Raw genomic sequence first — 68,170 nt, 5'->3', positions numbered from 1 at the left:
GAACTCTTTGTAAAGTGGCAACAAATATACGACAACATGGATTTTTCACAATAATGGCAGACGAAACTACTGATCAATCAAATCGTGAACAACTGGTGATTGTGATAAGACATGAAGACAGTGAGTTAATAGCGCATGAAGAATTTATTGGACTCTACGTTGTTCCTGGAATCGATTCTGCCACATTGACGGAAGTGATCTCGGACACATTTATTAGAATGAACATTTCCCTAAGCAACTGCAGAGGTCAATGTTATGACGGCGCTAGCAACATGTCCGGTGCCACGACTGGCGTGGCTGCCAACATAACTAGACAGGAGGAACGTGCTGTATATACGCATTGCTACTGACACGCATTGAATCTTGCCATTTGGGACACAATGAAAAGTTCGAAGGTCATGAGAGATGAATTGGCCACTATTTACGAGATATCAAAACTCAGCAAGTACTCTCCCAGAAGGGACGCTGAATTCGATAAACTGAAAAGTGAAATGAGTCCCAACACACCTGGCCTCCGAACGCTGTGTCCTACCCGGTGGAAAGTTATGGCAGCTAGTCTATGTAATGTACTGGACAATTACAATGTGCTTCAGTGTTTATGGGATAGGTGCTATGAAATCGTCAATGATTCAGAAACTCGCGCTCGAATAATTGGTGTCCAAACTTTGATGACAATCTTTGACTTTCTGTTTGGAGTCTGTCTTGGGTATGAAATTCTTCGCCATACAGACAATCTTAGCAAAGCACTTCAACACGAAGAGATGTCTGCGTCTGAGGGACAGAAACTAGCTCAGCTCACAGTAGACACACTAAGCAAAAAGCGAGATGAAGCATCGTGCGATACATTCTATGATGAAACTACAAGCAAACTCGATAATCTTGATGTAAATGAACCTAGCCTGCCCAGACGTCAAAAACAGCCGAGTATCATACGTCTGAGAAAGACATGTATCGCGAAAAGTACTATGAGGCACTTGCTCTTACATTTAATTGTATAAAAGACAGATTTGATCAGAAAGGCTACAAATCCTACCAACATCTTGAAGATCTTCTTTTGAAAAGTGTTAGTGGTGGCTCTTCCATGAAGGATGATCTGTACTTTGTTGTCGAGCTCTACAAAGACGACGTTGAGAAGACAGCGTTAAGTGCACAATTAGAATCTCTCAGATTTGTCACGGCAAAAAATATGACCTCAAACAATGTAACTATAAATGAAATTGTGCAAATAGTCAGAGACATGAAACCCGCTTCTCGTACTATGTTCTCCGAGGGGGATATAAACCCTGCGGGTTTATCTAACATCTATGTCCTTTTCATTCACTATGGTGTAAGTTGCCGTTTTTTTCATTTGGAACACTCGGTTTTTGTCAAAGATCTAATTGTTACGTCATACGTTTTCCGTCGGTCCGCACGTCCGTAAAAATTGCCCCGCCACTGGCGGCCATGTTTTTCAACGGATCGGAATCATTTTCGAATTCAGCCCAGATATCATTACAACACATGTTTTGACCAGATGTTATGAAGATTTGACTACAAATGACTTCTTGAGAGTTAAACAGGTTTTACTTAGCCATATAATAATAATAATAATAATAATGATAATAATAATAATAACTTTATTTCATGAAGAATTCACATTAAGAAATAATTTCTTTTTTACAATGTGGTCTTCAGTAACAAAACACAAGTATACATATTGAAACATGCATACGAACATACATGGGAAAAAAGAAAATGAACTATACAGTTAAATGTTATAATAACTTCCTTATCAATTCCTACTACGTCGACGACGACGAAGACGACGATGATAATGATGACGATGATGATTATGATAATACAAAATATGCAAAATATGATACAAAAATCAATCTTTCAAAAATCAATCTTTCAAAATAAATCACATCAGACACATCACAACAAAGTATTTACATAAAAAAAATAAAAAATGAGCATACATATATATCAGTGATTTGTTTGTAGGTATTTTTTAAATTTTATTTTGAATGTTGTATTCGAAGACACTTGTCGGATGCTTATTGGAGTTGAATTCCATTTGGTTCGTGACCGAAACGAAAACGCTCGTTCTCCATAATTTTGTTTTAAACCGAATAGATGATATATCAGTGTGTTTGATGGATCTAAGCGTACACATTGTTATTTGAGATATGAATAACATTATTGAAATAAGAGGGAATTGCGCCTATAACAAACTTATGAACAATAGATATAATTAGGAAAGTACATCTGTTATTGAATGTCAACCAACCAAGTTCTTTGAATAAGGGAGATGAAGGAGTTGAATATGGTTTATTCAGTATTATTTTAGCAGCTCGTTTTTGTATCGAATGTATTTTACGTAAGTGTGACTGTGTTGCTGAACACCATAATGCAAACAATAATCCATAGTCGTTAATATATATGAGTTGTAAAATAGTTTTTTGTTTCATAGTTAATAAAATAGTTGATTTGTTTTAATAAGGCCAGTTTAAAGTTAAGTTTACGACATACACTGTTTATTTGAGATTGCCATGTAAGATGCTCATCAATCGTAACTCCTAGTAAATTAAATTCTTTTGTTTGTTCAAGGATAATGCCATTACTATTAAGTCTAAGATTGTCAGTAGAACATCTTTTCCTTTATAACTGCTCTGAAGTGTTCTTGGATACGAAGGTTCACCACAGTAAATGGTAAATGGATAAATATTGTAAAAATGACATAAGATACCCAAAAACTTTATAATTGTGGTGTTGACTATCCGGAAAACCTCATACATAAAACAAACAATGCTTTCTGGAAAGACACTTTAAAATCCTTTGTAAAGCTGAATCTTTTGATATAAAGTACATACTTCAAACCCCAATATTTTATAATCCAGATATAACGATCGGTAATAAGATTGTTTTCCTAAAAACATGGTTCGAACATGGTGTACATTTTATAGGTGATTTGATAAAAAAATCAAGAGGGTTAGAGTTATATAGCTATGAAGATCTGTGTAACAAATATAATTTCTCTCCAAACCACTTGCATTATACCGGTATTGCTCATGAAGTAACTAAGTACTTAAAAAATGTGGTTTGTTAGATAAAACACCTGTTTTAAATAGAATTTCAGATTTAAATAATCTTGACTTTGTTAAGCCATTTGTTCCCTTACAAATGATATCCATTTTAAAATATCAAAAAGGTACTCAGTCCATGTATAATATTTTTAAAACAAATGACAATTTACCTATATGTATGTCAAAATGGACGAGCATTTTTGAAACTATTGAATTAAAAGACTGGAACCATATTTTTGGAATGCCATTTTCAATAACCAAAGATTCTACACTACAATGGTTTCAGTATAGAATTATACACAGAATTATTGGTACAAACTATATTTTGTATAAAATCAATTATAAAGCATCTGCCGAATGCTCTTTTTGTCACAGTGCGCCAGAAACAATCGAACACATTTTTTTGGGAATGTAAATATGTTAAAATGTTTATTACAGAACTGTTTGAAGGTTTTGATGTATTTACTGAACTTATAAATGCACCCTCGTTTATGTTAGGACATAGAAACACAAGTGCTCCTCTTAATCTTACTTTCCTTCTTACTAAATTTTTTATATATAATTGTAAAATGAATGAAAAACTGCCTATCGTTATCGCGGCAAAATCATATTTTTCAATCCAGTATAATATTTTAAAGGATATGAATGCCTTTTGCAATTTAGATTCCAACTTAATAAGTTCAAATAAAGATTGGGACATTTTGTTAAGGCTATATCGTTAGAAAAGAGTTACTTGCATCGTTCATCTCTATATTGATAATTGCAATATATGTATCAAGTTGTATACCGCTATATAATATTACCTAAACTATGTAACTGCGAGCAGTTGTCTACTTTACAATACTGTAAGTTGAACATTGTGACTTGCATATATTAACAATATATTTATTCTTCAATTTATGTATACATGTATTGCTGTTTATGCATTAATGGCAGTTTGTGTATTTTTCATTGCGCAGTATTTAGCGCTTGTATACAATGCAATATTGTACACCATGCATTATGATCTGTTATATATATTGATTATGTACGGTATGGAGGGGGATGCCCTCGACCCCCACATACCTATTGACGAGGCAAATAAAATATATAGAACGGGAAAAAAAGATTGTCAGTAGAACTACGAGCTTTTGATAAAAGCATACATTTAGCTTTGTTTGGATGAATTGACATGTTATTAAAGGAACACCATGTTGCCATACTGTCCAAATCGTTTTGCAAATGTTATTGTATATTATGAATGTTATAACCCGATACGTGTAAAGTTTAATCGTCTGCGTAAAGATCAATTGTTGTGTTTTAAACTAAGGATGGGATGTCATTAATGTAAATAAGAAAAAAAATGGACCAAGTATAGAGCCTTGTGGAACACCGGTTTTGATATATTGAAACGATGATTTTCTGGCACCTATTTTAATACACTGTCTTCAATTAGAAAAATAAGATTTAATCAAAACAAGAGCATTGTCAGAAAGATGGTACATGCTGAGTTTTTCAAGTAAAATGTCATGATCTACTAAATCGAATGCTTTCCGGAGATACAGGAAAATTGATCCAACCATGCGACCAAAATCAGTATACTGTATCCAAGAATCTACAAGGCGAATCAAGGATGTTTGACAGGAATTATTTTGGCGGAAACCAAATTGGTAACTGTGGAGTAGTTCATGCTTTTCAAGATATGATTTAAGTTGATTTGTTATGTGTCTCTCAAATATCTTCAAAATTGTTGGGAGAATAGAAATTGGTCTATACTTGTTAAGATCACTTTTATCTGCACCTTTATGTATTGGCAAAACATATGCATCTTTAAGCTGGTCAGGAAAATTCCAGCAATTATACAATTATTAAGTATAGAAGTAATCGGACCTACAATGGTATCCCCACAATATTAGCGCCAATATTGTCTATTCCAGCAGCTTTGGATGTTTTGAGATAGTCTATTATTTTCCGGACGTCGAAAATATCATAATCTGAGGAATGTCAAATACATGAATTGGTGAAGTTTGTGGTTTTGTTAAAGTATTAAGAGTATTCCATAGATGCTGAACTGATGCATTTTCCTTCACCGATTGGTTATAAAACTGCCTTTTACTTTTTCTTATTAGAAATGTTACATGATTTCGCTGTTTCTTGTATTCATCTATTTTATGATGCTTATTTTACCAATCGCGAAATTTGATTTCTTGTCCTTTTACCGCTGTAAACCAACTGGGTAGACGATCAGATTTTATTCTTTTTATTTTTAATGGTGCGTGAACGTTTAGCGCTTCATTAATTTTATTTAGTAAATAACTAAGTGAATATTTGGATCTGCTATTGTTTCAACATGTTCTACATTTGACATTAGCAAATAATTTTGAAAGTTTGATTCATTGAAATTTTTGAATTGCCTATATTCCTTTGTTAAATGCGTGTTTTTAGATAGTTTATAGCGTGTCTTTCGCGTAAAACACACTGGAAAGTGGTCACTTATACTATAGGACGATAAAACATTTCCATGATTCGATCCGGACGATTAGTATACAAATGATCAATTATAGTGTTAGATGTTTTTGTTATTCGTGTTGGTTGCCTGACCATTTGTTGGAGTCCATTTGCAATCACAAAAGAAGACCATTTATTATTACTGAACACATCTTTGTCAGAAAGAAAATTGATGTTAAAATCTCCAAATATATAAAATTCTTTATCCATTAAGTTATTAGCGTTTTTAAAATTAGATTCATATGTCGATATCCATTCAATTGTAGAATCCGGTGATCTGTATACAGAGTTTATTAAGAATGATTTTGTTTGAGGAAACATTATTTCAATCCAAACTGATTCTAACAAGCAAATTCGTTGAATTGATTTCCCCCGCCATTATACTTCTGGACACAAAAATATTCTGGACGGATGGACAATGCCATTTGGCGTGCATCATTTTCTAATACATATATATACTCATACCAAGTTTTAATGAAATCCGCCAAAGCACTTCCAAGATATAGTTCCGGACACAAAAGTGCCGGACGGACGGACGGAAAGACGGACGGAAGGACGGACAACGCCAAAACAATATCCCTCCGCCTATGGCGGGGGATAAAAAATGTACGTTTTAGTCCAATCTATGTTGGAATGGTATGTTATCTTTAATATAAATTAATATGCCTCCACCCTTTCGATTGCTTCTATCACGGCGAATAATATTATAATTTGGAATTTGTATATCATTATCTAATATTTCAGCATTTAAAAATGTTTTAAAAAGTCCTAATATGTGAATATCCGAATTATAAAGTACATATTTGATTTCATAAATCTTTGGTAATATGTGATGAATGTTCAAGCAAACAACATGTAATCCACTATTAGTGAAATTAAAATCCAAAGTTGATTCTGTAATAATACTACACTTTTCATTAGAAAAACAATTATCTTTTTCAATGGAAGTGCTACTTTCTAATAGTTCGTTTATCATTAATATTTGATACTAAGTAGACAGCTTCATTTGATACAATCGTATTTAAAATTCTAGTGTCAGAATCACATTTGCATACACAGTTATTACATTCTATACATAGGTTATTTAACACAAATTTATTATAATTAACAGTACCGCTCTCAGGATTTGTAATGTGTCATGGCCTGATGCGAATGTCCTATGCAGCCCGTTGTTCAGCTGGGGCCTTGCTCTGATGGCAATATTGTCCGTATCTCCTAGATTCGGACCACGAGTTGCTATGGTAACTGTCCGATCGCCGCCATTTCCGGTAGCAGTCATTTATTTCGTGATTATTCAAGCCACACACATTGCGATATGCTTTTGATGGCATTCGTCGTCCCTGAAGAGAGTCAAACCGTCGTTGATCAGTTGCCATGCTGTTTCCGGCAACTTGACCTGGTGCATGATCTCTGTATCCGGTTTGCGCCTGAAAACTGCTTCTTCCGTCACGTGAATAGCCATTCCTTGAGCCTCCTCCAGAAGCCTCCTTTTTGTAGCCATAACTTCCGGTCTGCAACTGATAGTTACGTTAATCGCCGTTTCTCGGACTGCCTCGGTCAGGAGCATAACTTACGTATCCATTACTTCCGGATTGAGTGGAGTGAGTCTAGCGTGCAGATGTATCCCATCTCTGCGATACAAATGTTGAGCCATGTTACCATTTCCATAAATAAACGATGTATACACTTCAATAAAATTAAGCACCTGTTTCTTCGCATATTTGTTTAATTATGTTAATCAGCGGAACTATATCTGCATCTCGTCTTGGGGCAACTGTGCACAAGTATACAGTGCAGTTATGTCCATTAAGTTCATGTAGCAGTTGCTTTATCTCACGGTGTGCTTTTTTTGCGTCGCCTCCTTCCGCCATGTCATTCCCACCAATATATATATAATCACTTTTTTGTATGTTGTCATGTCACATGAATCCAGTGTCAAACGAATGTCTTTAATTTTCCGTCCTGGTAGAGTTTTAATGTGTGTATTTTTATTCAATCCACGCCTGTTAATACCATTTAGAATTGAGTCACCTATTATTAGAGCTGTATCTGCTCTATCTGCCGTGTCCACAATATCAGTATTTACTTCGAGTATTTGTTCCGTTGGAGACTGTTCTCTTTCTTTTCTTTCATGTCCGCTACCGTTATTATTACTTTTTTCTGATTGAGGTGTTTCCGTTGTAGCTCTTTCACTGCGTTCATTTTTTTACAACCGTTCCGCCATATTCGCTCTAGATGGGATTATCTTCTTTATATTATCATGTACTGATTGTAATTTCCTGTGAAGTGCATCGTTGGCTTGTTTCATGCCTTTACTTAGTTTATCCGTACTCTGACTAATTGTTTCTTCTTTATCTGTTGATTGCTGGTTAGCTAAAGAGATTGCCTTTTTAACACTTGCGATTTCATCTCTTAATTGTGAAAGTTGCAATGTAGTCTCTTGTTGAAAATTGTTTAATCGGAATTTTGTATCTATCAGTAGTTCATTCATGATCTTCATTTCATTTAGAATGGCATTTTCTACCGAGTCTGTTTGGGTGGCGCAATCAATATCAAAACTTGTGTCACTTTTTTCTTCTAAATGAGTCTCTGTAACTTCAGTTAATTCATCTTTAGCTTCTGTCTCTATCTCGATATCCGTGACCGCTTCATTCTCTACTATTCGGGAGTCATTGTTTACTACTCGAGAGGCATTCTCTACTGTTCGGGAGTCCTGTTCAATACTGCTGTTTAGGAGCGTGTCAGGTTTATCAACTTCATACGTTACAGACTTTTTCGGTGATGGGCGCTCGGGATTTTTACGCCCCAAGTATGACAGTATTTGCTGTTTCATGTATTTATTTAATTCACATATCGATTGATTATTTGACTGAATTTCAGTTTTTTCATTATTTGGAGAATGTTTGGAAGGTCTGTGTCAAAGAAGTGAGCCACGTTTCTACCATTTACCAAGCATGAGGAAGTCGTGTGGTACATGTTAAACGTGTACAAGTGGTTATTCTCATCCGCGACTTTATAACTAAGCTCCACTACATTTGATTTTCTGTCATTTGCTGATTTACATAAGTACTTATAATTAAGTGAATTGTCTGAAAAATACGTTTTGCTAGCAAATGTTAACAGTTCATACGTACCTGTGTTTAGTACAAGTTTTGTTCCTCAGTTTGTTTCTACAATCTCTAGCGGTTCCTTTTCAGTAGATCTGAATTTCTTCTTCATATTTACATTTTCGTTCAAACTGTAAGTTCGCACTTCAACATCTTCTTGTTCGCCCTCGCCGGAATCGATTTTCACTGGCGTATGTTCATAATTATTTAATTTCCTTTCTTTCTCTTCCATTTTTAGTTTTTTTCTCAACAGGCGAGCTGCGTTAATGTCAAATATTTTGATTTTTGAAAGAACTTCAGGATGATCTTGCGTGAACGCTGAATCTTCGTTGACCATTTTTTTGCCGTCAACAATAACTTACGAAAATATTTTTAACATATACATGTAGAGAATTTTCAAGCTTTCTTCCACACTATTTTTGCTTAAATTAGTTTACTTATGACCGAAATATTAATTATTTCCCATTTTTAACCGAAAGTCTTTTTTTAAACTTGTTTAGCCGGACGTGACGTCATAAAAAAATACATATATACATGTAAGGAAAACTGGGTCCGGCACATGGCGGCCATTTATGTGAAGGAATTGCATTATTTATTTTTTTGAAATTCAGCTGAAATATCATTAGATAAAAATATCTGACCAAGTTTCATAAAGATTGGATCATAAATGTGACAAATAGAGTGTTAATAAGTTGTACAGCGTTTTTAACGGACATGTTCCATTTTAGAAATAAATTGCCGCCAGGGGCCGGGGCAGTTTTTCTTATGTGGCTAAAGTAAAACCTTTTTAAGACTCTAGAAGTCACATTTTTAGTCAAATCAATTAAATGCTGAGAAGCTTTTTATTTCATCACCATACAATAAAATATATTGTAGGGATGGGAAACCGCTCCTGCACCAACCATAACCATGAACAAAATGTTGCCGAGCTTCATTCATTCCTGCAATAAGGCACGGCAAATGATTTTCCTTGATATTGAAGTCATCTGCAAATAGCATTTGAAAGATAAGCCAGGCAAACCTATCAGTACAGCTGAGAATAGCAGAGCTTTGGTTGAACAACACAAGCTTAATAGCCGCAAAATGGCATCTATCTTAAATGCCTCTTATAATAAGAAGGCGATAATTAAATAAATCAGCATAAATCAGTATATTGGCTCGTTTTAAATTAGATGTTGAGGTATTCATATATGTCAGTTACGTACAATCTGAACGCCCTTGTCCTCTCAAAATTACCTCTTCGTAGAAAAAATACCTTTATATACATATTGAACATTAAAAACCCATGCCGACATCATATCGTTTATTTAATTTAGGAAACATGAAACTGTAGAAACCAATCAGAAGAAAATTATTTTAAAAATTTCGAAGCATTTCATTGAAAGAAAAAAGGATCAGTTACCTATACACTAAAAATTGATATAACAAATCATGCATATTAAACATGATTTAAGCCGGAGTCACGAAATAAGAACGTTCACTTTAAAGAATTCGAATTTAGACCGGTCTTATTTTAAGTCTAATCTCATACATATTAACAAAGCATAAACGCATAAAGCTAAAATGAACATTAACCTCAAATAAGGACAATACAGATAATATTTACTGCTGATCGGTTAATATCCAAAAAAGCTTGAGATCTTTCACGAACAAACCCTGTCCAAACCCTGTCCAAACCCTGTCCAAACCCTGTCTCAATGGACACCTTCAGAGCGTGCTTTAGATAACTTTGTGAGACTGAGTAGCATTTAACCGAAATGTATTAGGATACTTTTGCCATTGTTGCTTTGTTAACATTATAATGTTTAAGGTTGTTAACAGATTTTCAAATTTTCCGGATGAAGTTTTTTTTAAAGGGGCCTTTTCACAGATTTTGGCATGTTTTGAAGCTTGTCTTTAAATGCTTGATATTGATAAATGTAAACATTGGATCTAAAACGCTCCAGTAAAAAATCAAGAATAAAATTAAAAAGAGGGTAAAAAGTAGCCCGCAGCAGGGCGCGAACCAGTGACCCCCGGAGTCCTGGAGTAAAAACCAATAAGACCACTCGGCCATCCTGCCAAGTATGTATGAGAGTCGTATTTTATACTTTATATAAGCAATTTTCGTAGTTTCACAAAATTAAACGACAACAACAGAACTGTCAAAATTATTCAATCGTTTCGCGCCCGGGGGGGGGGGGGGGGGGGTAACTTCCCAAATGTTAGGGTAGGGGTGTCCCGCGGAGACTTCCGAAATGTGACCCATTGTAATACCGGAACTCTGATAAAGTAGACCCATTTTGATACAAGATTTTTGAAAAAGCATACCCATTTGTATACGATACCATTGAGAAAGTGGGCCCATTTCAAAACAAGAATTTTGATAAACTGTACCCATTTCAATACTAGAATTTGATAAAGTGGACACATTTCATAGTAGAATTTAAATTTCTTTCATATCAATACAGTATATTATTGAATTTGCTAATATATGTTTATTTGTTCATTTCATTTATGTATAATACAACTTTGCCATTTAAAAATCATACCCTTTTTGATACTGATACTTTCAAATCTATATGCATTTATATACAAGCAAACTTCTGATTTCAATACCCATATCTATACTTAGATGCTCAAAACCATACCCATATCTATAATTTTAGTCGAAAAACACACCCCATAAAATAGGATATAGGAAGTTACCCCACGGGGTTTTGCGTTGCAATGCTTTATAATTTTCAGGTTTTTAAATCGTCAAAAGATGCATATAATGGCTATATTAGACCATGGTAAATGTTCAGTATTACTGTTTCCTCACAAATATCAAAACTAAAACAAAAGTTTGCGAATCTGAAACAACTTTTTTAAATTTTGTCAATTTACCAAAACGTGAAAAGATCCCTTTAATTTGAAATATTTGTTTTAATTTGTACAAACAAGTCTATTGTACTAAATGATCACGTTTTCAAAAACATGTAAAATTATTGACTTCAATGTAAGTTAGTAAACTTATCAATATATTAAATATCGACATCCCAAATCGTGATATCGTATTCACGTGTCCTGATTTCTTTACATAGTTTCGTGTTCATGCGTTCTTGCGCGTTAAACCTGAATAACGACAACGCGAAACAACGAAAAAATCAGAACGGTCGGTTGTGGTAAAGCGTTCTCAAAACGCACTCAGGCTTGATTTTGAGGTTTCAACGTGGATGAAAAGCAATTTGTGACGCCTCTTAAACTGCCAAGAACTAGTCTTAGAGTAGTTACACTTCACCAATAACTTAACATTTCATTTACAATGCTTTGTTTATAATCAAATACTAATTTCATTATGTTATATTTTCGCTATAGCTTTTTCTTTATCGGTATGACATATATCTTATATTTATGCTTAGTGTGATGTCATAGGGGACATTAAATGGCTGTGTCCATACGAAACATTATTATCACTGGTGCAAACAATCTGATTATATTGCACAGAGAAGAACACCACAAATATTCAAACATTCGGCAATACTCTAATTTTAAAACGGTGTCGTAAAATGCACGCAAAATCAATCGTGGGGTCTTTTATTATGTCTATTTGCATTCGCAAACTTTCACGGATTTAAACATTTTATATTGTTACTAAATGAACGTATCATTTAATGATACGCGTGATATTGCATTTCGTTAAAGGCCCGTAAAAGGTTACTAATCCAATTATTATGCCTATAAACTGGTCTTATTTTTACCGGATTTCAGTTACTCTTGCATAAAAAATGATAATAACACAGCTTAGGTGGAAGATATACCCGTTTCATAATTTGCAGAAATGTTTACAACTTTGCAATTACGGTACATTTTTGCTATCCTCGATTTTCTTCGGCTTCTTTCGTAAAGTACGCATATATTTATGACGTAGTACAAACAACACAATATCGTCGTAAACAAAGAAAGAGAATATGAGTTCGGTAAGATATTTTGTGTTGTACAATATTTTGTTTTACATGGAGTTGCATCATGCATACTTGTTTTAATAATGATTGTAATTGCGACTTTGCAAAAATATTTATTTTAAAGAAACTTATTGCAACTGTACTCGGTCCCCGTGATACACAATGTCTTTTTTGTTATCGGAAACCGGCCCGGAAACGATCGAAATGAATATGTAAACAGCGATGTTAATAGTCTGATTGTAAATAAAATTGACTTGGAGGACACTGTAAAAACAATATTGAGCTCGAAAAAAGTTGTATTGCTCATTTTTTATGGTAATGTCCAATATCACATATATACTAGTTTTTGATAACCTTTATAAATAAAATATGCAAATAATATTTAAAAAAGGTAATAATTACGGATCGTCACCTTTAACGGGCCTTTAAATAACTGCAAAATAAGGCTTAAATTTTTGTGTTTATCTCCAGCAAACAACAAAGCATACAGGAAAAATAAAACAAATAATAAATTGATAACACTCTTATTTGACAGAGTGTGTAAAGGTATAAAAGTGTGAAATTCAAATTTTGCAGATAAGGACGAGTATAAATAGAGAGATGTAAAAAATGCGCAAGTGCTTTATAGCAACTGTATTAACCTTAGCAATACTCGTCATTACATATGTACTAAGATATGCAATATCTTATTATACAGATTATAGAACAAAAAATAAATGTTCATTATTTCTACACAAACAAAACACATTATTTTGATAAGCTAATTAATCAAATTGTGTCATATTTATATTTTGGAATATGCAATACAATAATAATACCAAACGCGATTATTTCCAAAACCATACAATAACAAAGGTGTTGAGTAGAACATTATTTGACTTCAAACAACAACATGTTGCTGTTTTGCCATTGTCCAACAATAATAGTGTCGTTCTTTTTGCAGCTGACTGACAATGGGTACTTCATTCCATGTTTTTGTGTAACCAGAGTGGCAATCTTCGTGTTACCCTCCGCATTTACCTGTATAACAGTACTAGAACGCCACCCACAGACAAGAACCTGTCCTGAATGTGTAACATGTAATCCCCGCGGGCTGCGTAATTGAGGGTCTGTAAAGGTAGACATGACTGTACCGTCTATGGACAGTGTGAGAAGCGTGTTCTTGTTAGCAATAGTAATATACAACTTGTCACCACCAAGGCCAACGGCACACTTCAACCACTCTGAAATCATACAAAATCTATAAACACTAAGTAGCTATGGATATTTATAAACATGTTTGGTTTAATGTAATGTACATTTAGTGATCTAAAGAATATTACTAAAGTTAATATTAACGAATAACAAGCAAACAATGACATATCTAAAATTGTCTTATATATATATATATATAGAAACTTTAAGTAAGTGGCAGTACGAAATAAAATCACAGGTACTTGACAAAAAATGGTGCTTATATGATATAATAAAAGAAATGGTATCCAACGATGATTTTACATGTGTATTGAATAACATTATGCAACAACATGAAAAATCAAACAATTCACACATGTGTCGTTGTGGTTGCCAGCTGGAAGCGTTCATCTATGATTAAACACTGTTTATTGGATGAAAATCAACCAATTATGTCCAAAACAGTTAAAAGTTTCACACATATGACCCTGCAATCGAAGTACAGTCCACTCTCGTTATCTCGAAGTCGGCGGGAACAAGAAAAAATATCGAGATAACGAGAGTTCGAGATATCCGATTATGCGTTTTCAAAGAAGAAATGAGACGAAAATTAATATTGTTTTTAACATCTAAATACCTGCTAAGTGGTCTAACTAAAGCCGTCACCCGTGTGTAACAATACTCCCTACCTGATATACTAGTATACGCGTTTTTACGAGGCACGATGAATTTTGCTATTTAAATGCTTAAAATGACGTTTTAAGTATTACAGAATTGCATGAACACATGCGGTTATATTTTTTCTAAACTGTCGAGTAAACATCCGATAATGTTGCTATTTAAAGTTATGATGCAATTGACGTCCAATCAAGACGCGGGTTTTCAATCTAAATCACGTTCCGGGATACTGAACTGTACATGTACATTTTGTAGTTTGAAATGCAAAATTCAATCGATTATTAGTCTATCGGCCTTTCGGCAGGCTGTGTAATAATTGCAGTTAATTGATGTTAAAGTGACAGTTTAAGTGACGGGTCTTACTCAATTGTTAATGGCTGACGACATTACACACGTGTGATCATTAATGCAATTAACGGATCAATTTCCTACCGCACAGTATCGGGAGCAGCCGGGCGAAGCGGGACGGTGAAGTATCAAAGAAAAAAATTCTCACCTTTTGCCAACACTGGAACAGTTATTCGCACTTCGAGATAAACCACAGTAAATACATGTAAAATCGGGACTCGGGACAAAATTTTATATCGAGATATCGAATTATTCGACATAACGAAAATCGAGATATGCGATGTTTATTTATATAGATAAAGAAGGAAAAAAGTTGGGACATTGAGCTTACTTCGACATATCGAGAATATCGAGATATCCGATGTCGAGATAACGAGAGTGGACTGTATGTAATTCTCGACGTCCAAATGTCAGTAATGACGTAAGGCGAATTTTGGTCGATTGTTCACAATCAAACAAAAACTTTGCTATAAACTCCACGTACGTTTTTCATTGACTAAGTTCTCCTTTGAAATACAGTACGTCGTTTCTTTTATTTTATATATAAGGACCAACAAATTTGTGTTAAGTACCTGTGAATAAAATGATACCAACTCGTAATCCTTGACAGTTGTTCCGATTAAGGTACGTTGTGTTCTATAACGTAGTGTCACAAACATTTTAAGTAAATAAATTCGCAATACGGACAAGTAAGTGGCATTGATTGAGTCCTTGTCAAATTGCGATAAGGTAACTGAACACAACCATTGTAATTGTATTGGAATTTATCTTATTGTCGACAGAAATGCTGTTTAGTGTTACAGACATAAACATGTGCGTACCGAACAGTCACTGAATACCATTACAATCACGTTCACTTAACACACACTGATGCACTTTTGTACTTTTTAAAAGTTCTTTTCATTAACCCATTTTACACCTTATTGGTTAAGGTATACTTTTACTGTAAAGAGAACATTATTAATGTTGATCGTATTTTGATGACAAGTGCACATACATACCAGAAGGGTTGTTTGTTTTATCTTCGTACAATGTTCTCACCAATGTCCCCGTCGTCGTGTACTGGTATAATGCCTGTGAAGTTGTGATATACAGCATACCCTGATGATGGGCGATGCCGTAACATGAGTGTGTTAGTTGATAGTTCATACCCATCACCAGCTTTCCAGTACCCACAGTAAACATCTGAATCTTATGCATTTCGTTGAGATTTACCATCATTCGCGTTGATCATATAACTATTTTCTTTTAAACACAACTCTTTCCGTTTTCGCTTATCAATTTTGAATTACGATATGGTATACAGGTCGGTTTTTATATATTGTCAGATTCAGATATTGTCCAAAAGCACGCTCCTCTAAAAGAACGAACCATAGTCTGCAGACCAACAGTTCCGTGGTACTCTTGCTATCTGAAGCAGTTGAAAATGTACCGGCGATCAATAGAGAACATATATTTGCAAAACAAATCTGACTTAACAAAAAAAGTATATAACCATGTACGAAACATTTATATTGCTGAAGTCTCAAGGGAGAGGAATGGTTATTACCAGGATAGAATAGGTGATGCAGCTGGAAACATCAAGAAGTTGTATGCAGTAACATCTGATTTACTAGGAAGGTCAAAAGTCAATCCACTACCGTGTCACATCAGTAGTCTCGCTTGCAAATGATTTCTTGCGTTACTTTGCAGACAAGATAATCAAGTTAAGGGATGATCTAGATGCAATATCTACTGACCCATCATTTGCCAATATATCTATAGGTACTTTCAAGGATTCTGGTATGAACATGTTTACTGAATTCAAGCCTCTTTCAGAAAATGATATTGCAAAACTGGTCTATTCATCAAAACCTACAACATGTGAATTGGATGTCTTTCCAACAACTAAACTCAAAGCTCATTTTACACAACTAGCACCTGTTGTGACTGAAATCGTCAACCGCTCACTGCTTTCTGGTGTGTTTCCTGACGAGTGGAAGGGAGCTGTCATTAAACCTCTTTTAAAGAAGAACGGGCTTCCACTTGAACTGCAAAATTATCGTCCTGTGTCAAATCTATTATTTCTCTCAAAAATTCTTGAGAAGGTTGCAATACAACAGATAAACAACCACATTGAGTCAAATAACCTCCTGCCAACATATCAAAGTGCCTATCGAAAACATCATGGAGTACAGACAGCCATGGTAAAAATGTACAATGACCTTTTGGAAACCATAGACAAAAACCTATTAACCATTGTAATAATAATAGACCTAAGTGCTGCGTTTGACACTATTGATATTCCTATTCTTATTCAAATTCTCCAAAATGAGTTTGGAATCCAAAGTACCCCATTAAAATGGATTGAGTCATACCTGACTAACAGAACAATGAAAGTTTTGATAGAACAATCTTCATCTGACACTGAGCCTTTGAGATTCGGCGTCCCCAAAGGCTCCTGTGCTGGACCAGTGATTTTCACTCTGTATAAATCGGCCCTCAACAAGGTGGTTCAGAAGTATCCAGCTGATCTGTATGGCTATGCAGACGACCACACGATTGCCTTTAAGATTCAGGCAGGGAATCATGAAAATGAAGCATACGTTCTACAACAACTTGATAAGTGTCTCAATGATATTATAAACTGGATGACAACTTTCAAGCTGAAAATAAACCAATCAAAAACAGAAATCATTTTATACGGAACAAGGCAACAATTATCTAAAATGTCCATATCAAGTGTGAGTGTTGGAGGATGCATGGTAAAGTTAGTAGACCGTGTGAGAGATCTTGGTGTTACAATGACCAACACTCTTAACCTTGACCTTCACATCACGAAGAAGTGCCAAATTGCCCAAATGCAATTGCGTAATTTAAAAGCTATACGCAGGCATTTGACACAGAGGTCAGCGGAGGTGTAAGTGCATGGTTCTGTACACTCCCATATTTACTTTTGCAATGGTTTATTCACCGGTCTACCAGCTTACCAAATTCAAAAGCTTCAGCGGACTCAAAATCATGCCGCAAGAGTGGTCCTGAATGCGTCATTTGATCAACCAAGTACTGAAATCTTGAAACAACTCCACTGCCTTCCAGTAAAAGCTAGAATCATGTACAAAGTCCTGGTTATGGTCTTTCGTGTTGTCCATGGTTATGCTCCAGGTTACTTGCAAGAAATGTTTGTCCCAGCAAACAGTCGGTATAGACTTCGATCACAAAGTGACTGTAATCTTGTTATACCCAGGAGGCGAACTAAGATGGCGGATAGATCTTTAGCTGTTGTTGGCCCGAAGTGGTGGAACAATCTACCAAGCTACTTAAAAATCATTGACAATGAGGGCTGTTTTAGATCAAGACTTAAAACTCATTTGTTCAATCTTTTTCACGGACAACCAATGTGCAGTGTTTGTGAAGCGCAATAGAATATTTTTATAATATTTTTGCGCTATATAAGTGACATGTATTTGTATTATTTGTATTTATATCCATAACGAACAAAACCATCTTACTCAATCATCATAACTGTTAAATTATTCGCTATATTAACTATAAATATATGCTTCATAAGTAGTTTTTTTTTAAATAAACATTTGTTACCAATTGCGACAAAGCTTTAATAAAGTACAAGGAGGAGAGTGTGGCCCCGGGTCACGCACCGGAGTAGTATTAACGTTGAAGGAGGGTTGTTTACATTGTTTTGTGAAAAGAAAGGGTTTGTTTGGGCAGATATATAAATAAATGCTTTCCAAGTAGTTTTGTGTGTTTATGTTCTTTCAAAAGACATTTGTTACCAATTGAAACAAAGGTTTATTTTGGATAAATTGGTATTTGGACAGTAGTTTAATAATAAGCATAATCGACAAAAGAAAAGTACATTTTTCCACAAATTGTTGCCCAGCGTTGAGATCATGAGATAAGCACCCCAGCATATTTGGAGGTTATACGGTAGTACTAGTAGTTACACTTTGTTTTTGCAAAAACAGCTTTAGATACCATAGACAACTGTACTTTTTTCAATAGATTGAGTGCTTACGAAATGGTTTTGCATAATAAGATACAATATGTTAAATTGTAATCATATATCAAAGTCGGTTATCAGGAAGAAAATTAGTATAAGAATATCTACTAGAAATTCAACATTGATCTTCTTTTAAGGTGCCAAACATCTGACACTTGATCTTTCTCATAGCTACAAATGTGTGCACATATGTTCAAATATGGAAGTGAACTCAAACATGAAATTTACAAATTTATCATATCAAAACAACTATCAAACTATTTGTAATTTAAATTCACACAAAATCGTTAGCATAAATACATTATTTTTGCAAAAAAAACTGCCAAAACAACTTAGCTTTTTAACCAAACAGTTTTTTTCTGCTTCTTAAATGATGCAATTCATTGCTGTTTTTATTACGGAAAAGTGTTTTAAAACTACCTTTACTATTTTAAGACTCATCTTGCAATGACATTTTCAATTGAAACAACAATAAAACCTGTTAAAATCACAAATCTTTGATAATCACACATAAACTACTGACTGAATGCAAACTATAATAGCAGTGTAATCTAATAAAAAGTGTCCATCTGACATCAAGAAAAAAGGTCTTTGATATGAGTGACCAGTTAATTACGGCCAATTTCCAGGGAGCTGTAAGCCTATACACAATCATCTCATGGCTTTTTAAGAAGGCATCAATCAACACTTATGTTCTGCAACAATGCAAGCACAGGTATAAATGAGTTTTAAAGAAAGAAGAATAAGAGAATAAAAGGTCAAATAAGATTCATATGTAAATTGTAACTAATCTTGCTGTTTTACTGGTTTTACCAGTATGTTGAATTTCTGCAAAAAATAAAGATAATCTGAAGTAATGGCAATAATTAGTTTGAGAAATGCAATAATTGTAATTAGATATTTGGGTTGTTATAAATGTTTCTGTAATCATTACCAGTATGATCATCACCATCATTATCATCATCATCATCATCATCATCATTATCATCATCACTGTGCACTAACATCCTCATAACATCTAGACTGTTACCATGGTTTTAATTTAGCTATATAAGGAAAACATTCCGCTCGCCCTGGCGGCCATGCTTTGCAACAAACCGTTACCATTGAAACACAATGAGATATCATTAAAACAAATTTTCTGACCAAGTTACATGAAGATTGAATTATAAATTTTACTCATAGAGTGTTTACAAGGTTTTACTATAGTCATATCATGAAAACTGCTCCGCCCCCTGGTGGCAATGTTTTTCAATGGAGTGGAACCATTTTCGAACTCAGCCGTGCTATCATAAGTAAAAATGTTCTGACCAAGTGCCATGAAGATGGGACTATACATGTGACCTCTAGAGTGTTATTAAGGTTTTACTATAGACATATAAGGAAAACTGCCCCGCCCCTTGGCGGCCATGTTTTTCAACGTAACGGAACCATTTCCGAACTCAGCTGAGACATCATTAGGACAAATCTTACGACCAAGTTTCATGACGATTGGACTATGAATATAAGTTTTACAGTGTTAACAAGCTTGTTTCTTTAATTCGACATAGTGACCTCGTTTTTGATCTCACATGATCTAGTTTCCAATTCGACCAAGATATCATAGGAACAAATCTTTGGACCAAATTTCATGAAGATCAGACAATATCTGCGGACTTTAGAGTGATAACAAGGCAAAAATGTTGAAGACAGACGACGCACAATGGACAAAAGGCGATCACAACAAGTTGTGCTGAGGTGAGTTAAAAAGGGCCATAACTCTTTTATTGACCAATGGTTTAAAGACATTAATATACATCCATCATCCTCTTATCCATATATGCACTGATACCATGTTTGAGTGAAATCTGACCAAGCAGTTCCAAGAAAAAAGGGCCATAACTCCGTTATATGAACATAAATTGCGGCGGCATTTCATGTGCATCATCCTCTGATCCAAATATATACTCATAGACAGTGTTTACTGACATTGGCTAAAATAGTTTCCAGATAAAGCTCAGGACACAAAAGTGTTCCCCTACGGATGGAAGGATGGACAACGCCAAAACAATATCCCTCCGCCTTTGGCAGGGGATATTTAGTTTGCAATATTATCTACTAGTCGGACTTGGGCCTCGCTATTTAGTGGTATATTTTTCTATTAACAAAGGAACACATGCATTATTGTTTTTTCATTGTTTAAAGCCACATGATAATGGTTGTAATCATGGATAACAATAGCTGCTGTTGACTTTAAACTTTTTGTGGCAAAAAATATTCTTAGAAATGGCATTTAAGGACCACATTTACCTCAATTAAAGTAACATTACTACTCAAAATCAACGAAAATTTCGTACAATATTTCGTAAAATAAAGCTAAACAATTAAAAATCATTGTTCCTTATGGCAAATGTCGAAATTTCAAAGACAGATGTGGTCTGGTAAAATAGATGTTTGTGGATACAAAATGCTTGTTTTTATTATGGTTTTTACATGGTACCATTTTAGTGTTCGTGTGTCTTATCAATAGATATATTCGCATGAAATTAACATGGAATTTATTGTGGTCACAAATAAATAAAAACAAGCATTTTGTATCTACAAAAATCTATGTAATTATACCACATCTAGCGTTGCACTTGTGGCTATTGCTATAATGAACACTGATTGCTAAAGTGTTAACTTTATTTTACGAAACACTTTACGAAATTTTCGTTGATTTTGAGCGTTATAGTGACTTTAACAGTTTTTGGTCAGGACAAGCATATGATTCATATATATTTGACTGACATACGTGATGATACATGTTCATACTTATGTTTTCATGGTGGACCAGTAACCATAAATTCAAACATTAATCTCCGGCATATGAATAACTAGTACCCATGGCTTCATTATCATGAAAAAACTATTTACTGGAATTTTGAAAATTACTAATTTATATATTTATATATATATATATATATATATATATATATATATATATATATATATATATATATATATATATATATATATATATATATATATATGTGTGAGTATATATATATATATATATATATTATATATTTAAATAAAATTAAATATATTGTTACAAGTAAAATAAATATTTAAAAAGCAATTTCAGTATCCCTAGTTTACACGGAAACAAATAAATGTTCCTAATTGTAAACAAATACCACATTTGTATGATAGATAGACCCTAACAGAAACATTAAGTAATCATACCACCAAGTGCAACAACCATTTAGACGTTGTGTTGTTCTCTTAGCAAGATGTTATGATCATCAGATGAAGTTGCATTTGTTTAGTAAGAAATATCCACATATAACACAGCAATAAAAGGAAACTGAAATATTTTATTTTGAAAAGTACAAATAAATGAATTTACATTATTGCATAGTTGGCACTATTAACAACAAGCATGGAGACCCAATACAAGACAAATATAAACAGAAACACAAACATCAATATGTACATTAATATTATTATGTGGAAATTAGTATGTAACTTCAAAGGGAAAGTTAACTTATATCATCACTTTTAACATCCATGAAATTTGAATGTCTCAGTATCATAGCAATATGTTAACATTTTATATAAAATGTATTTAAATTTTGAACATTTAGGTACATTATGCACATGTGCATAAATAATTACCGAATATAACTTAATAATCATGTGACATATATAAAACATGAGATCACTAAATTCTTTTGTATGTATAGACCTGTATTCAAACATTGCACAATCCTCAAGAAAAAAGAAAAGGTGAGCACATTTACTCAATGAATAGACCACCAAAATAGCACATCTTATATTTGAGCCGTGCTCTGTGAAAAGGTGTTTAATGCATGTGCGTAAAGTGTCGTCCCAGATTAGCCTGTGCAGTCTGCACATGTTAATCAGGAACTACACTTTCCCCCTAAACAAAATATCATAAAAGCAGAAAGTGTCATCCCTGATCAGCGTTTGTGGACTGCACAAGCTAATCTGGGAGGACACTTTACGCTCATGCATTAAACCCGTTTTTCACAGAGCACGCCACATTTACATATAATCACCTAAGGTAGGCTTATTAGTGACTTCCCTGAGAACATATTGATCTTATCTTCAATGGCATTTTTTAAAAACTGAAATTCGTTTAAAAATATTCATCAAAGATTGCCCTTATGTTCATGATCATTCTAAATACCTGCAATATCTAAGGCACAACAGATAAATGGTTAGTAACTTAAAGTTTAATTTCTTTGATATTGAATTTATCTTCAAATATGCATTTTAAATAACTTTGGCAAGACATACCAATCAATAAAGCTTAGAACAACAAAGCTTTGATTGAACAACAAAAGCTGAAATTGAATAGATTAAATATAGAAGTTATTATAAATGTGACGTTATGAAAATAAGCGCAAGATTTATATAAATCACCATTAATCAGTACATTTGTTCCTATGTAATTACATGCTGATGTATTCACCTAAGACAGTTACTTAACATACAATCTTTATTACAATGTAAAACAAGAGATGTGTTTGTCATAAACACAATGCCCCCTATTGCGCCGCTTTGAAAAAAAAATTGACCTTGAAGGATGACCTTGACCTTGAACTTCCACCACTCAAAATGTGCAGCTTCATGAGAAGGCAGCTTTGAAATTATTTTTTTTTTACCTTTGACCTTGAAGGATGACCTTGACCTTGAACTTCCACCACTCAAAATGTGCAGCTTCATGAGATACACATGCATGCCAAATATCAAGTTTCTATCTTCAATAATGCAAAAGTTATGGCCAACATTAAAGTTTTTTTCTGGACCGACGGACACACTGACATACACACTGACATACTGACTGACAGACAGTTCAACTGCTATATGCCACCCTACTGGGGGCATAAAAATATAACCATTATAAGCCAACATTTCAACAACAGAACTTTGTATCATAAAAACATCATGAATAGCCCATATACTTAATAAATCATAAACTAATCATCTTAATTATAAGAACAAAGGTATATTATAACTTTACAGAACACTACATTTTGATCTTATATAAAGCTGGTATACATCAAGACATGGTGTTGTTGAAATGGTCAAGGGAGAATGCGTGCTCAGAGTACCAGTCCCTTTGAAAGACGTCTTCCAGCTGTTGTCGAATATCGCTATGGTTACCCAGGCTGCTGCCATGGATTGCAAGACCTATACCACCTGTGGTAATGAAATAGTCTCCAGACCAGTTGGAAGTGCCTGAAAATAATGGTGGATATGTGTGTGCCATACTAATGAATTTAGTTTTCTGAATTATGTAATTCCCTTGACCACATGGACTAATAAAGTAAGATAAAATAACAAGTATTTTAATCACATTAAAAATTCTCATGCTCCCTCAGCCTAAATAACATGAAATATAATGCTTTTGATCACATTCACTAATTGAGTAACATGAACTTATTAAATAGTATGCACTTAATACAATACATGGATTTATAAAATACACAAGTTGACATGCTCATATTGTTTAGAAATCTATGAAACATTTAACACATATAAAAAACATAGCAATTGATTACATTTAATTGTACATCATCATACAGTATTGTGCTTCAAGATTTCTATGTCTTTTTAGCAATGTTTTACTTTTATAAAAAAAATCATGTATTTTTAAATGCTGACAAAATGTACAATCCAAAAAAATTATTTACTTTGCAAAGTAGATTTAAAACTTTAATCTCATGTATGAATAGAAAAGGATTACCAATATATGCAGTCTTCTCGGTCACCATATACTTGTTGTGGTTAACACGAGAAAATGGAATGTTTCTTTGAGCATCAGTGTAAGCAGGGACGACAAACAGTTTCTGAAAGTCAAAACAACATTTTGATTTAAACGCCAGAAATCTAAAAACAAAACAAGAGGGATAACTACTGCCTAAATGGTTTTTATTATTTATGACAAGCCTTTATTTATGAAAGCCATCAATTAATAAAAAAAATTACAAATGTTTTCCAAATATTATGACTTCAACACTGTTATAATAAATGTTCATCTATTTAAGGTTTTAGAACTTCAAGACCTTGATGTAATTATTACACAGTAAATAACTATGTGTACTTGTCATAACTATGAGATGAGCGTCAGCATTTTATGCTCTTAACATTATCCATGGAAATGCCAAAAACAGGTGTGTTTTTTTATTATTTAGCATATTAGTTTACAAACATTTAGATAATTGTGCAATCCAAAACAAGGTCTGCATGTAAGATACCAATGTACACAATTTTAGCACAAACATTTATTGAACAAAAACTATTTTTTCTATTGTATGTAGCAGTGACCTTTACCCAACTGAACCAAGGTCAACTGGGTCTATGTGTAACACAGTTTAATATCTTCGCCCAAAATCAAATCATTGAGGGGATTTTTTTTTCTATTTATATATACAGTAACCTTACACATATAAGCCTCATATACAATCTCGGTACGGTATACATGCAAGATTGCTATTTCCAAAGTTTGATAAAATTGATCAATCCAAATAAATGTTATTGTTGAAATGAAAACTTTCAAATGCTTTTAAAATCCCTCTTTATACAGCTCAAAATTGCAATTTAGATCAACATTGTGCAATTTAACATTATTCACCTTATTAAGATGTAACAAGGTTCTCTACACAAAGGAATTTACGAAGTGACTTCTGTTATTATGCTGTAAGTATGATCAGTATTAGATTAATGGGTATAAACAGTTAAAAATTGATGCAAGATTTTAATAGTTTGTAAAATTTTCTAACAACTTTGTTAATTGTGAGCATCTAAAATCAACAATTGACTTTTTCAGAACTAGATTTTAACACCAAGTATTACCTGAATCCCAAATTGAGGAAATTCCTGTCTTCCAAGATTTTGTATGAATGTTTATTAAAGGAAACAAGACCCGTGTTTGTGGAACACAATTGTTCTGCGCTTTGAAGCTGCACAGTAGATATTTTAGAGCAAATAGTTAAGTACAAGGCCCATGAATTTGCCAAAAATCAATGAACCGGAACAAAACTCACACTCCATCTGTAAGTCATGTAGGTAGACTCACATTAAAAAAATCAGCTCAATATCTGAAAGCGTTATATTTATGCCCTCCTACAGGGGGGCATAAAAACTGGACCAGACAAACTGTTCCGTTTAGAGAGGAATATGGTACAGAAAGAATCTGGGCAAGAAGGTTTCCACTGTATAACTTTGGCTTCTGACCCTTCAATGTTCGTCTTGATGAAATGTTGGTCATAATTAGTATTCTGCATGGAAAACTAAAAACCCAACTTTTAAAAACACCCATTAAATACACTTCAGCTCCATATTAGGTAAAGTCTGTAGATTTGGATATCATGCAGTGAATTGTTTTTAATAAAGGAGCAATTTCAATCAATCAATTTCATTTTTAACTTAACCTTAGCAGGACTGCGTTTATCATTAGGCATTAGAAGTGTCCGGCACATCTTCACTCCTTAGTGATTATATATTTGAAGTTTTAATTTAATTGCTAAAGCAATGTGGAACTCGATAAACTTTTAACATTTTTGTCAGAAAGAATTGACCTTCAAACATTTTGGAAAGACAAACTGACCGACTGACACAAACTGTTTGTCAGACAAACTGACAAACCGACCAACAAAGTGACTCTAATATAACCCCACAAGCTTTGTTAGCTTGAGAATAATAACTCTTCTCTTACCACATCAATGTTAATCTTAAGGAAAGGTTTGTATGTCTGGAGGTCCTGTAGGGAATGCAGGTACAGGAACATTTCGTTCCACGTGTTGTTCCAGTAACTGACTAGAAGTCGAACTTGGACTCGTCTGTTGAAGGCAGCAGCCTTTAAGGCATCATCAATAACTGGCCAATAGCTAATGAGCAGATAGTAAAATGTGTACAAATTGAGGACAGATACACAAATAAACATGCTATGTGATACCCCCAAAAAATAGCTAAGGACTTTTTGTTATTGATATTCTGATATTTGGTCTTCAAAGTATTTGAATATTCCATTGTTGGTAATTTTGTGTTAAAGTAATATATCTAAAAGTTCAAATACTTTTCGATGAACATAGCTGCTTAAGATATATAGGATTAGGAACAAAACATGCAATAAGATTCAGACAGTAAAAGGTATTAAAATACATCAAAGATAAAACTTGTGCATATATATTTAAATGTTGACATACATACAGATTTAACTCTTCAATAGAATCTAGACCATGTGATTAAAGAAAGTCACCATAAAGCACATTTGAATTAACTAAGCATTAAATTATAACAGGGTTGACAAGCTGTTGTCATAAAAAATAGGTCAATTTTGCACTCAAGATGCTTCTTAAATATGAAAAGTTGTTTATTATGACCTATTTGTGAAACATATAGTTCATAATGCACTTGTTAAAAAAAAACAACACTTACGTGTGTACAAATCAAATAGTGTTCTTCATGCCATTGAAAATATTAAAAATCTGACTCATTGTTTCACAAATATTATTGGTGCACAAAAAAAACGTCACAATCTGACCAGTTTAAAAACACAATTTAAGTGCAACACCCAAGACTTCTAGATGCCATATTGTTGTGTTCATTCCTACTCACGTTCTAGGTTTTGTGAACTGTGTGGTTGGAAAATAGTCCATCACAGCTATATGGATGTATTGTTGAGCCTCATTTATAATCCCTACAATTGCATCACCGTCCTTTTCTCTTCCCGAGGGACACAAAGGTGGTGGAGAACTCTAAAACACACAAAAATTACAGTGTTTCTGTTAATGTCTATAAATTATATTGTTTGTAACTTACAAATCAAGAATATTATGTAATGATTCACCCATACAAATATTTATTTAATAAATAATTTATTCATTGCATTTCTCTATAAATAAGCAAAATATCTTGTTGGATTTTCAATTACACAGAAATCATTGAATAAAAATATTACTTATCCTATTTCTGAATGATTTTGTAGAAGACAACTCTGGATGGTGGATAAACTTGTGGTAATCATGCCTACCAAGCTTTATCTGACAGCCTCATGACATACTACTTTTTCCAGTATATATACGGTGAAGCATGCTTTTTAAATCAATCTTTGATGTAAGTTAAAAATTATCATTTAATAATAATGCACGAGTATGCCTGCTAACGTTTAATGTATTGCATCTTTAAGTTCAATGACGCAAAAGTTTTGGCATTTCAACAAACAATCAGTTTCAAATATTCACAAAATATTTGTAAGTGTAGATGGAAACTAATAATAAAGTTTTAAAGACTCAGTGTTTGGAATATTTATCTTGAATGAAACTGGTGAGATTGATTTGCCATTTTCTTAAATAATGTAGGATGTACTCAAATAAGCTGGTTTAATTGCTGTACAAACTGTTGATAACAATGTGTTAAATCTAAATTTATAATAATTTTTTTGCAGTCTTCATTTCAAAGGAACTGAATAAAAAATTAAAAGAGAATTCTTTGATGAATTTGATGTTATTTTGATCCTTTAACTTAAACCGTCTATCCACAAAGAATTTGCCGCTTACAACAACTGTTTTTAAATGGTAAAGAAAGGTAACATAAGAATGTATCGATTGTACCGCGTTGACTACATCTCATCATCAAAGCTATAATCAATCAATATGTAAAAAAAAAAACTGTCATAAACTCCTCATATAAATTTAAGTACACAAAGACATTCACATATTATTCTCTATGTATCATCACATTTTTAAGTTTTTTTTTTTAATTGTATAAGCAGCCATTCTATGGAAAGGATAGATGAAAATAACATGTTTTTTAGTTCCATTCCAAAGCATATATTATTATTATTATTATTTTATACATACATCTTAAATGTTGATTGCTAGAGCATCTACATGTAAATTGCTGATTTCTTAATCATGTTCTGAAGATTTAGACTAAAATGCAACTCAAAGACAGGTATATTTGAAAAATCGTTTCAACTGCATTCAAAAACATAAATCATGATAATAATTTTGAACATCCAAAATGTTGATTGGCTCAGAATTATAAATATAGTATATACATGAAAACGCACTCACGGACAGAAATGTCTGATAGTTGCTGCCGTTGAAGTCGACCACCATGGGATTGTCAGCATTGTATGCTGTGTTAAAGCTGTTAGGCCACTTGCTGGGAACCGCAGCGTCTGGTACAGCCAGGTACCAGTAGGCGTCAAAAATCTTGCCCATGTCCGCTGCTAGGCAACTACACTGCTGGATGGTGGCACCCATTTCTTTCACCTGGGAGAAACAAAATGAAAATCAAGCTGGTCTCCATGCAGGTTTGAAATATCCAAAGTTTCATACAATTGGTCAATGCAAACAAAAGCTATTGGCCAGAAACAAATTGTCTGATGCCACACGCAAGCTAGCATGCCATACCCAAATCTAATGACAAGAAATTTAAAATTCAATTAAAACCTAGTAAAATTATTTTGTACTACTATGTTTGTATGATCAACACAAACTTTGTCTTTCCATAAAATAAGAATAAACTTTTTGTATAAATAAGTTTGGACGGTCCTTAAATAATAAAGTAAATAAATATATTTTTTTTTAACCATGTTTCAAAGAAAAAAATATTTGTTTTGGGTTGGGTAGGGCGGGGGGTTGAGCGGGGGGGGTATAATGTGGGGTATGGTCATTTATTAGACGATCTTTCAAAAATAAAAAAAGGAAATAAATAAATATTTTTTTATATTTTTTTTGGGGGGGGGGGGGGCAGGGATTCTGGGTTGGGGCGTGGGGTATTGTTTGGGTGGAATCCATTGTGGTATTCAGGTTAGTGTTGTTTTGTCAAAGTATTAATAAAATCTGATCATAAATAAAGAAGTTATGGCAATTTAACTAAAATTTATTCTTTTGACCTTGAGAGTCAAGGTCATTCAAAGGTCAAGGTCAAATTGAACTTGCAAGGTACAGTAATCTCATGATAGTAAGAAAATATTTGAAGTTTGAAAGCAATAGCTTTCATACTTTTGAAGTCAAGTGGATCTAAACACAAAATTTTACAAAATATTCAGTTACAAAGACAAACAAGAGCTGTCACCATAGCATGACTTATGCCCTTTATAAACGCTCGGTAGAAGTTATGAGCTTTTTTCGAATCCTAAACGCAGATTTCGAAAACTAAACATGGACCCTAAGTTCAAGGTCAAGGTCGCAGGGGTCAACATTTGTGTGCGTATGGAAAGACCTTGTCCATATACACATGCATGCCAAATATGAAATTGCTATCTGAAGCGACATAGAAGTTATGAGAATTTTTCGAAATCTGAACGCAAAGTGTGACGGACAGACGGACGGACAGATGGACGGACAGTCCCATCACTATATGCCCACCTTCATGGGCATAAAAATGTCTTTGAATATCAAAATAAATCAGAAAGCCACATAAACTAGAGAGCGGACACCATGCTAAATCCTTGAAATGCACTAAGTGACCCCGTAACCTAGTTTTTGACCAGGCATGACCCATATTCGAACTTGACCTTGATATTGCCTTGATACAACTTCTGATCAAGTTTGGTAAAGATCAGATGAAAACTACTTCAATTAGAGAGCGGACACCATGCTAAATCCTTGAAATGCACTAAGTGACCCCGTGACCTAGTTTTTGACCCCCATGACCCATATTCGAACTTGACCTAGATATTGTCTAGATACAACTTCTGACCAAGTTTGGTAAAGATCAGATGAAAACTATTTGAATTAGAGAGCGGACACGAAAAGTGTGACAGTGCGAAAACTCTATACCCCCTTTTCTTCGAAAGGGGGCATAAAAAGGGCTATAATTCTTACAAAATGCTTGATACAGTTGTCTGCTCTTGTTTATAGATTGGGGTCATGTTGGTAAAGAAGTTTGCAAAATATGAAAGCAATATGTCAAGGGACATTTAAAATATTTGAGGTGGTACGCAAACTTAAACATAGATTTATCAATAATCTGCATATTCTAAGTGAAAAAAGGGCCATAATTCTTACAAAATGTTTGATACAGTTGTTTGCTCTTGTTTATAGATTGGGGTCATGTTGGTAAAGAAGTATGCAAAATATTAAAGCAATATGTCAAGGGACATAGGAAATATTTGGGGTGGTACGCAAACTTTAACATTTGCACGCTCACGCTAACGCTCACGCCGGGGTGAGTAGGATAGCTCCACTATATATATTTTATATATAATAGTCGAGCTAAAAACTGCCATTTAACCACATAGTACCACAGTTTGATAATAACACTATGTTTGAACAAAAGGCCAATATAACCCTTTACCACTCAGATACAAATTTTGATGCATATGTAGTCACTTAGAAAATCAAATTAAATTTAAGACATTTCTCATAGGATTCAATTTTGTATGGCTTCATTTCCAACCCTAAAGTACTGATAATCAGCAAACATCATAAAATCTGATCAGACTGCGACTAACTTGCAGGCTGTTCTGGTTTCATGATGGTTTGAAATAGCCATGTTCACCTTACTTCTGAGTGGGAAAACCTAAGTGAATAATCCCGAGATTACCTGAGTAAATGACCTCCAGTCCAGGTTGGCGCTGCCCACGTAAAAGTGCTTGCGATCAATAAGCCACATCTTAGTGTGGAGAATTCCACTGCCAAACAGGTGAGCAAAGTCGATAGTGCGTACATCAGCATTCGCTGAAATAGTTGCAAAGAGTTCATTTCAAGGTACTTTATATTTTAACAGTTCCAAACAAGGTTCTATTGTTAAACTGAAGTGCATTAAGTACGTAAAATCTGACTAGTAAATATTTAACATGTTTTTAAACTGAAATACTTGCAAAATGAATACAATTTTCACTCGACCAGTTGAAAGTAAGGTTAATTCATAAAGCAAGCATTCGTATCACTTGTAATTCTTAAAATGTCTGTTAATGGTTCCCTAAGTCTTCTACACTACACTGACACCAAAATCATTCAGAGGGCATTCTGGTTTGAAGAAAAATACTTTATTTGAGTGTCTCATAAGTCAATATGTTGCCTGTGAACTGAATAATAAACATATTATCATTATTGCACATGAGTTTAAGTCCGATAAATATTGCAAGCAGATGCCGAACACTTCTCACTTCACTCACCATTTTTCGCGAGATACAGTGTATCGTTGACAGGTCCACCCCCCTCTGGCTTGCTCTGAACAATTCTGATTTTGATATTCTTGACGCTTCCTGCAAACACAAGGTCCTTGAAGAGTTGCTCACCCTGAAACACGAAGCACCAACAGAGTTTTTGCAGTAGGCCAAGCACAAAATGAGTCCTGTTCAGGGAATACTGGCCTAAATGCATGTGCGTAAAATTTCATCCCATATAAGCCTGTGCAGTCTGCACAGGCTCATAAGGGTCGACATTTTCCGCTTTTATGGAATTTTTCTTTTGATGGAAGTATCTTTTGAAAGAAAATCCAGTCTAGTCAGAAAGTATTGTCTGCAAAGACTAATCTTGGACGACACTTTATGTTCATGCATTAAGCCCAGTTTCCATGTTGGCCGTGCACTATTTAATATTCTGAGTATTAGTGATTTTACATGGATAAGATCTGTCAATCAAATGTTGGTAGAAAAATGAATAAAACAACCAATATTATTGAGTTGCAAAAAAAACCAGAAAAGTGTCCATACAATGAAATATTTCTTTTACACTAAGCATAACTGATTAAAAATAAAATCAATAAGTTTGGTAATTGATTTCAAATAAACCAATCAAGAGCAATGCTTAAAGCCTTCCACTAAGTGCGCACATACAAAAATTATAGCCAAATATGACACATAAAATACCGGTACACGCGAGCAGTCAAGATTATTTATTGATTAATAAAGGCCCCTGGTCCAACAAACATAATACATACAATATTAAAGTACAGGTTGTATCCATAACACAACAGAATGCGCAAAACAATGTGACTCACTTATTTTATACATATTAAAAGATAGAACATATAAACATATATTTTTTGCTGTTCCACAAATTGGTTAGGCATTAGATTGCAAAAATTATTGATTAACATTTTGCACTTAATCCTTTCCTGCTCAGAAGCAAAATGAAATGGCTATATGCAAACAGCATAAAACCAGAACAGCCTGCGAGTAACTCACAGTCTGTGAAGGTTTTATGCTGTTAGCTGCTCATCAGTATTTATGGATTGGAAATGAAGCCTTTCAAACTTGAATCTAGTAAGAAAAGTCTTTAATTTAATTTAAATTTCTAAGGGACCACCAATTAGTCAAAATATGTATCTAAGCTCAGTGAGCAGCCATGAAGTAGCCGACCTGCCATGACGAGGGGTCCTGGACAGGCAAGTCGTTGTTGGTCATGGTCCAGTAGAAGCTTGCAATCTCAATGGTATCTGTTGCCATGGCAATAAGCTGCTGTATGCCCTGGAACGTTGAGGCATGAGATGGCTGGTACTTCCCTGCGTACGTCAGATTCTCTGGAATGCTCTCCACCAACTGAAATCTGAAGTTGGGGTTACTATAAACTTTTATCACTCAGATAAGCATTTCAACTTCTTTGTGGTCCTTTAGAAAATCAAATTAAATTAAAGGCCTTTCTATATAGATTTAATAATAGCTTTATTTTAAGACCATATAATCTAAAGTGGAAAAAACAACAAATGGCCATAACTCTTTCTAAACTCGACAATGCAAAAATTCCGTTCTTTTCAACTGTAAAAGTCTGAGCAAGATCTATCCTGAAGTTGAAAAACATTTGAAAACACAGGATTGAGAAGCCTATATTTTCTATAGTGGTAAAAAAGACAGAGAAATAATTTTGCCAAAAGTCTTAACAGCCTAAATTCCAGTCTATACGATCATCTACATATTATGGTCATTCAACAATGAAAGTTTGAGCAAGATCCACTAGTAGTCAAAATGGAGTAATAACAGGTTGTGGGACATTATATTCACAAGTGGAACAAAACAGACAAAAGCCCATACATCTTCCAGAGACAATGTCTTTCATAAAGATAATCTACACATTAAGGTCATTCAACTGTGAAAGTTTATTGAGATCAAAACAGTAGTTAAAGAGAAGTTGAGAACAAAAGCTTCAGGAGTCTACTCTACCATGGAAAATGACAAAGAGCGATAATATTGATAAACACCGGAGTTCAAAACACAAATTTCAGAGGGTAAGTATATACAGAAGGACAAGTGCAATGCTTAATGCCTCCAGCTCCATAGGAGCATACAAATATAATGATATTCAACATGTTTATGAAATCAAATTTCATTGTACATACCACTGATCTCATGGGCATCAGTAGTTTTCAAGTGCTGACCAAATTCAGAAGGTTGTTTGGTTATTTGTGTAAATAACATGTACTTTGCAATATCAGATTTAAATTAGCACATGACAGTATGCTACAAGATTTAATCAACTTTAGACTGACTTGAAAATATTAGACCAATGGAAATACAGCTTGATTGTAAAAAGCATTACCATTGGACAATATATAAAGTTGATACTAAGTTTAAGATGGAGAACTTCTGCAGTAGTTGGGCAGAGCTTTGCGTATGGCTTTCCACATCTTCCATCAGCATATGAATGTCATTAAAAACCTGTGAAACCACTTACACGCAAGCATCTGGCAGCCCAGGACATAGAAGTGATGACGGCTGTGGCTCAGGGTTATCTTTGCTGTAGTAACCGATGTAAATCCCAGTGAACACCATTCCAACAACCAACAACAACAAGAACACAAGCCCTATTGTTGCAAGAAACCGCTTGCGCCACTTTTGGGTTGTCAAAGTGTCAAACAAAAGGTCCTCCTGGTCATCATCTTTGGCCATGCTTGCTTTGTGCTCTGTCTTGACTAGGAAATTGATCTACTCAATATGATGGGGATTTCCTGAGCATTGGTCCTATAAAAAAAGGAAATACATGTATATGTCCGTGTTAACTCAAAACTATGTCATAATTTATTAAGGTGATTGATAACATTTATAAAACAAGCAAATGTGTTGCCCCACCAAATAAATTTTGTTTACTGATAGGTGCAAATCCCTTGATGTTTGGTAGAATCATAAATAAATTATTCATAAAAGTTTAGGATTATGATTCTTGTGCATTGCATTTCTCATTGATTCAATATCTATACATCCATAAAAAGGATCAAGTTTCATGTTAAAATATCATAAGGTATCTGAGAGCTTGGTAAAGTTACATCTAACAAACACAACAAAGGACATTAACTCTTCTTTAAGAAAGTTAAGGGTTATTTTTCTTGTGCATGGCACTTCAACTCAATTCATTTCTATAAACTCATTACTTTTTAATGTTGATATATTTTATCATATCTGAGGTATAGCCCTGAAAAATTAAAATAATACAAAAACTACAAAAGGCAATAACTCTTATTTAAGAAAGTGTAGGGCTATGGTTTTTGTTTATGGCACTTTTGTTCATTGATAGATATATACCTATGAAGTTTCATGTTGATATCGTGTTTAGTTTCTGAGATATAGCCCTGAAAAGTTTGTGACAGAGGAACGGACTGAGGGACAGACGGAGAACAACAATTCTATATCCCTTTGCATTTGGCAGGGGATAATAAACACAGGTACTGCTGTCTTGATCTATAGAATATCTGCAAACAAAACACAGACATATTAAAGAGAACAATTGTATAACTTAACTGAAAAGTCTTCAAGAAAAAGTTACATGTTAAGTCATGCTTTTTATTTCAAAGTAATATTCAATAAGAAAATTAATGCAACCTATCATATTCCTTATCACTTATTTGAAGATATAAGACATAAAAAGTTATCCAAACTATATATTGTATCTAAAACCACACTGTATTTATCTAGCATATGTACAAACTACTAAACATGATAAAGCAACAGTGTGAATAATATTTAATAACAGATATGAACTGAATATAATTTTGGACTGTGCTCAAGTGGGGCATGTGATTAATACAGCTCATTGCTACATGTGTATACATAACAATCAAGTATTAACCTGAAGTAAGGATAAACTAAGCCAAATCTTCACTCCATATAAACATTTGTCCTTAATTGCCGAGTTTTTAAAGCAAAATGTGACCCTTCGCTCTTACTGGAGCATATTAATGGCTAAAACTGTATATTTCCAAATTTATTGTTATAAGTTTAGCAGTTTCTAGTATGTTTGCTTTATGCATAGCCGTCTCCTTTATAAATAACTTGTATTATTATATGCTTATATATAAAAAAAAGAGTGCAAATATTATGACCATGATATGCCTATCAAAATGGGGCGAATTTAAACATTCTCTTTCTTTGCAGTCAGTGATTTTTTGTTGCTGATACAATATTACCCAGTATTAAACTGGCCCTGATATCATTAATGATTATAACAAATATTATGAGCAAGGTTCATGAAGATTTGAGATTCTAGTGTGTGGCTTCTAGTGTGTTCACAAGGTAAATTTCTGTTGGTGATGTTCACAGGCAAAATTTATTATACCCTTCGACCGATAACTTCTTTAAACAAACATTTAGACAAAATTTATATCAATACTGCTAATCATCAGCACATTGTATTAATGTGCAGTTATTGTTTTAAATATTTTTCCATTCTTTCAAATGGAATGCATGTTGGTATGTTTTACTTCCTGACAATGTAGAAAAGTTTCTCCACATCTGAAATCTGGGGAAAAAAAACAACAACACTTTTACAATGTTTTCTTTTATGAAATGATAAAAAAGAAAAAGGGCTTCCTTAAATGCACTTTTTAATTTTCTTGTTGTATGTTGCCTTTGGTTAAAAATCTTCCAAATCATGTGATCTATTATGTTGTTCAGTTACTTTAAATGTCAAATACTGTTGAAATAGATGTTACGACAAAATCTCTTGCAGACATAGATTAATGCTCATACTGCAATGGCAAAGCAAATAAAATGTATTTATTGCTAAAATCTAACTATATTGATTGCGATATAACTTAGTACATTTTAACCTATAGGGGAGATAATTGGCAGTCTATAATGGACAGAGTGTTGTCTCTCGGTCAGCAGCTGGAGCGTGCGCGTCACACCCGATGCGAGAGTCACCGGCAGAAGATTCTCTCACCTATACATATTTCCTTATAAAGGGGACCTTCTGCGGGCGGCTTTGCTAATCCAGCTGAGTCTGCCACCCTCGAGCCGGACGGCTTCTACACTGCTAGGCTCGCTTTCTTCTCCAAGATGCAGCGGTCTTGTCAACCGCTGTTTATCGTCAAGAGTTCGCTGGCCTGGACCTTGCAGAGGTCCCGTCTGAAGAGGGACGGGAACAGTGGGACAGCGGGATTACCAGTGTGGAGGTCATACGGGGCGGACCTGGGGCTGGGCTTTGGCCACTTCTGGCGGCCCCAAGAACATCGACCGGGTGGCCTTATAGAGGGACCCCAGGGCGGCGGTACTCAGTACGCTCAACGCACTGGGGAAACCGTCTCGGGGATGAAGACAACGGTCGGTGACGTCTAGAGCAGCCATAAAGGCAGAGCTGGGAGCTAGGAGCAGGAATAAGATCTCTTTGAAGATTGTCAGCACTCCCTTGGCGGAGTAGCCTTGTCCCCTCGAGGGCGGGGCATCCAGACATATATTTTGTCTTGAAATTGTCTACCAGTGAACATAAGGTCTCATTGGCCACCGTGCACTGGTCTATTTGGATCTAAATTATTTCTTTGGCGAATACCCGGGCAGCTGGGGTAAATTTGACCTACTTTGACTCAAAATTAAATTTTTCCCATGAAAGGTCACAGGGGCAGGTCTAGCCAAAATGACTCCGTAAAAGGGGCACGCCGGACCAGTAACTAAACTCTGGAATACACACACACACAGTGTTTTATGAAAGATCAAGCTAATATTTTTAAGCAAGAAACAAGGTGTGTCACAGAATGTGACATATGCCCCTGTAGTACAGTCCAAAATTTAACAACAACAAAAAACCTCCTGTTCTGGGTCTATTTAGGTCACAGGAAATATAAACAACTCCTGAAACACATTAGCATGAATTTCACCTTAATTACTTCAGATAAATCATTTTATTCAAATCACTAAATAAAATATAGGTTTAAGTATTTACTGAAAATGTATGGTATTAAATACTGACCAATCTTTACAGGGAGGCCTACGTATATGGGAGCTTACCACGTTTAAGTGAGAAAGTTGGAGCAAAACTTCAAAGATGGCGTCGTTTAAGTGTTTTTCGTGAAGGAGTAGCGGATATTTTCACCCGTTTATATAGTTTATATTTCTTTTGAATGAATACGCGCATTCGGATCTCCGGTGTTTGTGCTTCCCTCGGTTTTTTGTTTCAAGATCGTAGACGTCGGGATAAAAAAGTTATTGAAGGGAAACCGTTCACAAATCTGTTGTCTCCTTAAGTGACGTTCGAGAAATGGGATGTACAAATATCATTTTCTCTTATAATACACAGTATTGATGCACGTGTACAGTAAAATATAACTAAAACCATGATTATTTCATTTTCTAAACGCCGTTTTATCTCTTATAACTAATTTATTGCCAAAAACTATTGGTTTAACCCCTCATTTTGGAACTGACTTCCTTTTAAGCACATTTTGGGACATGACTTCCAAATAACCAACACAGCTCATACCCATGTAAGAATGTAATACACAAACTTTCTGTTGTGAATGAATTTACCATTGATATGAATGTTTTAAAGAACGTTTCCTCTGTTTAAATGTTTACCTCTTTCATACTTTTCAAAGATACGACACCTAAAGCTACATTACAAAAGATGAAACATAACTTGTATTGTTATAAACTGCGACATTATACGCGGGGAGCTTCACTTTTTTGCAATATACATGTACTATTAAGCAGCAAAGCGCCCTTTTTGGAAGGGATATTATGTTCTGATGTTATGTAATCGACTTACCGGCTTGGAATCCATTTTAAACTAATTGGCGGGTGCACACAGCAGCGGATAATATGCAGGTCAAAAATAGATTTTACATCCGGTGATGCTGGTTTTGACACCCGACGCATATATACATTTATGAATGAAAGGCTTCATGAACGTTGACGTCGCTCTTGGTTACCAGAAAAATTCCCACGTACAGAATTCAAACGCCATTGTTTACAATCTATTAAGTGCACATGTTCTGGAATTGGTATAGCGTTTTTTAAAGGTGTATGTCCAGCGCGTGTGCCAAGAAAACAGGGCTAATGTATTTTTTTGTTCAGCTCTATAGTATTTATATCAAATCTGTATGAAAAAATGTCGGTGAACATTAATCCGCTGTTAATTTTTGAAAATATTTAGGCGTTCATTAATTATGGATCTAAAACGGAGCATTAATCCGCATATTAAAACAAGATGTGTTTGTGAAACACACTGTTGCCCTATATGATGTTTGACCTTGTAGGATGACCTAGACCTTGACCCTTCACCACTCAAAATGTGGGATGATAAACTGGCTTACCAGGTGAAAATATCCGCTACTCCTTCACGAAAAACACTAAAACGACGCCATCTTTGAAGTTTTGCTCCAACTTTCTCACTTAAACGCGGTAAGCTCCCATATACGCAGGCCTCCCTGTTTACAACTCCTGCAATACTCTTGGCTGTGTGATTTTTTGGATCCGGTTAAATCCGGCTCAATAAGCCAAAAATATGAGACTCATTCCGCCACAATACAAGCAATTTTGGTCCCATTTTAAATTTAAATAGATCAGTGTTAATATTTTGGTCGATACTCTTTATAACTATGGGATTATTGTTTATTACAGTATTATATTATTGTAATTAAAGTTTATTGCATTAATTTTTGTCACCAATGTTTCTTTTGTCATTTGCTTCCGGTATGTTGTTACAAATGTATTCAAATGAGGATTTATAGCATGCTAGAGACGGCTTTGAATTATACATTACAGTATTGTCACATATATATTTATATATATATTTATCCAATAACCAATTACCATTAACATTTAAAACAATGTTTTTTATTTTATTTCCTTAAATCATCTATAATCAAAAACAATTTTCAACAAAAGAATCCATAACAAGGGCTGTTTGTAAAACATTCATGCTCCCCATATGGGCTGTCAGTTGTAGTGGAAGCCATTGTGTGAATACGTTTTGTGTCACTGTGACCTTGACCATTGACCTAATGACCTGAAAATCAATAGGGGTCATCTGCCAGTCATGATCAATGTACCTATGAAGTTTCATGATCCTAGGCCTAATTATTCTTGAGTTATCATCAAGTCACTGTTTCGAGTCACTGTGACCTTGACAGTTATAAAACTTTAACCAAGGTTAAAGTTTTTGGACACACACATACAATAAATGAAATATGGGCTGTCAGTTGTAGTGGCAGCCATTGTGTGAATACGTTTTTTGTCACTGTGACCTTGACCTTTGACCTAGTGACTTGAAAATCAATAGGGGTCATCTGCCAGTCATGATCAATTTACCTATGAAGTTTCATGATCCTAGGCCTAATTATTCTTGAGTTATCATTAGGAATTCATTTTACTAAGTTGAGTCACTGTGACCTTGACCTTTGACCTAGTGACCTGAAAATTAATAGGGGTCATCTGCGAGTCATGATCAATGTACCTATAAAGTTACATGATCCTAAGCGTAAGCTTTCTTGAGTTATCATCCAGAAACCATTTTACTGTGTCGAGTCACAGTGACCTTGACCTTTGACCTAGTGACCTGAAAATCAATAGGGGTCATCTGCAAGTTATGATCAATGTACCTATGAAGTTTCATGATCCTAGGCGTAAGCGTTCTTGAGTTATCATCCGGAAACCATTTTCCTGTGTCGAGTCACCATGACCTTGACCTTTGACCTAATGACCTGAAAATCAATAGGGGTCATCTGCAAGTCATGATCAATGTACGTATAAAGTTTCATGATCCTAGGCGGAAGCGTTCTTGAGTTATCATCCGGAAACCGTTTAACTGGTTCGAGTCATTGTGACCTTTGACCTAGTGACCTGAAAATCAATAGGGGTCATCTGCGAGTCATGATCAATGTGCCTATGAAGTTTCATGATCCTAGGCATAAGCAATCTTGAGTTATCATCCAGAAACCATTCGGTGGACGGACCGACATGTGCAACACAATATAGCCCCTCTTCTTCGAAGGGGGGCATAAAAAAGCTAACAAATATCAAACAAATATGCATCATAAAAACCTTTATAATTATTATAAATCAAAAGCAATAAACAAACCAATAATTTATAACCCCTTTAATCAATTAAGATTAAAGAATGTGTGTAATTAAATATAGGGCTGAATAAGTCTGGTTGAATTCGGGCTAAATAAACTTGGGGCGGAGTCAAACTTATTTTTTGGAATCGGCCAAAAAAGCTTGGGCGAAAGAGCCTGTGAACAATACCAAACTCTCCACCTGATAAGTTCTTATTTGAAAAAATGTCCCCATTAAGGACAATGTATCTATAGCTCCACTTACATAATCAATGCACAATTGTATTCATTTTAGAACACAGAGCTTAATAATAAATTATACTGGTTTGCTTACTTTAAAGAAGCTGCTTATACCACATACGTATGCCCACAACTTGAATATTGTTCAATTGTGTGGCATCCCTTGCAAAAATACTTGGCTGATAAATTAGAAGGGGTCCAACGAGCAGCAGCCTGGTATGTCATAAATGATGCATACACCAGTAGTGTCACCCATATGTTACAGACCCTTCATGGGAACTTCCGTCTCCACCTCCGCATGACCAACTCCCTCATAATGCTGTGCAAAACTCACCACCTGCTACTGTAGTCAACGTGGACCACTGTCACTTTACCCCTACAAGAAACTTAAACTTTTTAATCCCCCAATCACGCAACCAGTATCACATGAATTCCTTCTTTCCCCGAACTATAAGGTATTGGAACTGTCTCCCATACCCGGTCAAATCAAGCCCGATCTCACTTTCCTTCAAAGCGAGACTCATGGAGGTAAAATTCTAAGTTGTATCCCCTGTTTTTATTTGTAACCTAACTCTGCATTTCTGGAATGTTGTTACTTTACTGTATATATGTTAAATACTTTCTCTTTTAGTTGCACTTTTAAACTGACTAACACTGGTTTCCCTGACAACGCGCCTCCCAATTATAATCGTAATTGATTTTTCGGGAGTATACCGTAGTTGTAGATTGGTACGAGTTGACGAGGGTAATCACTGATCAGGGTACGAATTAACTGAAGAGATTTCATACTTTAGTTTATTAGCATAAAACTGATGACAAGTAGATTGAAAGAAATTGCTTCAATGCATCATTTATATGAATAAAACGAAAATGCGATATTTACTTCGGTTTTATAAACTGTTAGGAAACTGTGTTGACACTTTTTTAAGCAGTTAACCTGTTCGCACTTTTCTGACCAGAAATAATCTACTGTAACACCGTAATTTTTTTCGGTCGACTGGTCACGGTTGATGTTATGTGCAGACGTGCATAACATATCGTATAGAGCAGACTGTCATTGAGTGTATATCCCAGTGTGTATGCGTCATCAGAAATTGAGTATTTTAAGTTTGTATGCAGGTGTATTCTCCGGAACAGATCTATCTAGATGCCGACTACAACTATTAATTGTATGAATTTGATTTAATTAACATTAAATAAACATTATTTGTCTGCTTATGGTATGATGTTTATTTAATAAACTATATTTATAATTTTATATACATCCGTACAATCTTCAGATGTTTCAATATGTTTTTAAATTGCAATTGATAACAAATGAAGCCCTATAATCTCACCCAGTTGACATTCCCGTATTCTTATACGGTCTCTATGCTATATTAAAAGATATTATTAAACTAATGCTTATACGGGCTTTATTCCATTAAATGCCATATGAACACCTTATTTACGTCTAAACAATCTAAGAAGATTCTTTGAATTATATGTGGTTGATTTCGACGGAAAACTATTGCAGCCCTATCAATCTGCATGTGTTCCGACAGCATTGAAGATTTATAAGTGTTTATCCCGTATGCTATAATCTCTTAATTGCATTTAAAACGTAGTGAGTCCCTAATCATCAGCGTCCAGGTCCAAAGTCTGAGCAGGTTCCGATTTTGGTTTCATGCGACGGATAACTACTGAAGCCCGAACAATCTGCATGCGTCCGATAAACTTTACAAGGCATATCTCAGGTTTTTATATGTGATTGGTTTGCGAAAGAAAAATAATAAAGCCCTATAAATCTGCTGGCGTTTCGACAACATTCACATGGCATTTCTAAGATTCTTATAAAGTTTACTTGCGACGGACAACCAATGAAACCCTATAAATCTGCATGCGTTTCAACGCATCCTATCAGATTCTTTTATGGATCTAATTTCAACGGGGAACTTGTGATACCCTATTAATCCTTATGCATTGCATGCCAACAACCTTCACAGTGTATTTCACAGGTTTTTATATGGATTTTAAATTTGACGGAAAACTAATAAGTCCTATTAATCTGCATGCGTTACGACAGCACTCGGAGGGCGCGTATACGGTTACAATCGGGGATTGTATGGGATTTTTCCATATACATTTGCGCTCAGTCGACACGAACATCTTAATTTATGGCATTAAATAAGTAATGCAATCCTTATCCATATGCATTCTTATACTGCTTTAATTGCGACTAAAGTATTTTTATTTTAATTAAAATCGCGATCCATGTAATGGAAATTAAACATGCAAGAGTAAGTGTAAAATGTATTCAGTTGTGACGTAAAACGGTCCGTGAACAACCTTAGTTTGATGGTATACGCACGATGTAATCGTTGTCTATACGCAGATTAATAGACGTCCATAAGTTCCACAATGCTTTTTAATACGTCTCAAGCCATGCGAACATTGTATGGACGAAGATAAATATAATGTCATTAGTTATTTAATACAATTACTTGCGAATAAGCCACCTTAATATATCGACTTGATGCACATTGATAAGGTTCCTTTAGCTTTGTAATGCAAGTAAGACCGTATATATGCGCATTTGAATGTTAACTGGATGCAGATCAACAGATACTCATCATTATTAAACCTGAATGTGGCAGAGTCCCGGTCAACCCCGAACAAGCTACGGTTTATCCCGGTGAAGCCCCGGCAGCGCCCAGATTGTCGCCGGTAATGCCCAGGTGGAGCCCCGGTAAAAGCCGGCAGCGTTCCGGCAAAGCCTCGGTCTACCGTAACTCCGCCGAGACTCACCGGGGCTATCATGGCAACAGACCCTGGCAGAACTACGGCAACGCCCCGGTTTAATCGCGGTCGTCGCCGGTAATGACCAGGCGGAGCCCCGATGTGCCGGTGGCGTCCCGGCAGAGCGCCGGTTTACCAATGAACCTGGCTATACCGGGACTCTGCCGGCATTCACCAGGGCTCCACCTGGGCACCACCGGCGACAACCGGGGCGTTGCTGTAGCTCTGCCGGAGTCTGTATGGGCCACGGTGGAGCAACGGTGCCGTCCGGGTTGTTCCCGGTGCCGTCCCGGTTGTTCCCGGTGCCGCGCCAATCGATGCCGGTCCTTCACGGTAACTACCGGTTCATCCCGCAGGTTAACATTTTAATACCCGGTGGAGCGTGGAGCCCCAGTTGTCCCTGGTCGTCCCCGGTTCATCCCTGTCGTCCCCGGTTCATCCCGGTAGAGCCCCGGTTCATCCCGGTAGATCCCGGATCACGCGTCGGGGCTCCACCGGCATCATAGTGAGAGTGGGCCTTTAGACCGTATACGCGCATTTCAATGTACACAGATCAAAGGCAACTATCTCGTATAATCCAGAATTAAATCGTATAAGCACGATGTGAAAGTTATCTGGATACAGATTTATAGGTGCTCATTTGTTCCCCAACGCTATACCACGCGTATAAAACTTGCAAAGATCGTATAGAAGCATGTAAATAGAAGTTACACAATGCACTATAAATCTGTATTCAGAACTCAATCTGTTGTGCACCTCTACCTTTAACGCTTACATGCAAATAGAAGTTACACAATCTGCACTATAAATCTGTATTCAGAACTCAATCTTTTTTTATAACGCTATTATAAACCACAATTCTACGACACATTATTGACGCAGACGAATAGGGTTTCATCATAATCTGCACTAAAAATCTGCATTACAAATTCTAATAGTGCCGCAAAATATACACCTCCCGCTGTACATCACGTGATACACAATCTGCACAAAAAATCTGTTTTCTGAATTCAAACTGTTATGCGCGTCTGCATATAACACTAACCACTGGTCACCGTTATTTACAATATGGCGGAGCTACCTAGAAACTTCACTTGTTACGGATAAAGGGTCTTACACGGTAATAAAATCCTAACTTAAATATGAATTATGCCATCCCAGATGCATCAATAAATCTATAATGGGAATAGAATGAACACTGTTGTTTTAAGAGTGACGCAGTTCATCTGGCGAAGGGCCAAGACTCATTTTGTCATGATGTGTAGCATTATCATATTGTTTTTAAAGTGTCAAAGACAGTTGAAAAGAATATGCACTTTAGAGAAAATAAATTATTTCTGCATTTTCTTAAAATTGAAATAAATTCGTGAACATACGTGATTTGAGTGCTAATGTGAAAATACTTAGCTCAAGCCAGGGATTGAACCCACGACCTCCAGAGTGGTAGTCAGACACTTTAACCACGTCGCTAAAGAGCTAGCCCAACAGCGAGGCTGTTGGAAGTGACCTTATTTCACTACACTGCTCCCCCTTTTAATGTTTCAAGGCCCAGACACGCCCACTACAGCATGTCTTGCATCCACATCAGGCCCTCCCCGAAACCATTTAACAGCTCAGACCCATTCCGGCATTCACAGTTCTTTTTTCTTGCCTCGTCGCCATTAATGTGTAAATACTGAGTTCAAGCCAGGGATTGAACCCACGACCTCCAGAGTGGTAGTCAGACACTTTAACCACGTCGCTAAAGAGCTATCCCAACAGCAAGGCTGTTGGAAGTGACCTTATTTCACTACAGTGCCATTTAAAGGGACCTTTTCACGTTTCAGATATGTACATATTTATTGTTGTTATGATATGATATTTGCGTGAAAACAGTAATACTGAACATCAACCATGCCCTAAAATGTCCATTGTATGCATTTTTTGACGATTTAAAACCTGACAATTATCAAGCGTTATCAAGCGTTACAAACACGAAACAAATTGAATAATTTGGAGAGTTCTGTTGTTAGCATTATATTTTGTGACATTACCAGGATTGTTTAAATACAGTATACAATACACTACTCTATGTAGTGTATGAGTACTGAAGGCCTAGTGGTTTAAGTGGTAGATTTTTACTCCAAGGGCCAGTGGTTTGAGCCTATGTCATATAAACGGACTGCCAGAGCCTTTGATAATGTTTGCCTGATGGCTCTGGGAGTCCTATGCACGCCTTCATAACCACAATTGCAGTCCTCCGCAGCTGATCAGTGCGAATCCCTAAACAGGCATCATTCTGACAAATTGAGGATAGCAATAAGTAATCTTCAAAAACACATTAAATTTACCTGAATGGCAACCTACTGTATTGCTGTTATCCTTTGCATACACCATAAAATCACAACAATGTTTCAACACACTATTCTTGTTGACATTTTATGTTGAAATTTGGAAGAGTGGAATGTACGATATCGTTATCGACTAAGGCTACATTACACTTAGTTCATGTCACGGCCAATGAAGCTCTCAAGATGTAGATTTTCTTGGTGTGAGTTCTACAACCTGTAATGATGCTCATAAAATATTTTAATAGTACGTTTTAATTTCACATTTTGATTGATATTACAAGCAGAGTGTCACAATGTCCCTTTATCTAATTAAATAAACGAAAAGCAATTGGTGTACTGCGACCTAACCTGTAGCGCCACTTTAAGTCGGCAACCAGGGCCCTCAATCTGTCAAATCCACGGCCGAAATTCGGCCGCATTCCCCCCCCCCCCCCCCCCCCCCCCCTGAAAAGTATACTTTTTTCTCCTTTTTGGGGGAAAAATTCCCCCTAAAAAAAAAAAAAATAAATATTTTTTTTCGTTTTTTTTTAGATAGATGTGTCTCATGATTATTATATCTCAATTCTATTTTTATTTAATCTTGTCAAACATAATAAATTATGAAAAAAAAGCAATCAATATAGTGCAAACATGTACAAATGTTATAATTAGAGAGTAAGTAAAAAATCCCCCCAAAAGGGAAACGCCGCGAAAATTCCCCCTGCTATGGGTAGCGACCCGCTTCCCCTAAAATGGATTGAGGGCCCTGGCAACATTGCTACAGTTTAACAATATGGTGGTAAATAAAAAGCAATTATTTTGTGCTTAAATGATACCACTTTCATGGGTTTGAGGTTTAGGCTGGTAAACATTGATTTATAAGTTTTTGCAGTTTCAGTGTTCCTTAACCCTTGCATAAGTCATTTGTGATCAAGTTTATCCAATTTGGAAAATAATTGCATTTCTCAGCAATCCTTTGGGTTATAAAGCTGAGAGTTAAATTATTGCAACAAGTTTGAGCCCAGTTGAGGATTACTTTTTTTTTTCTTTAATTTTATTTTTATGCCCCTGAAGGAGGGCATATAGTGATCGCACTGTCTCTCCGTCACACTTTGCGTTTAGGTTTCGAAAAATGCTCATAACTTCTATGTCCCTTGAGATATAAGCTTCATATTTGGTATGCATGTGTATATGGACAAGGCCTTTCCATACACTCAAAAAATTTGACCTCTGTGACCTTGACCTTGAACTTAGGGTCCGCGTTTAGGTGACGAAATCTGCGTTTAGGTTTCGAAAAAAGCTCATAACTTCTATCAAGCGTTTATAGGGGGCATAAGTCATCCTTATGGTAACAGCTCTTGTTGTTTGTTTTTTACTGATGCTATTTATTGCCACTGTTTACGATTATCAATTTAAAGCATTTAATGACAACATTTATGAAAAGGTCCCTTTAAGGCAGGCATATCATTATTTTTGACAAATGAAGCAATGTCTTGACTGTTGTTATACAATTTATTATGTGTATTTTTATTCAAGTTATTTTTTTGCTATTGTGCAGACCATGGTGCTGTACATGAGTTTTTTAAAGGTCCCAGTGATAAGGACATGCTCAATTCCAAAGTAAAACATACACCACTCTCACATTTTTCAACAATTGAATTGTCTGGTAATCTTGCATACTATAAATTTTGATTTTAATCTTTAACAGATTAGAAATTATGCAATTATTTAAGTGTTTTTTTCATCTATTTGTTCTTTAAAGTGACTTTCAATCTGAAGTGTCTAATATTCTTTCAGCTGTTGATGATGGTTGTTAGAATTGTATTTGTTTGAGTTAAAAGTAGTGTTTTTTAGCCAAGCTTAACCACAAAATATAACTCTTCTTAAAAGTCGTTTTTATTCTGAAATGCATATTCTTTCAGTTTATGATTATATTATGATTTTATTTGATTGAGATCTCAAAATTTAAATCAAAATATTTTTTTTTCACATCACATTAATAGGCATGCTTATTATATCCACTTAAAAGAAGGGGCATTTAGTTTTCCACCTGTCCATCAGTCAGATGGTCAACGTTCTGTCAGTAGAGCAATTCATATCTGCAGTTTATCTAGGAAACATGATCAAGGTTATGCAATAATGAATGTAAAGCTGGTTACACAGGAGGAAAGAAAGAAGCCTATCAAATTTGGGGTCTATCAGTCAGTTATAAATGTTTCGTTATTATAATAATGTGGCATATTTAAATACAGATAATGAATAGTTTTTAATGATATGATTTTTGTCAAGTTATTCAGAATAATCACAATAAAAGAAATACATCCAAAGCAAGTCTAAAAGTTCACATATTCTATAGCTTACTGGTGAATATTTAGGTTTAATACATACATTTATCTGCATGATCCTTTAAATATGGTGCTTTGCAGGACATTGAAAATGGAAAAATTGCCTGACAATGTCTCAGAAAACCAGAAGGAAGTGACAGATCCTGTTCCAACTAGTGAAAGAGTGGTTGCAGGGGATGAAAGGCTTGTAGCTGGGGCAGAGGCTAAGGCAGACTTTGTGGAAACACTTAAACCCAATACTGAAGAGCATCAAACTGCTGACATCACAGAGGCAAAGAATGAAAGTGACACAGAAGCAATAACTAATGTAGACGCTGGAACAGATGTTTCTAAAAAAGCCAAACAGGAAGGTGCAAATGGAACTGCTGAAGAACAAACTGCGGAGGAGAGTACAGACATTACTGATGTAGAAGAAGAATCTCAAGAAAATAGTGGTGAGAATAAAATTTTATTAATATAGCGTTCTGATTATGTTGTTGTTTTCAGAGATGTATTTCCATGTTAAAAAATGTTTTTTATATGTTAATTGTGATGAAAGCAGGACCTTTTGTACAAAGCTGGTTTTGCTTTTAACCCATCTATACCATGAATGTCTCTAAAGAAAGCTCTGTTAATTAGTTATTTGGCTGTTACTATTTGTGAATCATAATAATGGCCTGGGGTAGTTTTTCTTCCACGAAATATTGCATTTAACAACATTTAAAATCACATTTTATGATACCTTTTAGTTGAATTAAGTTTATATTTCGAATTAATTGACCAAAATAAATGTATATTGCTAAATATTCAAGTATGCATGAGTAAAGAGTTAAAGAGTTAGAGTAAAATCCTTTTGCTGACATCATTTAATTCCCTGTATGTTCGTATATGAGACTCAGCAGTGTTATCTTACTTTTGGAAAGTAATTAGGCTGTTGTCCCCATCCACTTATCATCTCCTGCCATAAGATGTGTGAATTACCTACTGCCTGTAGGCTATTATTGGCTGCTGCTTCTCTCTGATAGGTGAGGAAGTGTGAGCCTGATTGCTATCAATGTGAGGTGTGCAACTGATGATTATAAATGATTATTGATTATCTATAGGATTGGTGATCTTTGTTTTCCATGCATATAAATTGTATATACAGTATGCAAATGAAATTGCAAGTCCATTTCAGTTTTTGTTGTTTTACTTATAGCCAAAATAGATTTTGAACAAGTGCTGTTGTTTTAAATTGAATAAGAGTGTCAATCTTGATTTTCTTACTGCTTGCATGTGAAATGGCAATGGATTGAAATGCTATTAAGATAATAATGCTGTGAATAATAATCTTATTATATGAAATTTGAATAATAAGTGGTTGCAAGACAGTTCCAGCTCCAATTATGGATATTATATCAAATGCCTTTGTGAATAGCCTATTATTGCTAGAGAGCCCAAAACTGTGCTATGGCAACTTCATGTATGTACGAAATGTGCGCTCTCTCTACTACCCAGATGGGGCGGGCGAGGGCACAGAACCGCATCTTGATGACGAAGGGAGAACAATGATGTTTGAAGATGGCCTGAAGCATGATAAAGTTGGCGAGAAAAACGAAGCACTGAAGTGTTACCTGAGGTGTTTGGTTGGCCTTAAACAGGACTCCCGGTTTGCCTTGCTACCACAGTGCCTGAGAAATGTAAGATTTTTATACATATATTATACTTTCCAAGTTTAATTCAGTAGTTGGGAGGGATATACCACCATGTACATTTGTCCTTATAGGCAATCTTGAATCACAAAAAAACTGTTTAGGGGTAACTTTTAAACTGTTAACTTTTTAATTAACAACATTTGAACTTTAAGTTGTGCACTTGTAAGGATCAACATGGGCTTTTAAATCCACTTTTTTTGTCAGACTTTTGTCTTTCAATTCCACTTGTCATTGCCAAAAAGTAACGAGGCGTAACCTTAACATCTAAAATTAATATGCCATGTTATCCAGTTACTTTACAGGTTTTATGAGAAATGTTATTCTAAAGGAATAATATTTTATTTTCTTTTATAAACATAGTACAACTAGAAGTCTCTTCTCTTCTATTGTTTCTAGTTAATATTAGTGTACTCTTATTACTACGTCCGCTGTCCGCGTCGTGCTAAAACCTTAAGATTGGCTCTAAAATCAAAGTGCTTCCACCTACAACTTTGAAACTTCATATGTAGATGCACCTTGATGAGTTCTACACGCCACACCCATTTTGGGGTCACTAGGTCAAAGGTCAAGGTCACTGTGACCTCTAAAAAAAAAAAAATCTGACAAGCTTTCATTTATACAAAACTGCACCCGAAGCCGAGCGTGGCACCCGTTATGCGGTGCTCTTGTTCTTGCTCACAGTACAGTATAGTACTGTGTATAAGTATCAAAAGACCTCATGATAGAAAATCCAGCCAAATCAATTGATGCAAAACTATTATAATTTGTAGCCATTTTCAATTTGATTCTGAGTGGGAAAGGGATATACTAATTGATATATCCACATTAATTGTTCAACTTAATCTATGGAACAAATGTACCAGCCAGTACTGATGTTCCTTTAGAGGTATAACTAAAGTGAAAAGCAATAGTATTGTGGGCTCTTATATTAAATATGTCAGTAAAATCCAGTGTTATCTAGGGGTGTTGTAAATTAAGTTGATGAAGTCAGTAGGCATTATAGAAGCCCCAGATTTGTTTTTTTCCCTATTACCTGACAGTTTATGATAATTAAGTGCAGGGAAGCATAACCTGTCAGATAGATTCTGGCCATATTCTGTACCATCTATGCTTTCAATAAGTGCCTACTGTACAACTAGTAAGTAGTTTCTCTGCAAAGCAATACTTTCTTTCTTCTGTTTCAGATTGCTGATATTTACTTCAGTCGGGATGAATGTATCCTTAATAATGAATTGAAAGATATTTAATATTTTTGACAGGTGCTAACAAAGTTAATAGAATGAACATCATGTATTATGAAAGTTAACTTGTTCGTGTACACAATTCAAATTTATTTCGCAATTTCTTTAATAAAGGCCATCTAACCTTTATAATTCACCTTACAAGGCTTTGGTACTTTCTTGGATGCATTTTGACTTTCAAATTGACCTACTTTGAGACTATGTTTTATTCAAATTGGTCCTATGATGCAATATTGACAAGTCTTTCTCTTAGGGCATATGTGTTTATTGAAAGCAGCATCTTGTTTAATATATTAATTTAAGACCTGTATTACTCCGTATTCCTTAACATGTCATATAGATGATAAAGCAGTCAGTTTCATCCAGGCTGAGAAGCTGTACTATGAAAGTGTACTCATTGACGACTCCGAACTGCAAAAACACATCGGTCAGTTTGAGTCCTTGCATTTTGTACAACTGTTTTTCTGAAAAATGTACCAAGAAAATTTCTTTAAGAATGAACAAGATAGCAATAATAAGTTAAATACTGGTATTCAAGAAATACAGATACATCAGTAAATGTTATAGCATAATTATACAGAAAATATTTTATGTGTACATAATACTATATTAGTATTTATGCACTTTATTTGTTTGATTCTATTCAAACACCCGCAGACCCATGTCCTAAAGGTAAGAATAACTTGGTAAAACAACTTTGCCTGCAGTTCTATCCATCCCGCAGATAGGCGTACAGTATAAGTCTAATTTTCATATGATGCAGCTCAAATACAAGTTTGTCTGTTCAATGCAGAAGAAGCCATGGCAGCTGGTGACCCTACAGGTGAAAAGGTCAAGGACATTGATATAGACGCACTGCGCGCCACAGAATACGAACAACTTGCAAGACTTTGTATGGATGAAAAGCAGTATGTTATCTTTGTGCTTTCCTTTCTTTTAGAATATGTTATGTGTTACACACGATTATATTTGATCGACAATGGGTTCAGCCATTCAAAAGCTTTGGACGTAAGTGTTGGATGAACTTGACTAAAAAAATCACTGTATGCTCTTTATACTTTAATCCCTAGTTATGTATTTTTTAAAAAGATACACTAATGTTTATATATATGTTGGCACATAAAATGATAACATGTCAACATACATTGGCCATTCTGATCACCAATTCTATAACGCATTTCTATATGTAACGCAAATTTGATGCTTGGACCCCAGACACTAGGTAATATTGGAGTGGCAGTGTATTGATCTAGTATGGTATATGTATGTGTCCTTTACAGACCGGTCTATTACAGACCCCAGCTGGCTCTGGAGTATGCAGGAAAGGCGACTAAGTTACGACAGAAAGTGTACGGTGATGGACATCCAATTGTGCAGCAAACCCTCGATTTCTTTGCCACAGTCTACGCAGAGGTTGGGAAAGTCCAGTACACCGGTAAACTGCATTTATTTAAATGTAATGTAAATATTGAATTCTGTTGGGTCATTATGGCAGTTTAACTTCACAAGAAAGTGTTGTTGGCCGGCTCTCTTATTTTTTGAGGGTTAAAAATAAGTATCCACTCCTAAAAATATATTAACAAAATCCTTCTCAAAAGCGAAACAAAATTTGTAACAAACTTCGTTTTTATTTACTACTTGTATGTGTAATCAACCAATTTATTCCTCTTAATTATATTTTTATTCCTTTTCTCGCATTTGTTTTGACAGAATCTATGGGCAAATACGACCCTTCAGAGAAACTGGATTTGTCAGGGGAGATAAAACCTGCCAGCTCTTCCACCACTGAACCAACCTCCATCTTGAGAAAGAGGAAGAGTACTGTGGAAGGTAGATAACTCTTAATGCTTTGCTGAATTTACAAAACTAAAATGAAAAGCAACCAATACATTATGATATGAGGTGAAGTAATTAACCATTATCTCTTCAATTTAAAGTTTGTCCAAGGATTTAAGAAAAATGGAGTATTGTTAACCTCTTGAATATAAACCCATAATTTGTCAACTAAATTGATCATTTGTTTACACATTTGAAACATTGTAGGGAAGTACTGGTCAAGGTTATTCGTATTTTTTTTTAAATACTGGGTATAGGCCCTCGAGTTTCTTGTCATAAGTCTGCAACACTTGATGTTTATTTACAGAAGAGCATGTGTCACAATAATTGCATAAAATCATATAATATGATAAGAAACTCTTACAAAGTTCAGCAACATTCAGAGTATAAGTGACCTCCCCTTATGATTCCCAGTCTGATTGTTTGTACACATTATACCAGATCCATGCAATTTGTATTGTTGGTGAAAGTGTAGATGCAATCCATACATCCGCATTCACCATGTGATTATCAAAGGCTCTACAGCAGAGACAATTTTACTTAGGAAAACCAAATAATTTAATACAAATGTACTAATTAATAAATAATTATTGCAATAGCATACCCAATTTTACTAGGATTTCAAAGTTGATTTTAAGGTCAACAGGTCAAAGGTCTCATGTGGTTGTATCTAGTGCTGCAACAATACGCCAAAAACCGTATTGCAATATATTGTCAGTTCAAAAACCTGTATTGCAATATATCGCAATATATTGCTAACTTGTACCAAATTTATAACTTGCCAATTATCCAATAATCCCGTATATTCCAGTTTTAAAGCAAATTCTGGTATATATTTACTATAAATGTGCTCAAGAATAACAAGAAACACAAACATTCGCAAATTTTCTTAAGTATCAAATACATTTTGGCATTCGTTACTATTTAAGATGTGATGAAATAACGTCCAACCGGGGCGTTTTTTTCCACTGAACACGCGTAATTCACCTGACGTGATGTTCCCGTTTTTATACAACACAAAATACACCCATACTTTCCATGCAACGTTCTACATGTCTGTATAATTTTCGCGCGCTTTTTATTGAGACAAAGAATAAAGAACTTTTTATTTGACGCTAGAATTTTTTATTGTCGCATTAGCAGTAAAATTTGGAAGCGTATTTCCGCAATTCGGATTACAAATTTAATAATGCTCAATTCAGAATCAAACAAAACATTTACAGCTGTGCGCAATAATTCAACGATAATCTGTTCAAAAGCATCGAACGAATGCTCCGATGTAACAACGCTACTCCGTATAATAAACTTTCAGAATGCTATTTTTACGAAAAAAAATATTTACACTGCTTTGTTTTGTTTACCTTGTTATCATTATTTCGGATGGCTTTTCTGGACGAAATGTGAATGAATTTTTGTAAAATTTTCGTACCGGTATGATGAAAATCGTATCGCAATACAATATGCGGATTTCGTATTGCGATATATACCGATATACCGGTATATTGTTGCAGCACTAGTTGTATCTATAAATTTGTTCTACACCATATATTTTACCTTCATGCGGATATTTTACGTACCAGCATGAACATCAGGGGCGTAGCTAACCTCCAAACATTGGGGAGGTGGATGCAAGGTCCCGGCTCTGAAAAGAATAACATTGTTAATGTAATAAATTATGTGTTAAATATTAATGATAACAAGCAAATTCGTTGAATTGTTATCCCCCGCCAATATGCTTCTGGACACAAAAGTGTTATATTTGACACTCAAACATTTTTTCAAGATACAAAGGGTCATAACTCCGTTATTAACAGATGGTGTACAATGCCATTTGGCGTGCATCATCCTAGTATCCATATATATACTCATACCAAGTTTCAATGAAATCTGTCAAAGCACTTCCAAGATATTGCTCCGAACGGACAGACGGACGGACAGACCTCCCCATTACCTACGCCCCTGTGAACATTGGTAGAGTGGTTACTTGGGAGAAATGGAACCTGTCTATTGATTTTAGCTCCACTGGCCAAAGGCCAGCGGGGCTTATGTCATGGTCCTGTGTCCGTCGTGTGTGCGTCCGTGCGTCTGTGCGTTAACTTGATGAAATTTATAAGGAATGTTCCTGTGGTGAACCTCTTTCAAATTTGTTCAAATTATGCCCCTGGGGTCAAATTTGACCCTGCCCCGGGAGGTAAAAAAATTGAAAATTTGCTTATATAAGGCCTACTTTGTGCAAACTTTAAAAATCTTCTTGTCCATAACCATTGGGCCAAGGGCTACCAAATTTGGTATGTAGTGACATCTTATAGTCCTCTACCAAGTTTGTTCAAATTATGCCCCTGGGGTCAAATTTGACCCTGCCCCGGGGGGTCAAAAAATTGAAATTTTGCTTATATAAGGCCTATTTTGTGCAAACTTTAAAAATCTTCTTGTCCATAACCATTGGGCCTAGGGCTACCAAATTTGCTATGTAGTGACATCTTATAGTCCTCTACCAAGTTTGTTCAAATTATGCCCCTGGGGTTAAATTTGACCCTGCCCCGGGGGGTCAAAAAATTAAAAATTTTCTTATATAAGGCCTATTTTGTGCAAACTTTAAAAATCTTCTTGTCCATAACCATTGGGCCAAGGGCTACCAAATTTGGTATGTAGTGACATCTTATAGTCTTTTACCAAGTTTGTTCACATTATGCCCCTGGGTTCAAATCTGACCCTGCCCCGGGGGGTTAAAAAATTGAAAATTTGCTTAAATAAGGCCTATTTTGTGCAAACTTTAAAAATCTTCTTGTCCATAACCATTGGGCCTAGGGCTACCAAATTTGCTATGTAGTGACATCTTATAGTCCTCTACCAAGTTTGTTCAAATTATGCACCTGGGGTCAAATTTGACCCTGCCTCGGGGGGTCAAAAAATTGAAAATTTGCTTATATAAGGCCTATTTTGTGAAAACTTTAAAAATCTTCTCGTCCATAACCATTGGGCCTAGGGCTACCAAATGTGGTATGTAGTGACATCTTATAGTCCTCTACCAAGTTTGTTCAAATTATGCCCCTGGGGTCAAATTTGACCCTGCCCTGGGGGGGTCAAAAAATCGAAAACCGTATGGCATAGGGCTACCAAATTTGGTATGTAATGACATCTTATAGTCCTTTACCAAGTTTGTTCAAATTAAGCCCCTGGGATCAAATTTGACCGTTCCCCAGGGGTCACAAAATTGAACATATGCTTATATTGGGCCCATTTTGTGCAAACTATAAAAATCTTCTTGTCCATTACCATTGGGCCTATTTCTACCAAATTCAGTAGGTAGTGACATCTAATAGTTCTCTACTTAGTTTGTTCAAATTATGCCCCTGGGAACAAATTTGACCTTGCCTCAGGGGTCACAAAAATGAACATACGCTTAAATAAGGCCTATTTTGTGCAAACTTTAAAAATCTTCTTGTTCTTAATTAAAGAGCCTAGGGCTACTAAATATGTAGTGATATCTAATAGTCCTCTACCAAATTTGTTAAAATTATTCCCCTGGGCTCAAATTTGACCCGGCCCCGGGGGTTACAAAACTGAACATATGACCTTTACCAGTGGAGATTACTGCGGCCGTTTGGCTGTGACCAACAACAACATCAACATCTTTTAAACATGAGATAAAACCCTGTCATTTAGTGCCATTTTAGGTCAGATGGTGACTGCTTACAAAGGCATTGAAGTAAGAACATGTGTTATGAATGTTTTTCTTATAAACTGAAAAAAGTCGGGTTTTAAATATGTCGAAAGTGACCATATATCCGGATGAAAATATTTTGGATGAAATGTTAATTTCATGTCTTTTTTGTAGTGTTCAAACCAGTTTAATAATATATTATTGATTTTAAAAACACAACTTTCATGAACATAATTATTTCAAGAAAAGTCAATATATGATACTGCACGGTAAACTCAAACTTTGTATCCAAGAGAAGGTGTTGAAATTAATGAAGTGCAATGTTCTTAACTATCGTATATGCTGCTTTATAATAACTAATGATTCATTGTTCCATTTGTGAATCGTGACTCATGAATTGTGGATATGATTGTCAATTGCTCAATAATCCATATATATTTCTGACCATTTTATAATTTTCTTAATATAAGTTATGAATTGATCTTAGAAGTCAAATGTATTACTTAATTAAATATATTTATAAATATAAAGAAATAATCTTTAGATTATCATAATATTCTCAGGCCTGTTGGACTTAGGGATGTGTGGGTTGATGAGCAATTTCTCCTTTTATCACAATTATTTCTACCCTACCTTATCATTTCCTTCATATTCCATTTTAATTTAATTGACGTCTGCAACCTCTTTCAAATTGGGAAAGTCAAAATGTGTCGTTTGGTAAAGGGTTAAGGCATTTTGATTCCTATGGGTCTTGTGAATCTGTTTCATTTCAAATCAAATGCGTAGATTTGATCTTCAGCATCTAAAATATGTGAAATAGAAAGAACGACAATATCTTTTGGAGAGATAAATGTACCTGCGTTATAAGCAAAGGACCTGTGCAACAATTCCCGGGCTTTTACGTCTGTTTAGTTAACACGGTAGTAACTTTTTCCATATATAAAAATGCTCACCCTTCCAACTTTAAACGCCCAGTGGGACGAGGGATAGAAAGAGAAAGTCACATGCTTGAGTACATTTCAACCCATGCGCATTGCACGTTTTTTTCGGAAAGAAAAAACAGTGGAGCGATACAGGGCCATCATGGCCCTCTTGTTATTGTTTTACTAACAAATTTTGTGAAGTTTAATGCTGTCATTAAGCTAAAGAAAGTATTTATTATTAGGGCTGGTATATATGGTGTATTTTTATGGGTTTTATTTTTGGACATTTTATTTTGCAGCAGAAAGGTCCAGGCGGGTGCGGTTTGATGAGAACCAGGTGCCCCCAGAGGAAGCTGAGCGAGGTATCATGAGCATCTACTGTTTAGGAATCCTTCTGAATACTGACATGTTTTTCACAAATGATGACTAAGAATGTGTCTGTCTTTGAGGCATGGTCTAGCTATCAGGATTTCTCTGGTTTAATTCCCCCATCTGAAAGTAATCTTTAGATTTTCTCTCTAGACACAAGTACTTGTTGGCCCAGAAAACACGATCAAGAGTGCTTTATAAGGCATTGGCCCATGTACAGTTAATATTTGAAACAAGAAAGTCGCTGATATTTCTATAGGCAAAGAATACAAATATCAAACTGCCCAATAAACAATACGAAATAATCCCCTGTTCTGGGCACAGTAGCGATGAATCATGTTCTTATGTCTGTTGCAAAAACAACAGTTACTTGTTATGTCAAAGTAAAATCTTAATAATTTATACATTATCATTCTTCATTGGCCAATGAACAACTGTGTAGTTCTTATACATGGGTATTTAAAAACTCCGGCTAAGATCCCAAGTTGTTAAATTACTATGCCTCAGAACTCAAAATATATGAGCCTGGCATAGGGAGAACTGGGCTTAATGCATGTGCGCAAAGTGTTGTTCCAGATAAGTCTGTGCAGTTGACACAGGCTTATCAGGGACGGCACTTTACGCCTGCACTGAATTTCTGTTAAGAAGAGACTTCCTTTAAACTAAAAATTCCATAAAGGTGGAAAGTGTCTTTCATGATTTGCCTTTGCAGATCTGAGACGGCACTACGCAATTACCTTAAACAGAACAAGTCTCGTAATTATATGGGCAAAAAATTAAATGCTTTCATGCACAATTCTTGATTTTTGTCCATTTCAGAGGAGAAGTGTGCCCGGTTTGTGCTGCTGCTTTTATTTATCACGCTGCTGTTTGTACTGCTGGTCCTGGGCGTGTACATCTCATGTTCCCTGAGTCCGTCCACAGGTTGTCGCAATGTGCGCAGGCTGATCTATGACGTGGTTATGAGGCTACGCTACTGGTACTACCACTACACCACCTCCAGCCAGGACGTTCAGTATGCTTAGAGACATGTGTTCGGAAGAGAAAATATTATATTTCTGTTTTGTTAAGTTTGATACATTTTTTAAATTGCATTCAAATAAATACTAGCAATCTTTCAAAGACATTATACAGTATGCTTGGACAACTTCAATAAACATGGTTGAAAGGTAAAGACATTTTCATTTTTAAATTAAAAGATGTATTTAAATTCCTTACAAGTTATCACTGCTCATTGCTCAAGTTAAATACAATATATATCAACAAGTTAAATACAATATACACAAATGTATATCAACGTGTTAAATACAATATATATCAACATGTTATATTTTTAAATGGTATCTTTGTTTTGTTGAGTTTAAATTAATATGCATTTAAGAGTGTTTTGAAAAAGAAAAGAAAGTATGTGTAAAGGACATATAATTTCTGGTTTTTAAACGTATGTGTGCATTTAAATAAGATTGAATTGAGATTGCTCTGCTCATTATTTTATTTTAAAACAGTAGTCATGTTGTTTTTTCCTCATCAGTTTCTGTCTTCATTTAATTATTATTCCATGTACCATTACGCATTGAGCAATATCCCAACACTGTCATGGGCAACTGTGTAGCGATAACCAAATGCATATATATTTTTGGAAGTATTACTTTTTGTAAAGCTTAACTTGCTCTAAGGGATGGACACACCTTGTATGGATCTGAACATGTCGTTTTTGGGACGTTTTGTTTAAATGTCATAATATATTTAAGAGTATATTTAGACATATTTTTTGGAAATAATTGTTTTACAATTTTGAAAATTTTGTGAATAAAGTTAATTACAACGTTTGTAAATCTACGCATGTTTGTATTGATGTAATTAATAAATGAAAGGGCTTCGAAGTATCAGTAAGCAACAAGTTACAATTTTCTTTGTGTTTTTTCCACTTCATGTTTCAAAAGTTTGGTTCAGATTTCTTTAGCAATAATCCTTAATTTAACAAAGTCATGAAGTAGCTCTGTACCAGTTGCATTATTTAAATGAAATAATGTTTTCAGTAATAAAAATTTGTATTTTAATTAAAAAAACATGCTTTAACTGTTAATTTCAGCTAATTTGTTGCTTTATTTGTTATGTCTAGAAGCTCAGCTATTTTACAATCATGTTGGTTGTACCTTATTCTGTGATACGCTATTAAAACCTCATATTTTGGAAAATACGCATCAAAGTTGCATTGTCTGTGTTATTTATTATTAGCTGTACATTTGAATAATTATTTGTACATTTTTTATTACGTACCCCACTATAGTAGTGGGGGACATATTGTTTTTGCCTTGTCTGTTGGTTGGTTGGTCTGTTGGTTGGTCTGTTTGTGCCAACTTTAACATTTTGCAATAACTTTTGCTATATTGAATATAGCAACTTGATATTTGGCATGCATGTGTATCTCATGGAGCTGCACATTTTGAGTGGTGAAAGGTCAAGGTCAAGGTCATCCTTCAAGGTCAGAGGTCAAATATATGTGGCCAAAATCGCTCATTTTATGAATACTTTTGCAATATTGAAGATAGCAACTTGATATTTGGCATGCTTGTGTATTTCATGGATCTGCACATTTTGAGTGGTGAAAGGTCAAGGTCATCCTTCAAGGTCAGAGGTCAAATATATGTGGCCCAAATCGCTTATTTTATGAATACTTTTGCAATATTGAAGATAGCAACTTGATATTTGGCATGCATGTGTATCTCATGGAGCTGCACATTTTGAGTGGTGAAAGGTCAAGGTCATCCTTCAAGGTCAGAGGTCAAATATATGTGGCCCAAATCGCTTATTTTATGAATACTTTTGCAATATTGAAGATAGCAACTTGATATTTGGCATGCATGTGCATGTGGAGCTGCACATTTTGAGTGGTGAAAGGTCAAGGTCATCCTTCAAGGTTAAATATATGGGTCAAAATTGCTCATGTAATGTCACTTCTGTAATATTGAAGCTAGCAATTTTATATTTGAAATGTATGTGTATCTCATGGAGCTGCACATTTTGAGTGGTGAAGGGTCAAGGTCATCCTTCAAGGTCAAACGTCATATAGGGGGACATTGTGTTTCACAAACACATCTTGTTAACCCCCATATGGAAGTTTATTTTTATGGATAATTATTTTCATAATTTATTTCATTATTTTTTGTAATAATAACCTCAACTTGTTTTAAAAATTATATTCTTAAAAGTAAACCTTAAAAAACTATTTATATAGTTATACTATAATTGTTAAGATATTAACATTTTGAAGTTTACATACTGTTCAATATGACATTTTGAAGTTTACATACTGTTCAATATGACATTTTTAAGTTTACATACTGTTCAATATTACATTTTGAAGTTTACATACTGTTCAATATGACATTTTGAAGTTTACATACTGTTCTGGTTACAATGGTTATCAAAAGAGGGAACCCTGGTTCAAAACAATTGTCAGGAACTAAAAGATTTCACATTCAAAAAATCATTTCATGGCCAACCTAAAAAATTAAATGTTACCCATGATTCATACATACCAGTCAATCTATATTTCAGTTCATTGTTATGTGTTTTTATGCCCCCGGTAGGGTGGCATATAGCAGTTGAACTGTCCGTCTGTCTGTCAGTCTGTGCGTCTGTCCGAAAACTTTAACATTGACCATAACTTTTGCAATATTGAATATAGCAACTTGATATTTGGCATGCATGTGTATCTCATGAAGCTGCACATTTTGAGTGGTGAAAGGTCAAGGTCATCATTCAAGGTCAAAAGTCAAAAAATACAATCCAAGGGAAGTAGTAAGCTTTAAAAGGTAGATAATTTCTAAACCTGCCAAATGATATATTGAAATTTTATAGGGGGCATTGTGTTTCTGACAAACACATCTCTTGTTAAATAATGAAAAGTAATGTTTTGAATGCATTGTATAAATTACATTCGTGAAGTACTTATGATGTTATCACCTTGTAACAAGATAGCTCTCATGCTGTTGCTTGCATTTTTTGCTGTATAACATATGGACCGTGCTCTGTGAACAGAGGGTTTAATGCATGTGGGTAAAGCCTCATCCAAGATTAGACTGTGCAGTCAGGGACGACACTTTCCTCTTCTATGGTATTGTACCTTTAAAGATAGTCTCTTCTTAGCAAAATTCCAGTTAAGGCGAAAAGTGTTGTCCCTGATTAGCCTGTGGGGACTGCACAGGCTTATCTTGGACGTCGATTTCCGAACATGCATTTAACCCCCATTTCACCCCACGGCTCATATACTTTACAATGTAGCTTTAATACTTCTAATACACAGACCACAATCATTGCTCAAAATATATAAGAATAGTTGTGTAAGCCAGGTAAATTTCTTTTGAATGATTTACCATTCAGTAGTGTCAGGTTTTGGTGGACAATTAGTAATGCAGGGTTATTAACATGCTATAAAATTGATATTGTGCAAGATATATATCATAGATAACACCACAGGTTTATGTCTGGGGTGTAGCGGTTTCATAGATACTCAGTATTGCAATGTTTTTGTTTTGAGGAAAATTCATATAAGCTTTGGTGATTGTGCAGCATTCATGTTAAACATTTTACTAACTGTAGCTTTAATTTTACCATTAGGCTTAATTCACATTTAAACATTTTTTTAGTCAACTTTATTTAAGTTGAACATTATATAAAGTTAATTCATGATAATCAAACTATTTTATAACTTTTATGTTATTTATTTCTTAACTTTGCATGTAAGGTTTATAAGCAATAAGTTGTTTTCTTCAATGAATAAGTGTTATTCTTCTCTGAACTATCATTTGTGAGTTTTAAATCTCCTCATTGCTCATTTATTACAAAATATTAATATTATCATCAATACTGTATCTCAAAATGTTCTATTGCTTTTGTTGTGTTGAAAATATGTCTATATTAATCAAGCAATGAGATTGGTTTATTTTTGCAGTGTATAAAAAAAGATCATCAGTGTTTCTTTGATTCAAGCCATATTCTTGTTGAGGATCTTGTCTCCATCTTCTGCGTTAATTACATTTACTTCTGTTTTTCATTTTTCAGATGTTTTGACTTGCTTAAATATTAACAGTAAAAGAAAAAGCACTAAATGAAAATCAAATTTGCGGTATCAATAATCAATCTCATTGACAGACTACCTGCTTCATATTTTGAATTCTCTACCTTTGATAATGCTTCAAACTAAAAAAAATAACCAACTGGAACAAAAAAAGAGATCATTTTACACATCATATTCTATTTAACAACAAATACAAATTTCCCTTTCAATAGAAGTGATTACTATTTTCTCTTTCTTTATATAAAATTTTAAGTGATTTAATTAATTTTAGTTTTTTCACCCTTAATGGACTTTGTAGAGAAACTCATTTAACTTAATGATCTTGCAGTTGATTTTGCTTTGTTAAGTTGTTACTGGTTGTTACACCTCTTGTATACTGGGCAATTGTCTGCATTTATTGAATACTAAGATGTTATATTGTTTGTGTCTCAAATGATATCAAAATTAATGTCTTGCCATGGAAAGCTGGAATTTCCATGTGTGTTTTGAGTGTTAAAGAATATACATACTTTTTTATGCCCCCAGTAGGGTGGCATATAGCAGTTGAACTGTCCGTCAGTCCGTCTGTCTGTCGGTCTGTGCGTCCGTCCAAAAACTTTAACATTGGCCATAACTTTTGCAATATTAAAGATAGCAACTTGATATTTGGCATGCATGTTTATCTCATGGAGCTGCACATTTTGAGTGGTGAAAGGTCAAGGTCATCCTTCAAGGTCAAAGGTCAAATATATGGCTTCAAAGCGGCGCAGTAGGGGGCATTGTGTTTCTGACAAACACATCTCTTGTTTAATTATTCATTTGATTATTGCATGATCAATGGTGTTTGGTCGAATCATTAAATATTCACATGAAATCATAAATGTATCAACCAGATATTAAAATTTAAAGATGTTTGATTCTTTAATGAAATTAAAGGGCAAAATTACTATGGTATTTGTTGATCTTATAGGAAGCTTGTATAATGACATGATATATCACAAGGTTGACAATAACTGCTCTAGTGAATTTTTGTAGCTTTTTGTAACTTTGGTTAAAATTTTGTTTTTTAAGGGGACCATTTTCACAAACCTTGTTAACAAAACATTTGGTAAGTCCTAAATTCATAATAGTATCTTCTCTAAAATTTGCTGTTACAATAGCAAGCCCTCATCTAGTGAATTTTGTTGATACAGTTAATATGTAGAGTTTTGCCCGATTATAATCTGAAAAAAAATTGTATCATAATTATATTTGATCTGAAAGACAACATCTTAAGATAAGATTTCTCTCAGGAGCTTTGTGAATATGGACCCTGGTTTAAAAGCATTACCGGTCTTAGTCCATGGTTTTCTTTATAAACATGAATACAAATTAATCTAATACTATTTTCTTACTGAGAACTATTTAACACTTTTACTACCATACTTCTTGCATATATTTTATTTCATTACAACAACGATTGATTTAATATTTTAGCTTCTTAATGCCATTTCTAGGTGATAATTTACTTTTTGCTTAAAAAAAAATTATATATCATATTGAATGACATTGAACTTTTTAACTATTTAGACTTTTACCAAACTTTGTAATACAAATGAACAACAAGCACTAACATCTTCGCCAATAAAACACTAGAAAAAATGGGTTGTTTATTTTATATACCATGTAAGACATTCAGTGTTTCATATCAGGTCTGTCCTTGTAGCTCATTTGGTGTAAAACTGGAAAGCACCTGTGAGGATTGCATGTTTGATTCCCAGCCTGCTGAGTCAAGTAGGGCAGTTGCAAGTCTGTAAGCTTTTAGAGCTGGTAACTAGCTTACCAGATAAGTGTGTATGTCTAATGACCTCCTTGATATGTCTGAAACTAAAATACTGTTGAATACAGCGGACTGCATTGATATGACTGAAACTGAAATACTGTTGAATACATCAGACTGCATTGATATGACTGAAACTGAAATAATGTTGAAAATAGCGGACTGCCTTGATATGACTGAAACTGAAATACTGTTGAAAATAGTGGACTGCCTTGATATGACTGAAACTGAAATACTGTTGAATACAGCAGACTACCTTGATATGACTAAAACTGAAAAACTATTGAATACAGCGGACTGCCTTGATATGACTTAAACTTAAATACTATTGAATACAGCGGACTGCATTGATATGACTGAAACTTAAATACTGTTGAATACAGCGGACTGCCTTGATATTACTGAAACTGAAATACTATTGAATACAGCGGACTGCATTCATATGACTGAAACTGATATACTGTTGAATACAGCGAACTGCCTTGATATGACTGCAACTAAAATGCTGATGAATACAGCAGACTGCCATGATAAGACTGAAACTGAAATACTGTTGACTTCAGCGGACTGCCTTGATATGACTGAAACTGAAATAATGTTGAATACAGCGCAACCAGTGCTGCATCAAGCACTGTGTAGGCCCATGGATTGTGAAACATGGAACCTATGCCCCTAGTCTGCGTATTGCGTACTAGAACGCCAGAGCCGAGTCGAAAAAAAATGGTTTGATTCTTTTTCAGCAATTGAATTATTTAAACACTAAAGAACAAAGTATTTGTACTGCCTTTTGGGGGCATTTATCAGGGGAATTTTCCAGAGTGAAATAGCACCGAGTTGAATTCTACTCCAAGTCATTAGATTAGGCTAAGTAAGTACAAAAAAGATTTCGTCACGGTCTCATGGGGCCCCTAAAAGTGGCGGGGCCCATAGGCAGTCGCCCACTCTACCTAATTGGTAATCCGGGTCTGAGCGCAACTTCCTGCATTCGGGCTAGAGTGGTCAAATAGAATGACTATTGGTAGATATTACAGATATTTTCTTCGTTGCGATTTCAGATATATTGAGAAAGGATTTCATGTGTTTTTAGCTCACCTGAGCACAACATGCTAATGGTGAGCTTCTGTGATCGCCTTTTGTCCGTCGTGCGTCGTGCGCCGTCAACATTTGCCTTGTGAACACTCCAGAGGCCACATTTATTGTCCGATCTTCATGAAATTTGGTCAGAAGATTGGTCTCAATGATATCTTGGATGAGTTTGAAAATGGTTACGTTTGCTTGAAAAACATGGCTTCCAAGCGGCGGGGCATTTTTCCTTATATGGCTATATATGGCTATAGTAAAATCTTGTGAACACTCTAGAGGCCACATTTATTGTTTGATCTTCATAAAACTTGGTCAGAAGATTCATTCCAATAATATCTTGGAAGATTTCGAAAATGATGCCGGTTGGTTGAAAAACTTGGCGGCCAGGGGGCGGGGCATTTTCCTTATATGGCTATAGTAAAACCTTGTTAACACTCTAGAGGCCACATTTAATTTCCGATCTTCATGAAACTTGGTCAGAAGATTGCTCTCAATGATATCTTGGATGAGTTCGAAAATGGTTACGTTTGCTTGAAAAACATGGCTGCCAAGGGGCGGGGCATTTTTCCTTATATGGCTATAGTAAAATTTTGTGAACACTCTAGAGGCCACATTTATTGTTTGATCGTCATAAAACTTGGTCAGAAGAATTGTCCCGATAATATCTTGGACGAGTTCGAAAATGATGCCGGTTGGTTGAAAAACATGGCCGCCAGGGGGCGGGGCAGCTTTCCTTATATGGCTATAGTAATACCTTGTTAACACTCTAAAGGCCACATTTATTTTCCGATCTTCAAGAAACTAGGTCAGAAGATTTGTCCCAATAATATCTTGTTATCTCAGGTGAGCGACTTTGGGCCTTTCAGGCCCTCTTGTTGTATTTGTTCATTCGGTAAATAAATACGAAAGAAGTTAATTAAATTATTACTTAAAACATCTGTGTAAATATATGTTAAACTGCTGCGAAATCGAAAAAAAAGAATTCAACATAAGTTTAAAATATAACAAGTTTCAGTATGTTCTTTCATTTATCTATCTTTTCAAATCTGATTAATTACTCTGTAATGGTGAAAAATATGTACCGCCATAGGTATTGTGTACTTAGAACATGTATACGATAGACTTCTAATAAAAAGCGGTTTATTTATCACATGATCAGCAATAATTTATTTACAACAAGCTTTGTGTTTGTGAAGCACTATGTCCCCATATCTTTGACCTTGAATGATGACCTTGACCTTTCACCACTCACAATGTGCAGCTCCATGAGATACACATGCATGCCAAATATCAAGCTGCTATCTTCAATACTGCAAAAGTGTACATTAAATTAGCGATTTTGACCCATATATTTGACCTTTGACCTTGAAGGATGACCTTGACCTTTCACCACTCAAAATGTGCAGCTCTATGAGATACACATGCATGCCAAATATGAAGTTGCTATCTTCAATATTGCAAAAGTTATTGCAAATGTTAACGTTTGCACAAACAAACACACAAACCAACCAACAAACCAACCAACAGACAGGGCAAAAACAATATGTCCCCCACTATAGTGGTGGGGGACATAAAAATACAATCATTTGAAACTTCATATACGCAGTGAGATAAGGCTCGTCTGTACAAATAATTATTATATTTATTTCTGATTTTAATACTACTAGTAATTTTAAGTATAGAAAAGTAATAGATAGAATGCAAAGTATGTCCGTGCGTGATATCAATATTACAAGACAAACACCTACAAGAAAATATAACAAGCGAAACAAAACAACCGTAGGCAAGGTGAAGAAATCTGAAATAACTATATAGTTAGCAACATAAGATAC

The 68,170-nt window shown here is 34.9% G+C and overlaps 2 protein-coding genes across 5 annotated transcripts; one reads left to right on the top strand and one right to left on the bottom strand.

Annotated features, from left to right (window-relative positions):
• Window positions 1–22,102: 22,102 nt before the first annotated feature.
• Window positions 22,103–42,248, bottom strand: LOC127873245 (5'-3' exonuclease PLD3-like). 2 transcript variants are annotated; one of them, XM_052417021.1, is made up of 10 exons: window positions 42,120–42,248; window positions 34,408–34,694; window positions 33,099–33,285; window positions 31,911–32,034; window positions 31,337–31,470; window positions 28,855–29,055; window positions 27,395–27,534; window positions 26,493–26,664; window positions 24,522–24,624; window positions 22,103–24,013 (listed from the first exon to the last, which is right to left on the bottom strand). In XM_052417021.1, the coding sequence occupies exons 2-10, from the start codon at window positions 34,620–34,622 to the stop codon at window positions 23,835–23,837; spliced, it is 1,455 nt and encodes a 484-aa protein (XP_052272981.1). In that variant the 5' UTR covers window positions 34,623–34,694; window positions 42,120–42,248; the 3' UTR covers window positions 22,103–23,834. The 2 variants fall into 2 exon arrangements, with proteins under 2 accessions (XP_052272981.1, XP_052272980.1); XM_052417020.1 differs by lacking the exon at window positions 42,120–42,248 and adding an exon at window positions 35,550–35,702.
• A 2,737-nt stretch (window positions 42,249–44,985) lies between these two features.
• Window positions 44,986–64,383, top strand: LOC127873248 (uncharacterized). Of its 3 annotated transcripts, XR_008046072.1 has the most exons (11): window positions 44,986–45,134; window positions 48,750–49,102; window positions 50,145–50,326; window positions 51,526–51,556; window positions 51,923–52,009; window positions 52,376–52,490; window positions 52,863–53,017; window positions 53,293–53,412; window positions 58,305–58,367; window positions 59,194–61,012; window positions 61,159–64,383. XR_008046072.1 is itself a non-coding variant. In XM_052417024.1 (10 exons), the coding sequence occupies exons 2-10, from the start codon at window positions 48,760–48,762 to the stop codon at window positions 59,397–59,399; spliced, it is 1,287 nt and encodes a 428-aa protein (XP_052272984.1). In that variant the 5' UTR covers window positions 44,986–45,134; window positions 48,750–48,759; the 3' UTR covers window positions 59,400–64,383. The 3 variants fall into 3 exon arrangements, 2 of the variants coding, with proteins under 2 accessions (XP_052272984.1, XP_052272983.1); XM_052417024.1 differs by having other exon boundaries at window positions 52,878–53,017; window positions 59,194–64,383; XM_052417023.1 differs by having other exon boundaries at window positions 59,194–64,383.
• Window positions 64,384–68,170: the final 3,787 nt, after the last annotated feature.

The sequence above is a fragment of the Dreissena polymorpha genome, chromosome 3, assembly GCF_020536995.1.
Source record: "Dreissena polymorpha isolate Duluth1 chromosome 3, UMN_Dpol_1.0, whole genome shotgun sequence".
In the NCBI taxonomy this organism is placed as follows: Eukaryota; Metazoa; Mollusca; class Bivalvia; order Myida; family Dreissenidae; genus Dreissena; species Dreissena polymorpha.
Note: the sequence above shows the minus strand (reverse complement) of the source record. Positions and strands in the feature narration are given on the sequence as shown.

What these genes read in the sequence shown, in the direction of transcription:
- LOC127873245 (XM_052417021.1), bottom strand. Translation starts at nt 34,622, where the DNA reads ATGGCCAAAGATGATGACCAGGAGGACCTTTTGTTTGACACTTTGACA. An exon ending in ACTGGAGGTCATTTACTCAG is followed by an intron (nt 29,056 to 31,336) that starts GTAATCTCGGGA and finishes TGTTTCTCCCAG; the next exon opens with GTGAAAGAAATGGGTGCCAC. An exon ending in CAGTTCACAAAACCTAGAAC is followed by an intron (nt 26,665 to 27,394) that starts GTGAGTAGGAAT and finishes TCTGCTCATTAG; the next exon opens with CTATTGGCCAGTTATTGATG.
- LOC127873248 (XM_052417023.1), top strand. Translation starts at nt 48,760, where the DNA reads ATGGAAAAATTGCCTGACAATGTCTCAGAAAACCAGAAGGAAGTGACA. An exon ending in TACCACAGTGCCTGAGAAAT is followed by an intron (nt 50,327 to 51,525) that starts GTAAGATTTTTA and finishes CTTCTGTTTCAG; the next exon opens with ATTGCTGATATTTACTTCAG. An exon ending in TTACTTCAGTCGGGATGAAT is followed by an intron (nt 51,557 to 51,922) that starts GTATCCTTAATA and finishes CATGTCATATAG; the next exon opens with ATGATAAAGCAGTCAGTTTC.